This window comes from Bos grunniens, chromosome 16 (assembly GCF_055505025.1).
Source record: "Bos grunniens cultivar Pamir isolate PY7600 chromosome 16, Bosgru_T2T1.0, whole genome shotgun sequence".
Taxonomy (NCBI): Eukaryota; Metazoa; Chordata; class Mammalia; order Artiodactyla; family Bovidae; genus Bos; species Bos grunniens.
The window spans coordinates 3,591,873-3,663,961 of record NC_141180.1 but is presented as its reverse complement, the minus strand read 5'-3'; the positions used below and the strand labels follow the sequence as shown (position 1 = coordinate 3,663,961).

The window sequence follows — 72,089 nt, the reverse complement described above, 5'->3', positions numbered from 1 at the left end:
GGCCCGAGGCTTGGCCGAGGAGCGGCCCTGGGCTGCGCGGGTGGAGACCGGTGACCTCTGCCCCAGCAGCAGGAGCCCCGACCCTCCGAGCCGAGCTCGCGCGCCCAACACCCGCGCCGTCTTGACACACACAAACTGGCTCCACTGTTTTGACTGTCAAGTAGTCGAGACAATATTTCAGTCAGTCAGAAAGCAGTCGAGTTAGCCAAAAAAGCGCGTCTGACCCCCACCCCGCTTCTGACTGGACTTTGTGGATTTGACTGGTCTATGTTTGTAAAAAAACAGTCACATTTTCCTTGCCAAAAGAGGATGCTTTTTTCCCCCACTGAAACTTAATGAAATAACTGTTACATCATATAAATTCATTTCCTCAAGACTATGTGTCAGCATATCAAATCAGTTAAGGGAAATTCTCATCTTTTTTTCTCTTTGAAATTAAGAGGGAGTTTGGTTCCAAGTTAAGTGAGTTCCTAGCGCCATCTAGTGCTTCAAAACGGAATGTCGGCACAGCGGTGGAGAAATTTTATATCTGGTGTTTTCCTTGGCTGTAAACACAACATCCTCAAACCCGCTTGCCTGATTCAGACCAGCGTTCTCCAGTTTTAGGATAATTATTCACAACTGACTGGGGATTGACATTTTACTACAGTTTCTAGTGAATAATCAGTGGTTAAGGTTCAGCTTGAAAAAAATCTCCCATAAATAACCAAACACAACCAGTGATCCAAAATCACTGCAGATGGTGACTGCAGCCATGAAATTAAAAGACGCTTGCTCCTTGGAAGGACAGTTATGACCAATCTAGACAGCATATTAAAAAGCAGAGACATTACTTTGCCAAGAAATGTCCATCTAGTCAAAGCTGTGGTTTTTCCAGTGGTCATGTGAGAGTTGGACTACAAAGAAAGCTGAGCTCCAAAGAGTTGATGCTTTTGAACTGTGGTGTTGGAGAAGACTCTTGAGAGTCCCTTGGACTGCAAGGAGATCCAACCAGTCCATCCTAAAGGAAATCAGTCCTGAAGGACTGATGCTGAAGCTGACACTCCAATCCTTTGGCCACCTAATTCGAAGAACTGACTCATTTGAAAAGACCCTTATGTTGGGAGAGATTGAGGGCAGGAGGAGAAGGGGACGACAGAGGATGAGATGGTTGGATGGCCCCGCCAACTCAATGAACATGAGTTTGGGTAAGCTCTGGGAGTTGGTGATAGACAGGGAGGCCTGATAGACAGGGAGTCGGACATGACTGAGTGACTGAACTGAACTGATGCATAACCAGAGACCTAGGTCCCTTTTCTTTCCTGAATATTAGGGCATGAGATGGGCTTCCCAGAGGGCTCAGATGGTAAAGAATTCACCTGCAAAGCAGGAGACCTGGATTTGATTCTTGGGGTGGGAAAATCCTCTGGAGAAGGGAATGGCAACCCACTCCAGTATTCTTGCCCGGAGAATCCCATTGACAGAGGAGTCTGGTGAGCTACAGTCCATGGGGTCACAAAGAATCGGATATGACTGAGTGACTAATACACACACACATACACATAAGCACGAGATGAACCCACAAGTCAAACCCCGAGGTAACACACCAGACACATGATGAAAACTGCAACCTTAAATTAAGTCTCCTCTCCTGCCCCCCAACAGAGTGAATCAAAACAGACAGATCTGGGGACAGGTGTCATTTTATTCCATACACTTCTGACACTATGTATTCCCTGAATGCGATTGGCGCTAAAACACAGAAAGGAATAAATTCACTGGAGAGGAGAAGCAAATTACTTTTCTCAGCTTCAAGGAACCCGGTAAACCTCTACTCAGCAAATGATTTCTGCCTGCTCTCCCTTCCCTTCCTACAAAAACCGTGTGCGTTTTGAAGACACTTTGAATCATTTCTGATCAAGGCACAAACGTGACCTATTTGCACATAATTTTTCTTGTTTTTCTGCATGTGATGGTTCTAGAGGCACCTGGGCATGTTATTGCCTGTTGAGCAGCCCCGTGTTGGGTGACCCGCGGGGCTGGCAAGCAAAGCCTGGCGCCCCAACTCCTGCAGCTGCACGCGCCTTAGTCCCCTTTGCTTAGTGGGGTTTGAAATGGGATGAAACTAATAAAAGGAAGGAAGGATCAAGAGCGGTGGACCTGCTGTCGTTTAGTCGCTAAGACAGGTCTGACTGCAAAGCCACACGATGTACCCCGCCAGGCTTCTCTGCCCATGGAATTCCCAGGCAAGAACACTGGATGGGTTACCATTTCCTTCTCCAGGGAGACTGCAGGCAAGAGACGCAGGCTGGGCAAGGTCATGCAGTACTGTATACAAAGCTTTGTAACCCGTAAGTTATACTTTTTTTTTCCTGTAGTTCAGGGGAAAAGAGAGTATTTAATAGTCTTTTCAAATAACTGTGGGTATTCTTTGATGCAGTACCCTAACGCAACAAATAGTCCTTTCTTAAAGGTTTGTTGCAATGTGGGATTTGAAAATCAGTGAACTTTTTGTATAAGGTTACATTAAAATTATTGTATGCATTTTTGTTTTTTATTAATTTTTATTAGAGTGCAGCTGCCTTACAATGTTGTGTTAGCTCCTACTGTACAGCAAAATGGACCAGCTATATGCAGACACATATCCCCTCATTTTTGATTCCTTCCCACTTAGGTGACCACATAGCACTGAGTAGAGTTCCCTGAGCTACACAGTGGGGGGTTTCCTTCATAGCTCAGTGGGTAAAGAGTCTGCCTGCAATGCAGGAGACACAGGTTCGATTCCTGGATTGGGAAGATCCCCTGGAGAAGGAAACGGAAGCCCACTCCAGTATTCTTGCCTGGAGAATTCCATGGACAGAGAAGCCTGGCAGGCTACAGTCTATAGGGTTGTAAGAGTCGGACACAACTGAGCGACTAAGCACAACAACAAGTATATACATACACATATCAGTCCGGACCTCCCAGTTTAATCAAGTTGTGCCTTTTAAAGAATGGGAAAGTAATTATAAATACTGTAAGCACTTCCCACTGTGATGACATATTCCCACGTAGAAGTTTATTTCATGACCCAACACTTAATGAAAATTGCTGATGTAAAGAATGGATGAAAATTCACTCAGGAGTTCGCTCAGCACGGTGACTATCATCCTATCCACGCAGCTACTTACACACAACCAACGTGTTTCTTTGTTTGTTTGTTTTGCTTGTTCGTATCCATTCTGATTCATTTTGGATCATTCACTTTGGAGTGTTAATATTGCTAAAGCAGCAAGGTTGTCTTTTGCAAATAATTTGTAGTTAAAAATGCTTAAAACTGTTAATTTTAAAAACGTGATGATAAAGCTTTGTTTTCAGTCATGCTTCGTGGACCTGCTGTCTGTCATACAGCGTGAAGTACCTCAGAAGGAGGAAAACAAATGTCGTATGTTGACGCATCTATGTGGAATGCGGAGGAGCAGTACAGGTGGGCCCTGGTTTGCAGGGCAGGAATGGAGACACAGACGCGGAGACTGGACACGTGGCCGGCTTGGGGGAGGGAGGGTGGGGGGAACTGGGAGATCGGGACCCACATATACACCGTGTGTAAGAGAAACAGCCAGCGGGGCGCTGCTGCAGAGCACAGGAGCTCGGCTCATGTGTGCTCTGGGGGGACTAGAGGGTGGGTGCGGATGGAGGGGAGCCCATGAGGAAGGGGATGGGCGTGTGAATATAACTGACTCTCACGAATGTGCAGCAGAAACTAACGCACACTGTCAAGCAATTGGACTTCAATTAAAACAAGGAAGAAAAGCTTTTTAAAAAAGGAGTTTTCTTAGTCTCAGGAATGCTCCAATCATTGCCCTCCGCCCGGGCACCCCTACCTCCAAACTCCCCATCCAGGAGAAAACCCATGCCCCCCGCAGGACTGTCTCTGTGGATGGAGGAGAGGCTTCCCTACTGAAACATTGATGACTTCGACGCCTGCATTACCCGCTCATCCCCGCTCAGTGGGAGGACTCGCCCTGCCCCCAGGCTGGAAGTGGCAGGAACCAGGCTGACAGCCGCCTGGCCTCCACTAGCAACTTCAGTGCTCCTGCCCTCGGCCAAGAATGGCGCCAGGGAACGAGGAAACACACTGCTGCAAAGCGGTGAAACGTACCCAGGGTGCCAGTCTGCATGCTGTGCAGGCCCCGAGGTCCAGGGAGCAGTGGGCACGACTGCCAGCTCTGTCCGCATCCCTGGCTTTGAAGGAAAGCGTCTGCTTCCAGGCCATTCTCTCGGGGAGGCTGGGGGGTGCCCGTAGGCATTTGGAGGAAGACTGGGGAAAGAAAGATTTTTTGTTTTACCTTTTTTTTTTCTTTAAAAAAAAATAACCAACAACAAATCAACAACTGATTTAGCCCACACACAACGGACCAAAGGAAAAAGGCTTTGGGAATCAGCTCTGAAAGGAGCTGGCAGCTAGGTGGGAGAGACAGTCACTGGGGCCGCGGGGAGGACACGCTGGTGGGGCTGCATTGGCCTCTGCCATCCTCCTCGAAAACCATCCTTTGCCTGTGCTGTTGTGTTTGGTGGCACAAACTGAGGCTGTCCACCCGGCCCTCCTGCCTGGAGCGTGGCCTTGGCCATGACCTTGACCTTGGCCGTGGTGCAAACTCACCTTCGCCAGCCTGGGCCACAGTGCCTTGGCTGTACCGGCAGAAAAAGTGAGTCGATTCCAAGTAGTTCCAGCCACAAAAAAACTAGACAGAGCTTGCAGTTCAGAAAGAATGAACACAAGAATAATTTCTGTATGCCTCTGGTGGAGAGAAAAGCTGAGTCATTTTAAGTTGCATTTTCTTGCGTTCCTAAAAATATCAGCCTTCTGCCTTGTCTAAGCTTTCACCGGTGCTTTACTAAAAACCGGCACTGGCACTGAACACTTTAACATTTTTTTAATTAATTAAATTCAATTAATTTTTTAAATTGGAGTATAGTTACTGGAGTATAGATGGCTGGATGGCATCACTGACTCAGTGGACGTGAGTTTGAGCAAGCTCCCAGAGTCGGTGATGGACAGGGAAGCCTGGCGTGCTGCAGTCCATGGGGTCACAAAGAATCAGACAAGACTGAGCGACTAAACTGAGCTGAACTGATAGTTGCTTTACACTGTCGTGTCAGTTTCTGCTGTATGGCAAAGTGAACCGATCAAATATCTGTGTGTGTGTGTGTGTGTATATATATATATATATGCCCTCTTTTTTGGATTTCCTTCCCATTTAGGTCACCACAGAACCAACTGGAGTTCCCTGTGGCACTGAAAATTATAAACCGGATTATATTTTTGTCCTTCTGGCCTCTGTGTGTAGATTCTGGAAATGCTTCTTATCAGCTGGAGGGGAGCACAGATCCTCACATGCAGCGTCTACTGAACAGTTCTTTGTTGAATGAGTGAATTTACAAAATACCCTAGTGATATCATGAAAAGACTTCCTGAAGTTAAATGAAGGTGAGGACAGTGAAGGATCATGTTATATACTGATCAAATATATTTTTGAAGTATCAGGGACCACATAGGTAAATACATGATTTGTGGAAGTATTAACATGAATGCCCAACAAAGTTTTATTTCCTGTCAGGCTAGCTCTTCTTCCTTAATTATATTTTAGTTTTTCTGTAAACCATCCAAAATGGTCAACTCTCTATGCTTTAAAAATAGTTTTTTATTGTTTCCCTTCTATAGAATGAAAATCTATTTCTAAAACAGATAAAATACTTTTTTCAAAGGAAATTGAAAATTAGCATTCATTCTGACCTAACTATATTCAAGAAAATTTTGTGTGAGCTTGTGTTGCTTATATATAAATGGTTGCATATTGATTAAACAGCAAATTCAAGTGAATTAATACAGCCTGCTTTAATTATATATAGCTGCTGCAGGCATAAGAATTGTTGAACGATATAAAACAGGAAATTGTGTTTTACTCCTTCCTTAACCTCCCTCCTTCCTTTCTAATTTCTCTCTCTCTCTAGTTTTGTACTAAGAGATTTATGGGGAAAGCATTAACCCAGAAGTTGTTCTTTTCCTACTAAAATTCGTGGCTGTATATAAAATCCTGTTTAACTAATAGAATGTGAAAAAATAATTCTAAATGTCTGTTTGTAAGACTGGGCTATATTTTCAGGTTCTCACAAATGCACAGATCCGTGCAGCAGTACCCAGAAAAGCAAAAATGAAAACCTCAAGTTATGAAAATACCATAGCTGAAGAGCATCGCTAATTGCCGGCTGTAAGAGCGACAGCATTTTGTAATGGGTGTGTCTAAGCAGAGAAGGCAAAGTGTCCCACTGAGATGAAACAAGCTGTTTAGCACAAAACACAGAAGAACAGAACGCATGTGTCATTGCTCTCTCTCTCACACACAGAGGTGACAAAAAAGAGGAAGACCAAAACATTTTGCTTAAATGCATCTGGTTAAGAAGTGCTTCACTTTGCTGAGGGAGGGTTGGGGTGTCTAAGACGAACACCGCAACGTAATTGTATCCAAACAGTTCTTTAGAAAGCAGTTACTTTTTAGTCGGCATGCAAACATATACTTAAGCTACCATGTAGTAAACATTTCACTCTGTGAATTAAGTTGTTCTAGACAAAACCGTTATAAAGTTTTTTAATTTATCAGGCAATAAAAACTTAGAGGCTAGGTATAGTGTTCAGAAAGGGCTCTCATCCCAGTCGGACCCAACTGATAATTTAAGACAAAATTCTTATAATCCACAAGGGAAGCCGGTTAACCAGCGCCACCCAGTGGTTCCACAGGGGTACTTGCAGCGCGGTGTCTGCCTTGATGACCATCATCAGCACTTCTTTCTTTCTTCTTCTTTAAATTTTGACTTCACTGTGTCTTCATTGCAATAGGTGGGCTCTCTAGTTTCTGCTCTTGGGCTTACTGGTTCCATCGCACGTGGGATCTTAGTTCTTAGTTCACTAAGCAGGGGTTGAACCTATGGCCCCTGCGTTGGAAGGCAGATTCTTAACCACTGCGCCACCAGGGAAGTCCCCCATCGCCATTTCTTCCGTCTTTGCCTTCTTTCTGTTTCCTCCTTATCTGCATTTGCCCTCTCTCTCCATCATTATCATCTGTTTCCAACCCTCGCCCTGCCTTGACTGGTCTTTCTCATCATTCATGTATTACCAATATGAGGCAAATTACTCAAAGTTTGAGGAGCTGTGTTCCCCAGCATCCATGTTATACTTACTTTCCTTTCTCACATGCTTTCATAGCATCTCATATTTTTTTTTAAAAAAGGATTATTGAAGTATAGATGATTTACAATGCTGCATTAATTTCTGCTGCACAGCACAGGGACTCAGTCTTACATATATATGGAGTCTTCCTTCATACTCTTTCCACGATGATTTCTCACAAGATATTGACCATGCCTCCCCGTGCCGTACAGTAGGGCCTTGTTGCTTCTCCAGCCCATGTGGAGCAGCCTGCATCTGCTCACCCCGAACCCCCCTCCTCCCTTCCTCATGACCACCATGAGCCTGCTCTTCTGTCTGTGCGTCCGAGTCTGCTCCATCATGCACAGATGTGTTCATTCATGTCACTTTTTAGATTCCACGTATAAGTGATGACTTTGTGGAGTATCTCTTCTCTCCATCATGCCAGGGCCTCTCTTAGCCATCTTACATTTCTTCCACAGACATTCAGTCTTTCAGAGAAGGAGGAGGAACGCCAGCTTTGATGGTAGAAAGACATGATTTGGGAAGATAACTTATTCCCCACTAATTGTGAAGCCGTGATATGGTGTCTCGCTTTTCTCATCCATAAAATGAGGAATCCTGTAATCTGGTTTCAAAATTAAATCAGGAAATGTATGATGTAGTGGTCCGGAACTGGTGTCCGATAGAAAGTTCCAGGTCAATACTAGTTTCTTTCTTGCAAAATCACCCTACCGCACGATATTTTGTCGACTCTCTGAGCCAAGTTAGTTGTACGAATACCATTCATTGTTCATTGAAATTCAATAACTGGTAGGGAGAAAAAAACAAGCAAGAGTGTGGATTGTGAGCTTTGTGGGTGGACATTCTTTGTTACAAAAATAAAGAAGCACTTTAGATCAGCTCTGATAGGAGAGTTTAGAGGAATATGGTAGTTAGGGAAGGATTAGGGAATCCTTGTAAATGGTGAATTACCCCGGGTATAAGAAAAATTGCAACCAAGTATACAGATTCAGGCGGAGAAGGCAATGGCACCCCACTCCAGTACTCTTTCCTGGAAAATCCCATGGAAGGAGGAGCCTGGTAGGCTGCAGTCCATGGGGTCACTAGGAGTCAGACACGACTGAGGGACTTCACTTTCACTTTTCACTTTCCTGCATTGGAGAAGGAAATGGCAACCCACTCCAGTGTTCTTGCCTGGAGAATCCCAGGGATGGGGGAGCCTGGTGGGCTGCTGTCTATGGGGTCGCACAGAGTCGGACACGACTGAAGCGACTTAGCAGCAGCAGCAGCATACAGATTCAGGAGAGAATTAGTGAATATACATGTAGATGATCTTCATCATGGTTCCAGCACAGAGTTCCTAAGACTCTTAGAAAATTTCCTAAGGGATAAGGGTAATAAGGCCTTTTTTATTATGGTAATGAAGTAACTTGTGGAAGGGCCCTGGATCTTTAAGGATGGGGTCTGATCACTAGGAGAGCTAACCCTGTGATTAAGGGGCTGGAAACTTCAGTCCTCACCTCTCACCCCCACTTCTGGGGAGGGGGAAAGAGGCTGGAGATTGGATCAAATGACCAGTGATTGAATCAATCACTCCTATGTAATGACACCCCATTAAACCCCCCAAAGGACAGATTCTGAGAGCTTCCGGGGTGGTGCAGGGAGGGTGAAGCATAAGGACAGCATGGAAGCCCCACGCACTGTCCCCACTTCTCCCCCTGGGCATCTCTGCTTCCTAGCTCTTCCTGTCACTGTTCAGTTGCTAAGTTGTGTTCAACTCTTTGCAACCCCATGTACTGCAGCAGGCCAGGCTTCCCCGTCCTTCACGTTCTCCAGGAGTTTACTCAAACTCATGTCCATTGAGCCGGTGACGCCACCCAACCATCTCATCCTCTGTCGTCCGCTTCTCCTCCTGGCCTCAGTCTTTCCCAGCATCAGGGGCTTTTCCAGTGAGTCAGCTCTTTGCATCAGGTGGCCGAAGTGTTAGAGCTTCAGCTTCAGCATCAGTCCTTCCGATGAATACTCAGGGTTGATTTGCTTCAGAATGGACTGGTTGGATCTCCTTGCAGCCCAAGGACTCTCAAGAGTCTTTTTCAACACCACAGTTCAAAAGCTTCAATTCTTCAGTGCTCAGCTTTCTTTATAGTCCAACTCTCACATCCATACATGACTACTGGAAAAACCATAGCTTTGACTAGATGGACCTCTGTCAGCAAAGTAAAGTCTCTGCTTTTTAATATGCTGTCTAGGTTTATCATAGCTTTTCTTCCAAGAAGCAAGCATCTTTTAATTTTGTGGCTGCAGTCACCATCTGCACTGAGCTCTTCCTGAGTTATATCCTTTTATAATAAACTGAATCTAGTGAAGAAATTGCTTCTCTGAGTGCCATGACCTGCTCTAGCAAATTAATGGAACCCAAGGAGAGGGAGGCTGGACTCCCCAGCCTACAGTGAGCAGCTCAGAAGAACAAGTGACCTCCTGGACTGGGGACCAAGCCTGAAGTGGAGGCTGGGGGAGGGGGTTGGAAGAGGAGGAGGAGAAGGACCCTCATTGGTTTGCAGAGGTTGAGGTCACACTCATCTCTAACTGCTTTTGGTTAAACATAAAGTGTTCTCAGTAGGAATTTGAAGATGTTCCATGAAATGATGTCTCTCACATCTGTGTAACATTCAGTAGAACGTGATGATAATGTGATTAAAAAATACTCTCTTTAAATATTGAAATGTACGTTGCTACCTTCTGAAATATTCAAAGGACCTAGATATTTCCAGTGAATGAGCTGACCTATAGACAAAAACCTTCCCAGAAATAAAACCTAAACGTACAGTGTGATTTGAGTCCCTTGCAGGGATCCCTGTCTGTACAGATATTTCCTAAGGTGTGGATTGTCTCTACTACGAGTCTGAATTAACCCAGGGCCTTAATTGTATGTAAGAGTTTGAATCGGGAATCCCCAGGTGGTGCAGTGGCTAGGACTCCTCGCTCTCACTGCCGAGGGTGTGGGTTCAATCCCTAGCCAGGGAACTAAGATCCTGCAAGCATAGGGTGCAGGCAAAAAAAGAACACAAACAAACAAACCTTACCATCCAATTGGAGGATTGAACATACATGTGTGCACACTCCCTTGCAATTTAATGGCATTTAGTTTAATAAGCTGCCAACATGACTCCAGGACATGCGTGGATACAGCACTTGATTTACTCAGACATTAATTCGTATTGACATGAATTCATGTGATCAAAGCGTCATTCTGATGGAGCATCCCCTTCCTGGTCTCCCTGTTCTGTGGACTAGACTCTTGGCTAAAATCGTGGTGAGTGAGGCCCGTGTATTCTGGGTATGCCTGCGTGCTCAGCTGTGTCTGATGCATCGAGACCCTGTGGGCTGCAGCCTGCCAAGCTCCTCTATCCATGGCATTCTCCAGACAAGAAAACAGGAGTGGGTTGCCATGCCCTCCTCCTGGGGATCTTCCCGACTCAGGGATCAAACCCTCATCTCCTGCGTCTGCCGCATTGCAGGTGGATTCCTTACTGCTGAGTCACCGGGGAAGTCTCTATTTCAGGCATTGATCTTTAAATGGAGCACTTGACATAAAGACAATCCAAAATATTAGTTAGGAGTCCCATATTGTGAACTCAAATTTATAGAGCTTACCAAGCAGCTAATTTAGACAACAAATAAATGTATACAACAAACAAATGTACCCAACAAATAAAAGTACACATCTCGGGTTCAGGGACACTTTCTCTACCCTAATAATAGTCCAAGAACCTCCTTTAGATCTCTGATTGGGATTCTCATTCTAGACTATTTCACCTCCTACGCCCCATGGATCACAGTACAATGTCATGGTTTAGACCAGGGACACTGGAGCTGGGCAACTGGGCTTTGAACAGGCCTCTAAACTCACTTCTTAGCTGAGTATCTGTGGACAAGTTGCTAGGTCTGTGCAGGCTGCAGTTTCGTTCTGCAGAATGGAGAAGCTTGTATCATACTACTGCGGTGGGATGAGTGAGGGTCTCCTAAAAGATAAATCCACACCCTAGTCTCTGGAACCAATGAATGTTAACTTAAGCTGAAAGTGGATCCTTTTGGGTGCCATTTGCTTAAGGACTCCGAAATAAGATCCTTCTGGATGGGGCCCTAAATCCAACAACAAGTGCTTAAAAGAAACAGAAGGGAAAGGGATGTGAAGCAGGAGGCAGAGGAAGAAGGCGGCCACAAGCCGAGGAGGCTGCTGCACTCCAGAGGCTGCCCTGGCCAGGAGCATTGTCTCCCCTTCCCCCGCCCCGCTCCCCCCATCCCGCCCCCTCGCTGCCACCCTCAGCTCTGCTGAAACCCGGATCTCAGCCGTCTGGGCTCCAGAGCTGTGAGAGGATGCATTTCTGTTCGCATTGGTTTGTGGCTGTTTGTGTCAAGAATCCACCTGCGGTTTGTGGCCGCTTGGGAGAGCAGTGCGAGGGCCTGCATCTGAAACCTGGGAGGATGCAGATTCACTGGTCCAGATCTGAGCTGGAGCATCACCCTTCACGCCTCTGACTTCTTAACCTTGACCTTCCTTGGGGGAACTCCTGACTTTTTAATCTTGAATGCTTGATACCTGGGCACAAAATGATTGATACCAGTTCATCCAGTGTCCGAAAGGGGCCGTTTCATTTTCTCCTGACATCAGGCCTGAGACGCCCCTTCTCTTGGTCTTTTATTCCAGCTCGTGGACTATATACTGTCGCTGTTTTTCTTCTGAAGTTATACCTGTGTGCGGTATGCAGTAAGTCCCCTGTATACAAACGCGTTCTGCTCCAAGAGCGCGTTTGTAAGTCCACTGTGTCGGTCAGTCCAGCAACGTTCCCCAGGTACCCAACTAACACAATCAACTGTATGGGAGTGAACTGTGGAAGGTTTATGAGACTTTTCACACAATAGTACATGAAAATCAGACACAGGAAATAAAGAAAGCACTTGGCAGCGCACAGTACAGGACCTTGAAGAGTACAGTGGTACAGAGCGACAGCTGGCACACAGGGCTGGCATCGAGCGGGCAGACAAGAAGAGCCCCCGACTGGCGGCGGGAGAGGCGGAGGGAGACGGGAGAGCTGAAGGGTTGCTGGCGATCGGAGGCGGAGGGCAGGCTGCGATGTCACCCATGCCTGACGTCGACAGAATGCAGTTGGCATTTCAAGAGCTGGCCTCTTAAAGGTTTGTGTGTAGGGGACTTACTGTAGAGGTAATCTCTGGAAAGTACTTCAACAATTCCCAGCACGGGCTAAGAGCTAAAGAAAAACAAGATCCATTAGCGTGACTTCCGATCTCACGCTCCAATTTTGAGTCTTGTTTGGTCATTTCTTGTTGGATATTTTCACCTACTTATTTTGAGATATTTCACTCTCAGTATGCGTAAAATACAACTGTTTTATCTTCCTCAAAAGTTCTATTTTAAAATTCCCCTTTCACTGATCATTACATTATTTTCTTATGCAAGCTGCTTCTTAGTCATCTTTGACTCCTTTTTCTGTTTGTTTGTTTGCAGTGCTTTATTTAACTACGCTGCTTGGTTTGTGGGCTTCCCAGATGGCTCAATGGTAAAGACTCTGTCTGCCAAGCAGGAGACCCAGGTACCATCTCTGGGTTGGGAAGATCCCCTGGAGAAGGAACTGGTAACCCACTCCAGTATTCTTGCCTGGGAAATCCCATGGACAGAGGATTACACTCTGTAATCCCCGGGATACACTCCATGGGGTCGCAAAAGAGTCAGACGCAACTTAACGACTGAACAACACGAACAACAAAACTAAAATACTTTAATATTAAGCCTTCTTTGTATATTTCCTTGACTTTCTCAGCGTTAATACCTGTTGATGCCCACATGGTAATCTGCATATCTTTTTTTTTTTTTTTCATTGAGTTATGGCTTTTGTGTTTATTTGTTTTGTGGCTTGTGGGTTCTTAGTTCCCTGGCCAGGGATTGATTGAACCTGTGTTCTCTGCGGTGGAAGCTTGAAGAGTTAAACCACCAAATCATCAAGAATATCCTTAAATAGAGGTATAGTTGATTTACAATATTGTATTGGGTTCAGATGATCTTTAACTTATCTGTATCATGACTAATGGCCTATTAAAGCCATGTAATATTATTCAAAATTCCTCAATTTGCCCCCCAAACCCAGCCTAGTTCTGATTCACAATTTTGTATACTAAGAGTATTAAGACAAGTATTACCTGAATGTAAAATTTTTCTCCACTCTGTATTTAGAGTTCAGACATCTGAAGATAAATATTTCTTAAATGGTGTTTTTATTCATATTATCTTTCCACTAAAAATTATAACTGCACTTACCTAACAATAGAAAGTGACAAAATCCCACAAAGCACACATAAAATAATTTTCAAAATTATGGTACAAATTAGAAACAGTTTCAACTTTGTGCAATTCTAATATCTTTGAATTCCTGCTCCAGTGTTTTATTTTAGCTTTAATACTTGTTGCCAAATTCAAAGAAACTATTATTAAATGATAAACACTAGAAAGTTTTTCATGTTCAATTTTTGTTTTCTAATATGTTCAGTTCAGTTCAGTCGCTCAGTCATGTCCGACTCTTCATGACCCCATGAATCGCAGCATGCCAGGCCTCCCTGTCCATCACCAACTCCACGTCCATCGAGTCAGTGATGTCATCCAGCCATCTCATCCTCTGTTGTCCCCTTCTCCTCCTGCCCCCAATCCCTCCCAGCATCAGAGTCTTTTCCAATGAGTCAACTCTTCACATGAGGTGGCCAAAGTATTAGAGTTTCAGCTTTAGCATCATTCCTTCCAATGAACACCCAGGACTGATCTCAGACTGGTTGGATCTCTTTGCAGTCCAAGGGACTCTCAAGAGTCTTCTCCAACACCACAGTTCAAAAGCATCAATTCTTCGGTGCTCAGCCTTATTCACAGTCCAACTCTCACATCCATACATGACCGCAGGAAAAACCATAGCCTTGACTACATGGACCTTTGTTGGCAAAGTAACGTCTCTGCTTTTGAATATGCTGTCTAGGTTGGACATAACTTTCCTTCCAAGGAGTAAGCGTCTTTTAATTTCATGGCTGCAGTCACCATCTGCAGTGATTTTGGAGCCCCCCAAAATAAAGTCTGACACTGTTTCCACTGTTTCCCCATCTATTTCCCATGAAGTGATAGGACTGGATGCCATGATCTTAGTTTTCTGAATGTTGAGCTTTAAGCCAACTTTTCACTCTCCACTTTCACTTTCGTCAAGAGGCTTTTGAGTTCCTCTTCACTTTCTGCCATAAGGGTGGTGTCATCTGCATATCTGAGGTTATTGATATTTCTCCCGGCAATCTTGATTCCAGCTTGTGTTTCTTCCAGTCCAGTGTTTCTCATGATGTACTCTGCACATAAGTTAAATAAGCAGGGTGACAATATAAAGCCTTGACATACTATTTGAAACCAGTCTGTTGTTCCATGTCCAGTTCTAACTGGTGCTTCCTGACCTGCATACAGATTTCTCAAGAGGCAGATCAGGTGGTCTGGTATTCCCATCTCTTTCAGAATTTTCCACAGTTTATTGTGATCCACACGGTCAAAGGCTTTGACATAGTCAATAAAGCAGAAATATATGTTTTTCTGGAACTCTCTTGCTTTTTCCATGATCCAGCAGATGATGGCAATTTGATCTCTAGTTCCTCTGCCTTTTCTAAAATCAGCTTGAACATCAGGAAGTTCACAGTTCACATATTGCTGAAGCCTGGCTTGGAGAATTTTGAGCATTACTTTACTAACATGTGAGATGAGTGCAATTGTGCGGTAGTTTGAGCATTCTTTGGCATTGCCTTTCTTTGGGACTGGAATGAAAACTGCCCTTTTCCAGTCCTGTGGCCACTGCTGAGTTTTCCAAATTTGCTGTCATATTGAGTGCAGCACTTTCACAGCATCATCTTTCAGGATTTGAAATAGCTCAACTGGAATTCCATCACCTCCACTAGCTTTGTTTGTAGTGATGCTTCCTAAGGCCCACTTGACTTCACATTCCAGGATGTCTGGCTCTAGGTCAGTGATCACACCATTGTGATTATCTGGGTCGTGAAGATCTTTTTTGTACAGTTCTTCTGTGTATTCTTGCCACCTCTTCTTAATGTCTTCTGCTTCTGTTAGGTCCATACCATTTCTGTCCTTTATCGAGCCCATCTTTGCATGAAATGTTCCCTTGGTATCTCTAATTTTCTTGAAGAGATCTCTAGTCTTTCCCATTCTGTTGTTTTCCTCTATTTCTTTGCATTGATCGCTGAGGAAGGCTTTCTTATCTCTTCTTGCTATTCTTTGGAACTCTGCATTCAGATGTTTATATCGTCCCTTTTCTCCTTTGCTCTTTGCTTCTCTTCTTTTCACAGCTATTTGTAAGGCCTCCCCAGACAGCCATTTTGCTTTTTTGCATTTCTTTTCCATGGGGATGGTCTTGATCCCTGTCTCCTGTACAATGTCATGAACCTCATTCCATAGTTCATCAGGCACTCTATCTATCAGATCTAGGCCCTTAAATCTATTTCTCACTTCCACTGTATAATCATAAGGGATTTGATTTAGGTCATACCTGAATGGTCTAGTGGTTTTCCCTACTTTTTTCAATTTAAGTCTGAATTTGGTAATAAGGAGTTCATGATCTGAGGCACAGTCAGCTCCTGGTCTTGTTTCTGTTGACTGTATAGAGCTTCTCCATCTTTGGCTGCAAAGACTATAGTCAATCTGATTTCGGTGTTGACCATCTGGTGATGCCCATGTGTAGAGTCTTCTCTTGTGCTGTTGGAAGAGGGTATTTGCTATGACCAGTGCATTTTCTTGGCAAAACTCTATTAGTCTTTGCCCTGCTTCATTCCGTATTCCAAGGCCAAAATTGCCTGTTACTCCAGGTGTTTCTCAACTTCCTACTTTTGCATATTGCATTCTAATATGCAGCCTTTTAAAAAGATTAGCTTATCAAAAATTATTATGTTATCACTTATAATTGTCACAGAATAATATTGGTTTTGGGGGATCATGTTTATTTGCATCTTTGCAATTTGACACAGTATCGAGAAATATTTGGGATGAGGTAGAAAACTGAGGAATTTTTACTCTAAAATGACCTTATTAGAAAAGAAATTCTCTTGAAAATAGTAAATATCACTTTTTACTGGAAAAAGTTCAGTTTCCACCTTTTACCCTCTATACTGTTATCTTTTCTCCTTTTTTCTCTTTCTTTCATTAGGACAGTACCAGCAGACTCTTGAGAGTCCCTTGGACTGCAAGGAGATCCAACCAGTCCATTCTGAAGGAGATCAGCCCTGGGATTTCTTTGGAAGGAATGATGCTGAAGCTGAAATTCCAGTACTTTGGCCACCTCATGAGAAGAGTTGACTCATTGGAAAAGACTCTGATGCTGGGAGGGATTGGGGGCAGGAGGAGAAGGGGACGACAGAGGATGAGATGGCTGGATGGCATCACCTACTCCATGGACGTGAGTCTGAGTGAATTCTGGGAGTTGGTGACGGACAGGGAGGCCTGGCGTGCTGCGATTCATGGGGTCGCAAACAGTCGGACAGGACTGAGTGACTGAACTAACTAAGAGTTTCTGTATTGCTGAGTCATGAATCTTGGTTCAGATTCTCTTGGTTCTTCCTCCTTTCTGTGCCGGCCCAGTCCTGAGGGATACGGGGTAATTGACAGGAAGGAGGAAAGAGCCTGTGGATGGTGGAGAATTGTGGGCAGACAGAGCTCCACTGAGACCAAGGCCCCAGCAGGAAGGCAGGGTCTGTAAGCATGGAGGAGCATTTCAACAGCCTTTATTCTGGACTGCAGAGCCCCGGTGGCCAGCCAGTTTCTCTTTTAGAGTGCAAAATCCCAAGACTGATAAAATTCAGCGGTGGTGGTGCTGGTTTATTCTCTCAGTCGTGTCCGACTCTTTGCCATCCCTAGAACTGTAGCCCGCCAGGCTCCTCTGTCCGTGGGATTCTCCAGGCAAGGATACTGGAGTGGGTTGCCATTTCTTCCTCCAGGGGGTTGTCCTGACTTAGGGACTGAACCTGTGTCTCCTGTATTGCAGGTGGATTCTTTACCCTTGAGCCATGGGGGAAACCCTAAAACCCATTCACATACAGCTATTATCAGTTATGACGTAAAGATGTGGATGGACATTTGGCAGCTGGGGAGCAGGTCTGAGAATGTAGAAGATTTATCACTGTCTGGCACACGTGGGGACCCGGGAGTGAAAGTACTGAGCAGAAGGAAGTCTGGAAAAGAGGGGAAGGATCTGGAATAATTCCCTGAGGGGTCCAGTGGTTCTGGCTCTGTGCTTCCACTGCGGATGGCTGAGTTCAATCCTCGGTGGGGGAACTAAGATCCCAAAAGCCCCCGGGGAAAAAACAGAGAGGAGGAAGGAGCAAGGGCCCAGGGGAAGCATTGGTGCAGAGCCCAGTAGCTGATTGTAGGCAAGCTTCCAGGAGAAAAAGGAAGGACTCTGCTGGGACTAGGTGGGGGCAGGTTGTTGTCCGTGGGTTGCTACGCGGACCTGAATGTTTGGGGATGAAGCGCAGATCACAGGGTTTCCCTGGTAACTGGGTTTCATCCTGGAGTTGGGAAGACCCCCTGGAGGAGGGCGTGGCAACCCACTTCAGTACCCTTGCCTGGAAAAATCCTATGGACAGAGGAGCCTGGAGGGCTGCAGTCCAGGGGGTCGCGAAGAGTCAGACACGACTGACTGACACCACCGCCGGCCGGGCGCCACAGAGTCGGTGGTCAGAGCGACACCGTCACCTTGATGGCGAAGAAGGAGGCATTTCCCCACAGCGTGTTAGCACAAGGGGACTTCCGAAGCAGTTGTGCCCTCGGGGGCTCCGGGATGAAAGCGGCCGAGAGAAACACTGGAGCAAGTCCTACCCCGGCGGCGCGGGAGCGCCCGGGCCTGTCCTGGGGACGCAGCGCGGGAAGAAGGGCTTTGTGCGCTGAGCGAGGAAAGTGATGCCGATTTCTGGCCGGGGTGGGAAAACAGACAGAAGCAGACCCAGTGGCGCAGGGTAAATAAGAGGCTGAGGACGGCGGGGGCGAGCTGCCGGAGGGCCCTTCAGGAGAGCGGGCTTTTGTCCGAGGCCGGGCCGCGAGCGCCCGGGTGGCATCGGCCTTCCAGGGCTGAAGGCGGCCGGGCGCAGCCGGCGGGGACCACGGGCCTGTGCGGGGACCCGCCGGGGGGCAGGGGGCGCGGGGCGCCGCCCGCAGCCGGAGCGCGCGTCCTGCCTAAGAAGTGGGAAGGACACGCGTCTCCAAAGAATTGGACCTAACGTTTTACAGATATGGAGCTAGGGCAGCTGAAAGGAGAAATAGAATCGAAGATGCAGCCTCTGAAATTCCGAAAGCAGAAAACGGATCTTAATAGGGTATCAGGCAAAAGGCTGCTACAAGCAGTAAGATTTATGCTAAACTGAGGTCTTGATTAGGGATTTCTAAGCGACCGAAAGATATTAAGGAATGTTTAGGTTGAACCACTGCGCAACAATGAAACAATATTTCGGAGCATTTTGAATAAAACATTAAAGTGACATGTTCGGATTAAAGGAAGACTCCACAAGACAGATATCCGGAAGAGATACTCACCATCAGTTTTACAAAGCAAGGCTGCAACTGATTCTTTTTACCAAAGAGATAGGGGGTCATGGAACTGATGGTTCACAATAGTGGGAGAGTCTTTCTCTCCTAAAATTAACCTTTCAAAAGGCTGAAATCCTGGCAGACATCTGTGCAAGATGAGGAAACAGTTAAAAGGGGAAGAGATCAGGAATGAATGATCCTGAGACAAGACTTCTTCTTCCTAAGATAGCAGGGAGGAGTCACACACAATTCTATGCTGTAAAATAGGAACAGAGAGTGCGTTCTAGAAAAGATGGAAGTTAATGATTAAAGAGCCAAATAAACATGAGTAGCTACTGAAGGGACTATAGAAGGCACTGGTTTAAACTCATTCCATGCATATACCAACAGAGGTCCGTTTAGTCAAAGCTATGGTTTTGCCAGTAGTCATATATGGGTGTGAGAGTTGGACCATAAGGAAGGCCGAGTGCCAAAGAACTGATGTTTTCAACTTGTGGTGTTGGAGAAGACTTTTGAGAGTCCCTTGGACAGCAGGAAGATCAAACCAGTCAATCCTAAAGAAAATAAACCCTGAATATTCATTGAAAGGACTGATGCTGAAGCTGAAGCTGAAGCTCCAGTACTTTGGCCACCTGATGTGAAGGACTGACTCATTGGAAAAGACCTTGATGCTGGCAAAACTTGAGGGCAGGATGAGAAGGGGACAACAGAGGATGAGAAGGTTAGATAGCAACACTGACTCAATGAACATGAGTTGGCACAAACTCTGGGAGATAGTGAAGGACAGAGAAGCCTGGTGTGCTGCAGTCCATGGGGTCTCAGAGTCTGACAGGGATAGCGACTGAACAGGCAGCAACAGCATGGGTAAGTTGCATCAGAGACAGCAAAATGGGATACACACTTGTAGGATAAGGTTAAGGTCACGGACGGGGATAAAGAGTCTGCTAAGTTGCTTCAGTCGTGTCTGACTCTGTGCGACCCCATAGACAACAGCCCATCAGGCTCCACTGTCCCTGGGATTCTCTAGGCAAGAGCACTGGAGTGGGTTGCCATTTCCTTCTCCAATGCATGAAAGTGAAAAGTGAAAGTGAAGTCGCTCAATCGTGTCTGACTCCTAGTGACCCCATGGACTGCAGCCTACCAGGCTCCTCCATCCATGGGATTTGCCAAGCAAGAGTACTGGAGTGGGGTGCCATTAAGCAGGGATAATAAAGGCAAACCTCCAGGTGCCCGGGAGTATTTGGAGTGGCCAGTTTATAGGATTCAAGCTGACAGATTAAGAAAGACAAATTGTGGATAATGGGGACGTTCTCTAGAGCCATTCATCTGTCAGTGGGCATTTAGGTTGCTTCCTTGGCTATTGTGGATAGTGCTGGAATGAACATTGGGGTGCTTGTATATTTTCGATTATGGTTGTCTCTGGATATATGCCCAGGAGTGGAATTTCAGGGTCATGTGGTAACTCTGTTTTTATTTTTAAAGGAGCCTCCATACCGTTCTCCATTAGGCTGTACCAATTTATATTCCCACCAACAGTATAGAAGGGTTTGTTTTTTTCCACATCCTGTGAAGTAAGCCAGACAAAAAAAGATAATGGACCTATTTCCAAAACAGAAGGAGACTCACAGACATAGAAAACAAACTTAAGGTTACCAAAGGGGGATGGGGAAAGGGAGGGATAAATTAGGAGTTTGGGATTAAAATATACACACCACTATATATAAAATAACTAACAAGGACCTACTGTATAGCATAGGGAACTATACTTGATATTTTATAGTAACCTGCAAGGGAAAAGAAAGAAAAAAGAATATCTGAATCACTGTACTGTAATCTGAAGCTAACCTGATGTCCATGGGATTCTCCAGGCAAGAATACTGGAGTGGGTTGCCATGCCCTCCTCCAGGGCATCTTCCTGACCCAGGGATCAAACCTGCATCTCTTTGCGTCTCCTGCACTGGCAGATGGGCTCTTTACCACTGGCCCCACCTGGAAAACCCACATCAACTACACTTCAGTTTTTAAAAAGGAACATGTTGCTTGAAAGCAAAAAGAAAAGTACCCTGACCGTTGGTCTGAACTGGTAGATGGATGACCTCTAGGATAAGGTGAAGGACACGCCTCCTCGGGCCGTAGACCCCTTAGGAGGGCTCCTGGGGTCAGCTCCCGCTTTGCTGCGCCCAGGCTCAGCGCAGCTGGAGCTCCGGGTCTGAAGCGTTTGCACCAGGGGCGCTGGCTTATGAAACCAATAGACATGTGTTTAAGCTCCTGCTCTGCAGATTGAACAATTATGTGACCTTGTGCGGGATAGTTAAACTTTCTGAGCCTCCATTTTTTTCACCTGTAAAATAGAGAGAATAATAACTTTCTGAATAAAAGATAGCATTTCTTTCACAAAAACAGGAGATGAGGAACAAACATGTAAAGCTGTCAAAGGGAATAAAAATTTAATAAAAGTATAAAACTGACATGAATGATGAAAAATGAAAATGTAAAGTTATGCTTGGTTATTAAAGTTATCTATTACACTATTACAGCCATCAAAATGAGTAGAAATAGCAGTAGGATGCTGCTGGATATATCAATGGAGGCTTTTAGTGAGACTGTTCAAATTAGGAATAGGTGCAAAAGGAAATTAGAAAATTAAGGGAAGAATATATTACTTCTGTAACAAAGATTTAAGAAAAATATCAGATGAATACAGTAAAAGAAAAGGCAGAAATAAAAAGAAAAGATGAACCAAACAACAGAGAATTTCATTTATCCTTAGAAAACATAACAGGTGTGCTCTCTCTCTCTTTTTTTTTTTAAAGCAAATTTCCCCGCTCATTTCTTAGTAGCTGGCTTCTGCTATTGTTCCATATGGTGTAATTTTGGGGACATTTTCGTGGCCCAACAGGGCGCATACGTGGCAGGGATGCCGAGCGTGACTAATATACAATCGCTTTTCAGTATAATGGGATTCATCTCTAAGAAAACAGCAGATCCCAACAACCCAGGGTCAAATTTTGCATTCCATTTCCTACATAATCTGACCAGCAGAAATAGAATACCCTGCTCAGAAGAAAGGAAGTTTGTGAAAAGAAAAGGGCATTTGGCGACCCAGGAAAAGGACATGGCCAAGCAGACGGCAGAGCGGAGGATAAAAGTCAGCGCCCGGAAAAAGGAAGGCCTGGCTTGCTACGGAGGACCACCAAGCAACGTGATGCTGTAAAAATAAGATGCAGGTAGGACTCGAGGATGAGAACGCTCAGAAGAGCTCTGAAAGGTTTGCAGAAATAGAACTCAGAGAAGGTAGAAATGTCATGTGGGATGTCCGTCATCAGCTGCTGGTTAGAACCAGCAGAGCACCCAGGTAGGGCAGGGACTGCCGACCACCTACAAAAGAAGGGGAGACCAAAGGAAGTCATCTGTCCCTGGAGCTTTTTCTGTGAATCAGGTTCTGCAGGAGGCTGTTTATTCCCTTTTCATCTTAATGTTTACAGCAAATTTGTGAGTTAGGCATATGTGACTTTTTTTTGAGGCATTTTCCTCTCTCATCTTTCTTTTTTAAAAACAATTTATTTATTTGGCTGCGCTGGGTCTTGGTTGCAGTGTGCCAACTCTTTGTTGCAGTATGTGGGATTCAGTTCCCTGGCCAGGGATTGAACCTGGGCCCCCTGAGCTGGAAGCATGGCATCTTAGCCACTAGACCACCAGGGAAGTCTCATATTCTTTTCTTAAGATGAGCCAACTTGAGCCAGCTGGGTCTTGGAGAACTTGCAGTGGGCTAACCTGGTGGGACACAGCTGGGTTTCAATTAAGAGGTGTCTAACTTGAGTGTCTACTTTGCAGTCTGGGCCTCAGTCACGTTTGTTAGAGACCACAGCAAAGGAGTCTGGAGCCACTGAGAATGAAGAGGAAAACTGCGGACCAGTGTATCACAAGGAAAGGAGGCAAAGGATCTGTGAAGGAGAGACGTGAGGAAGACCGAGGGTGTTAGGAGTGAAGAAATGACAGGACCTTCCTGGTGGTCCAGTGGTTAAGACTCTGCCTGCCAACGCAGGGGCCCAGGTTCAAGCCCTGACCCAGGGAGATTCCACATGCCCGGGCGGCTCAGCCCCAGGCCGTGATGACAGAAGCCTGGGCGATGAGGGCCTGGTGCAGCCAAAAGCAATTAATCAAACATTTAAAAAGAGAAATGGCAAAAAAAAGAAAGAAATACACTCATACGCCTGCATACAAATGAATAATAGCCCAAAGAATAAAGACTTAGGGCTGTGTGCTAAGCCTCCTTGGGCAAGACTGTTAACATCCGGTCTTCCCTTTGTCCCCAAGCACTGTTTCTTCCCGGCGTCCACAGTCTTGTTATCTCTGGCATTTCTCCTTATTTATTTATTTATTTTTTTAGCATCCCATCATGTTTTCTTTCCAATTTCCATCCAGTTCGCAGGTCAGTTCTGCCTCTTTATCATCTCTCGCTCTCTCTCTTGTCTCTGTGCCTGCCATAGAAAAGGACCTACTTATCACCTACTTGGACTCCAGCAATAGCTTCCCGACAGATGCCGTGGTCCCCAGTTCGGTCCCACTTTCTGGCCCACTGGAGGCACACTGATCGATGCGTGTGCAAGTCTCATTACTCTCCTGCGTACAGCTTCTCAGGGGCGCCTGATCCATTTCAGGCAAAGAGCAAACGTCTTCCCATGGTTTAAGAGGCCCTTCACAAGCTACCCTTCTAGCCTCTCCAACAGCAATTTAAGCCTTCTTCTCACAGACGCAGTCTTCCGGCTTTCTACATCTCATCCTTTGGGCGTGCTCCTTTCTCAGCTGTGCCATCCCCCACTCTCCCACACTCACCAGGCTACCTCCTAATCAACCTTGTGCTTGGGCTTTCTTTCATCTTTCTGGCAGAACAATAGGAAAGTCTAAGAAAAGTTTGACATTCTAATTATGCGAAATTCCTGTGGCAGTGTTCATGGGAAGCTATTCAATAAACAGTGGAAAATTCTGAAAGAGATGGGAATACCAGACCACCTGATCTGCCTCTTGAGAAATTTGTATGCAGGTCAGGAAGCAACAGTTAGAACTAGACATGGAACAACATACTGGTTCCAAATAGGAAAGGGAGTATGTCAAGGCTGTATATTGTCACCCTGTTTATTTAACTTATATGCAGAGTACATCATGAGAAACGCTGGACTGGAAGAAACACAAGCTGGAATCAAGATTGCCGGGAGAAATATCAATAATCTCAGATATGCAGATGACACCACCCTTATGGCAGAAAGTGAAGAGGAACTAAAAAGCCTCTTGATGAAGGTGAAAGTGGAGAGTGAAAAAGTTGGCTTAAAGCTCAACATTCAGAAAACGAAGATCATGGCATCTGGTCCCACCACTTCATGGGAAATAGATGGGGAAACAGTGGAAACTGTGTCAGACTTTATTTTTCTGGGCTCCAAAATCACTGCAGATGGTGACTACAGCCATGAAATTAAAAGACACTTCTCCTTGGAAAGAAAGTTATGACCAGCCTAGATAGCATATTCAAAAGCAGAGACATTACTTTGCCAACAAAGGTTCGTCTAGTCAAGGTTATGGTTTTTCCTGTGGTCATGTATGGATGTGAGAGTTGGACTGTGAAGAAGGCTGAGCGCCGAAGAATTGATGCTTTTGAACTGTGATGTTGGAGAAGACTCTTGAGAGTCCCATGGACTGCAAGGAGATCCAACCAGTCCATTCTAAAGGAGATCAGCCCTGGGATTTCTTTGGAAGGAATGATGCTAAAGCTGAAACTCCAGTACTTTGGCTACCTCATGCGAAGAGTTGACTCATTGGAAAAGACTCTGATGCTGGGAGGGACTGGGGGCAGGAGGAGAAGGGGATGACAGAGGATGAGATGGCTGGATGGCATCACTGACTCGATGGACATGAGTCTGAGTGAACTCCGGGAGCTGGTGATGGACAGGGAGGCCTGGTGTGCTGTGATTCATGGGGTCGCAAAGAGTCGGACACGACTGAGCGACTGATCTGATCTGATTCTCTGGGTTTGGCCTTAGGAGATGAAGATTTGCAAGACACAGTTTTTGCCCTAGAGGAATCACAGTTGGGAGGGTGGTGGGGTGGGAGGGACCAATAGACTGTGCCCTATACAGCACTCAGCTTAGTTCAGTTCAGTTCAGTTCAGTTACTCAGTCGTGTCGGACTCTTTGCGGCCCTGTGGACAGGCCAGGCTTCCCTGTCCATCACCAACTCCCAGAGCTTGCTCAAACTCATGTCCATTGAGTCGATGATGCCATCCAGCCATCTCATCCTCTGTCGTTCCCTTCTCCTCCTGCCCCCAATCCCTCCCATCATCAGGGTCTTTTCAAATGAGTCAACTCTTCACATCTGGTGGCCAAAGTATTGGAGTTTCAGCTTCAGCATCAGTCCTTCCAATGAATATTCAGGACTGATTTTATCTCCTTGCAGTCTTCTCCAACTCTAGAGTCTTCTCCAACACCACAGTTCAAAAGCATCAATTCTTCGGTGCTCAGCTTTCTTTACAGTCTAACTCTCACATCTATACATGACTACTGGAAAAACCATAGCTTTGACTAGATGGAAACCTTTGTTGGGCAAAATAATGTTTCTGCTTTTTAATATGCTGTCTAGGTTGGTCATAGCTTTTCTTCCAAGGAGCAAGCGTCTTTTAATTTCATGGCTGTAGTCACCATCTGCAGTGATTTTGAAACCCGAAAAATAAAGTCTGTCACTGTTTGCACTGTTTCCCCGTCTATTTGCCATGAAGTGATGGGACCGGATGCCATGATCTTAGCTTTCTGAATGTTGAGTTTTAAGCCAACTTTTTCACCCTCCTCTTTCACTTTCATCAAGAGGCTCTTTAGGTCTTCGCTTTCTGCCATAAGGGTGGTGTCATCTGTGTATCTGAGCTTATTGGTGTTTCTCCCGGCAATCTTGATTCCAGCTTGTGCTTCATCCAGCCCAGCGTTTCTTATGATGTACTCTGCATATAAGTTAAATAAACAGGGTGACAATATACAGCCTTGACATACTCCTTTCCCAATTTGGAACCAGTATGTCGTTCCATGTCCAGTTCTAACTGTTGCTTCTTGACATGCATACAGGTTTCTCAAGAGGCAGGTCAGGTGGTCTGGCATTTCCATCTTCTGAGGAATTTTCCACAGTTTGTTGTGATCCACACAGTCAAAGGCTTTGGCATAGTCAATAAAGCAGAAGTAGATTTTTTTCTGGAATCCTCTTGCTTTTTCTGTGATTCAAAGGATGTTGGCAATTTGATCTCTGGTTCCTCTGTCTTTCCTAAATCCTGCTTGAATATCTGGAATTTCACAGTTCATGTACTGTTGAACATGGTAAGTGCTATAATCAAGCTTTAAAATCACTATGGGGTGATGGCCTCCTTTCGTAAGGGAGTTGGGTGCTGTGCTTTAGTCCCTCAGTCCTCTCTGACTCTTTGAGACCACATGGACTGTAGCCCAGCAGGCTGCTCTGTCCGTGGGGATTCTCTAGACAAGAATACTGGAGTGGGTTGCCTTGCCGTCCTCCAAGGGATCTTCCAAACCCAGGGATAGAACCTAGGTCTCCTGCATTGCAAGTAGATTCTTTGCCATCTGAGCCACCAGGGAAGCCCAGGAAAGACTTCACAAATGAGATAAACCTTTAACCCCAGTGAAACAGACCAGAACCCTGTGGGGCTCCTGGGCACAGAGACCCTTCTGTCTCCCTTTTTCTTGTTATAGGGAATGGCCCCCAGCCTTCAAGACCTTCACTGAGTCCAAACAGTTGCTAATCAAGAGAGGGGCAGCCAAGAGACCACCTCAGGCAAGATTTATAGTATCAGAGATGCTCACCAAAAAGGTTAACTGAGAGACTTCCCTGGTGATCCAGGGCCTAAGGCTCTGTGCTCCTTGCTGGGGACCTGGGTTCAATTCCTGCTCAGGGAACTAGGAGCTGCCCAGGTGTTGCTAGTGTAAAGAACCCACCTGCCAATGCAGAGGACATAAGAGATGCTGGTTTGATCCCTGAGTTGGGAAGAGCCACTGGAGCAGGGCATGACAACCCACTCCAGTAATTTTTGCCTGGAGAATCCCATGGACAGAGGAGCCTGCCCGAGTCAGACATGAGTGAAGTGACTTAGCATGCATACAGGCCCTGCACACACCCTAATCTTATCAGCAAGCCCAATCTTGAACTGTTGCTCTTTTCCGCTTCACCCAAAAGTCTGTCTCTGAGATTTGATTCTACACCAGTTTGGAGAGGCCCAGCTTTCAGCATTTCTACCTTGAAGAACCAGTAAAATTTGCCAGATACAGAAACTGTAGGTAAAGAGAATGACAAGTTATTGTAACTGACCTTAATATTTTTCACTTGCTAATACTACTTCTAAGACTGTTGTTGTGACTTTCTTGCCTTTAGCAAGTCCTTAACTTGGGAGAAAGAGAGTGGTATTAGTTATTTTATGTACCACGTGTGTGCACACTCGGTCCTGTCCAACCTTTTGTGACCCCGTGGGCTGTAGCCCACCAGGTTCCTCTGTCCATGGGATTTCCCAGGTGAGAATACTGGAGTGGATTGTCATTCCCTTCCCCAGAGGATCTTCCTGACCCAGAAATCGAACCTGTGTCTCTGGCGTCTGCTGTTTTGGCAGATGGATTCTTTACTGCTGAGCCACCTGGGAAGCCCATTGGTTGTTTTGACTAGAGTCAGTCACTCATTTCACAGCCGGGGTGGGGCCGGGTATTGTGTTGGTGGATATTTGTTGCCTGAGAGTTTCTCCTTCCGTTCAGTGTGGTCACGGCAGTTTTGAAAGTCCTTTCAAGACTGGTGGGCTGTCCAGCGTTCCGTCAGCAACATTACAGCTGTTTTAAACTTTGCTCACGCCAGTAGTCACCAGGGGGAACTTCTTGCCTCTTGTGCAGACATATGTACCTCACATTTGGGGCTGGTGGTTTTACTCAAGGTGTTTGGGCATACTTACATTTTTGCTTAGGAAAGAACCTGTCTGAACTGTGACTGTAAACTCTCAGGAAACAGGTCTTTAGCATATTGGCGAGGCTGTCACATTCGCTGTAAGCTCTATTTAAATATCTTTGGGGTTGGTCTGTGGAACACATATGTTCTTATTAATTGACTGCACATTAATAAGAATGATAAGTTAATACTGGTAGATGCTTTTTCGATGGAAGTGATAGCATGATAAAACAGGCTCTGTTAAACTTCTGTTAGATTTTACTTCTCCAAACATAAACAGTTTACTTTAAAAATGAAGTAATTTCATAATGGTCTGTTTAAACTGGCTGCAAACATAAATCACACTGGTTTTCTGCCATTCCCCACCTCACCATCCCCTACCACACTTGTTCCTCTCTTAAATCAGTGTATTTGGCTTAGTTCTTTTTCAGCTATAATAATGATAATATTTGTCATGATTATTAGAAGCTCATATATCACACATAACGTGCCTGGTAACATTCCGAGAGCTTTCTGGGAATCTAGTTATTTAATATTCATCATAACTCTTTGTAGTAACAGCATCACTCTTGTCCTAGGGATGACGGAGCTATAACACAGAGAGGTTATTAACATGTTCAAAGTCACCGTCAGTCACTGATGGTGCTGGCCACGAGTCCAGACAGTCTAATTGCAGGGCTGGTGTGACATGAACTCTTTAGCCAGGGTGATAGTCAGCGTGCTTCTCTTCCCAGAGTCATAACAGGAGTTTAATTGATTTCAGGACACAGAGAAACCCGTGCCTTCAAAACATCCCCTCTTACACTGGAGGCAGGAGGAGCAGGGACATGGGCGTGGCAGTTGCCGTCCTGGCTGAGTCTGTACTTCCCATCTCAAATGTGTGATTCAACAGGATTCAGCAACCTTGGCTGAATAAATGAATGGGTGGATGAATGACGACTACTACACAGGATTTGTAAGATCTGCAGTTATGTCACTGATGAGTGACTCCTTCAGGCTGCTCTGGAAGGTGAGTGAAGCAACTCTCTGTGCCAGTGACTTCTCCTAAGGCCAGCATCACACCGACCTGGGGGATGGAGAACAGGAAGCAGGACCACCAGTTAGAAACAGCAGCTATGATGTCCCCTCTCATTCTCTCACTGATAAAATAGAGCCATAATATTTTCAACAACCTCTGGATTCCTGTCTTTAGAGAATTTCCTGGTGGTCCAGTCGGGGCTTCCCTGAAAACTCAGTTGGTAAAGAATCCGCCTGCAATGCAGGAGACCCCGGTTCGATTCTTGGGTTGGGAAGATCCGCTGGAGAAGGGAAAGGTTACCCACTCCAGTATTCTTGGGCTTCCCTTGTGGCTCAGCTGGTAAAGGGTCTGCCTGCAATGCGGGAGACCTGGGTTTGATCCCTCGGTTGGGAAGATCCCCTGGAGAAAGGAAAGCCTACCTACTCCAGCATTCTGGCTTGGAGAATTCCATGGACTGTATAGTCCACAGGGTCACAGAGAGTTGGGCACCACTGAACGACTCTCACTCTCACTTTCACTTTTAGGGCCATGATAGCCATTTTGAGGAGAATTATCTCAGGGCAACTTTTGAGCTGAAGGAAGCAGAACAGGAGAGCAGATCTCAGGTCTTGGATGATGAGTCTTGAGGTGCCCAGCCCCCACCCACTCCTGAATCCCACCATCACCAGAGGAAAGCACACCACTGGCATCGTCTCATTCTAAAAGGATGATGGTGCATCTCATTTTGACACTCAACACTGCTTGGTAATCCTGTTACACGTCCCTAGCATGGCCATCTTCTTACTTCCTAAAACGACCATTTCTCCCCTTGTTTTGTCTTGATAAGGCTCCTAAAATTTCTCACTCAGCTAATCATTTTCCTCCTATTCATTAAGACACAAACAACAACAGCAGTAAATGAGACCTGAAATTTGTCATCTGAGCATTAAGTCTACCTACCCACTTGCATATGATTCCACTGTCATCTTCCAATTCATACAAGAGGCCCTGCTTTTATCGAAGGTCAACTCCGGTTTTAATGAGAATCCTATGCTGCTTTCCCCACAGGGATATGGCTTCTGTAGTAGTTTTCTCCTACTCTGCGTTGCAATCTTTGCTTCTTTAGTGGAATCCCAGTTGTTGTTGAAGATTGACTGCCTTGATCTCCCTGTGGTCCAAGGGACTCTCAAGAGTCTTCTCCAACACCACAGTTCAAAAGCATCAATTCTTTCAGCCTTCAACCTCCCTTATGGTCCACCTCTCACATCCATACATGACTACTGGAAAAACCATTGTGTAGCTTTGATTGTGCGCCTTTGACTATCAGATCTTTGTTGGCAGAGTAATATCTCTGCTTTTTAATACACTGTCTAGGTCTGCCATAGCTTTTCTTCCAAGGAGCAAGTGTCTTTTAATTTCGTAGCTGCAGCCATGATTCTGGAGCCCAAGAAAATACAATTTGTCACCGCTTCCACTATTTCCCTGTCTGTTTGTCATGAAGTGATGGGACTGGATGCCATGATCTTGGTTTTTTAATGTTGAGTTTTAAGGTAGCTTTTTTACTCTCCTCTTCCACCCTCATCAAGAGGCTCTCTAGTTCCTCTTCACTTTCTGCCATTAGAATGGTACCATCTGCATATCTGAGGCTGTTGATATTTCTCCCTGCAATCTTGATTTTAGCTTGTGATTCATCCAGCCCAACATTTTGCATGATGTGCTCTGCATATAAGTTAAATTAAACAAGGTGGCAATAAATAACCTTGCCATATGCTTTTCCCAATTTTGAACCAGCCCATTGTTCCACGTAAGATCCTAACTGTTGCCTCTTGACCTGCATACAGGTTTCTCAGGAGACAGGGTGGTCTGGTATTCCCATCTCTTCAAGAATTTTCCACAGTTTCTTATGACCCACACAGTCAAATGGTTTAGTGTAGTTCATGAAGCAGAAGTAGATGTTTTTCTGGAAGTCTGTTTATTTCTCTATGATCCAAGGAATGTTGGCAATTTGGTCTCTGCTTCCTCTGCCTTTTCTAAACCCAGACTGTATATCTGAAAGTTCTTGGTTGACATCCTGCTGAAGCCTAGATTGAAGGGTTTTGAGCATAACCTTACTAGCATCCAAGATGAATGGAATTGTGCGGTAGTTTGAGCACTCCTTAGCATTGCCTCTCTTTGGGATTGGAATGAAAACTGACTTTTTCCAGTCCTGTGGCCACTGCTGGTTTTCCAAATTTGCTGACATATTGAGTGCAGCACTTAACAGCATCATCCTTCAGGATTTGAAATAGCTCAGTGTGAATTCCATCACCTCCACTAGCTTTGTAGTGATGCTTCCTCAGGCCCACTTGACTTCACCCTCTAGGATGTCTGGCTCTTGGTGAGTGATCACACCATCGTGGTTATCCCAGTCATTAAGACGTTTTTTGTACAGTTCTGCAGTGTATTCTTGACATCTCTTCTTAATATCTTCTGCTTCTGTTAGGTCCTTACCATTTCTGACCTTTATTGTGCCCATCTTTGTATGAAATGTTCCCTTGATATCTCCAATTTTCTTGAAGAGATCCCTAGTCTTTCCCATTCTGTTTTCCTCTACTTCTTTGCATTGTTCATTTAAGAAGATTTTCTTATCTCTCCTTGCTATTCTCTGGAACTCTGCATTCAGTTGGATAACTTTCCCTTTCTCCCTTGTTTTTCTCTTCTCTACTTTTGTCAGCTATTTTTAAAGCCTCTTTAGACAACCATTTTACTTGCTTGCATTTCTTTTTCTTGGGAATGGTTTTGATCACTGCCTCCTGTCCAGTGTTACAAACCTCTGTCCATAGTTCTTCAGGCATTCTGTTTACCAGATCTAATCCCTTGAATCTATTTGTCCCCTCCATTGTATAATCATAAGGGATTTGATTTAGGTCATACTTGGATGGTCTAGTGGTTTTTGCTACTTTCTTTAATTTAAGCCTGAAGTTTACAATAAAGAGCTGATGGATGATCTGGACCATAGTCAGCTCCAGGTCTTGTTTTTGCTGACTATATAGAGCTTCTCCATCTTCAGCTGCAAAGACTATAATCAATCTGATTTCACTATTGACCTTTTGGTGATGTCCACGTGTAAAGTCATTTTTTATGTTGTTGGAAAAGGGTGTTTGCTACGACCAGTGTGTTCTCATGACAAAATTTTGTCAGCCTTTGCCCTGCTTCACTCTGTACTCCAAGGCCAAACTTGCCTGTTGCTCCAAGTATCTCTTGACTTCCTACTTTTGCATTCCAATCCCCTGTTATATAAAAGACATCTTTTATTGGTGTTAATTCTAGAAGATCTTGTAGGTCTTCATAGAACTGGTCAACTTCGTCTTCTTTGGCATCAGTGTTTGGTGCACAGATTTGGATTACTCTGATGCTGAATGGTTTGCAGTGGAAACGAACTGAGATCATTCTGTCATTTTTGAGATTGCACCCAAGCACTGCATTTTGTACTCTTTTGTTGACTATCAGTCAAGGCTACTCCATTTCTTCCAAGGGATTCTTGTCCACAGGGGTAGGTACAATGGTCATCTGAATCAAATTCACCGATTCCTGTCCATTTTATCCACTGATTCCTAAGATGTCCATGTTCACTCTTGCCATCTCCTGTTTGACCACATTTAAATTCCCTTGATTCATGGACCTAACATTCCAGGTTCCTATGCAATACTGTTCTTTTCAGCATCAGACTACTTTCACCACCAGACACATCTACAACTGAGCATCATTTCCACTTTGGCCCAGTTGCTTCATCCTTTATGGAGCTCTTGGTAATTGCCCTCTGCTCTTCCCTAGTAGCGTATCAGACACCTTCTGACCTGGAGGCTCATCTCCTGGTGTCCTATCTTTTTGCCTTTTCATACTGTTCATGGGCTTCTCGGGACAAGGATATTGAAGTGCTTTGCCATCCCTGCCTCCAGTGGACCATGTCCATCTTTGGTGGCTCTGAATGCCATGGCTCACAGCTTCACTGAGTTACGCAAGCCCCTTCACCAGGACACGGCTGTGATCCATGAAGGGATGGGTGGTTTACAAGGTCTCTTCTTTTCTCATTCAGTGTGATGATCAACTGCAAGTAATGTGGTTCTGCTCATCTAGGCTGGGTTCTTACATGCTGTGATAACCTTGGTTCTAGAATAGCTTTCAGTTCAGTTCAGTTGCTCAGTTGTGTCCGACTCTTTGCGACCCCATGAATTGCAGCACAGCAGGCCTCCCTGTCTATCACCAACTCCCAGAGTTCACTCAAACTCATGTCCATTGAGTTGGTGATGCCATCCAGCCATCTCATCCTCTGTCGTCCCCTTCTCCTCCTGCCCCCAATCCCTCCCAGCATCAGAGTCTTTTCCAATGAGTCAACTCTTCACATGAGGTGGCCAAAGGACTGGAGTTTCAGCTTTAGCATCAGTCCTTCCAAAGAACACCCAGGACTGATCTCCTTTAGAATGGACTGGTTGGATCTCCTTGCAGTCCATGGGACTCTCAAGAGTCTTCTCCAACACCACAGTTCAAAAGCATCAAATCTTCGGCGCTCAGCTTTCTTCACAGTCCAACTCTCACATCCATACATGACCACTGGAAAAACCATAGCCTTGACTAGACGGACCTTTGTTGGCAAAGTAATGTCTCTGCTTTTTAATATGTTGGCAAAGTAATGTCTCTGCTTTGTAATATGTTATCTAGGTTGGTCATAATTTTCCTTCCAAGGAGTAAGCGTCTTTTAATTTCATGGCTGCAATCACCATCTGCAGTGATTTTGGAGCCCCAAAAAATAAAGTCTGACACTGTTTCTACTGTTTCCCCATCTATTTCCCATGAAGTGATGGGACCAGATGCCATGATCTTAAGTTTTCTGAATGTTGAGTTTTAAGCCAACTTTTTCACTCTCCTCTTTCACTTTCATCAAGAGGCTTTTGAGTTCCTCTTCACTTTCTGCCATAAGGGTGGTGTCATCTGCATATCTGAGGATATTTCTCCTGGCAGTCTTGATTGCAGCTTGTGCTTCTTCCAGTCCAGCGTTTCTCATGATGTACTCTGCATATAAGGTAAATAAGCAGGGTGACAGTATACAGCCTTGACATACTCCTTTTCCTATTTGGAGCCAGTATGTTGTTCCATGTTTAGCTGCAGCTCTACTCCAAGTCAGTCTATTTGGAAGGTTAATAGGGTTGATTTTCTGGTGACAGTTGTTGATTGTGTGTGTGTGTGTGGGTGTGGGTGGGTGTGTGTGTGTGCATACTAGCATAGAGGCAAAAAAGTCTGAAATCTTTTTATCCCTCTCCATTTCTGCAAGTGGCACGGTTTTGTTTTCAGATAGATTGGAAATGATTAAGAACTTAATAGAGTCATTGTTCATGTTAGAAAGAATGAAAACAAAAATAGAGGAGGATTCTAAGCACCCTTCTGTGTGAAGACCTGTGGGGACAGATAAAGCCTGCAGGATGAGGACATGTGCAGAAAGGTCAACATTTTTGTGACTGGGGAAGCTGGCAGAAATAAGTGAGTTATCTCTGAAATATGTAAAACCTTCTCGTATGTAAATAGAGTAAACTCTGGTGACTCTGCCATCTGTGAGAGTGTAAGAGTTCTTGGAAAATGACTCATTCAGTTAAGCAAAGACATGAAACCAAATTTGAATAGTAAAACTATGTGAGTTACAGAGAATCCAGAATGCTGGGTGTCAGCACAAAGTCCTGCTAACACAGTGTTTAGGGTAGTTGTGGGGTCATGGGAAAATTAACAGATGCTACACAAGTGGATGAGAAAAGGGCTCATGGTGGGCACCACTCTTTGAAATTGACTTGATTTAGTTGGCGGGACTAAATGTGGAAGGCCTGCTGCTGTTGTTATTCAGTAGCTCAGTTGTATCTGACTCTCTGTGACCCCATGGACTGCAACACACCATGCTTCCCTGTCCTTCACTGTCTCCAGGAGTGTGCTCAATTCATGCCCATTGGTTCAGTGACGCTATCTAACCATTATATCCTCTGCCACCCCTTTCTCCTTTTGCCTTCAGTCTTTCCCAGCATCAGAATCTTTTCCAGTGAGCCGGCTCTTTGCATCAGGTGGCTAAAGTATTGGAGCCTTATCAGCTTCAGACTTGACTTTCACCACCAGACACATCTACAACTGAGCATCATTTCCACTTTGGTCCAGCAGCTTCATCCTTTCTGGAGCTGTTAGTAGCCGCCCTCTGCTCTTCCCCACTAGCATACTGGACACCTTCCGAGCTGGGAGTCTCACCTTCTGGTGTCACATCTTTTTGCCTCTTCATACTGTTCACGGGGCATCACAGCAGGAATGCCGGAGTGGTCTGCCACTCCCTCCTCCAGTGGGCCATGTTTGGTCAGGTCTCTCCACTATGACCCCTCTGTCTTGGGTGGCCCTGAAGGGCAAGGCTCATAGGTTCATTGAGTCATGCAAGCCTCTTTGCGGCATCAAGGCTGTGATCCATGAAGGAGTGAAGACCTGTCAGGATCACTTAGTTCAACAGCATTTTGTCAATTAAGCCATTAAAGAAAGAATCCAACTTGAGAATGCACTTCCGATTGCCAGGCGGAAGGATGGGGGGAAGGGATAGTTAGGCGGTTTGGGATGGACATGTACACACTGTTCAGTTTAAAATGGATAACCAACAAGGACCTACTGGATAGCACAGGAATCTCTGCTCAGTGTTATAAGGCAGCTTGGATGGGAGGGGAGTTCGGGGTGGTGAATGGATACATGTATATGTATGGCTGAGTCCTCTTTCTGTCCTCCTGAAATGACCACAACATTGTTAATTGGCTGTGCTTCAGTGCAAAATAAAAAGTTAAAAATAAAAAAAGAATCTGAGGCCCAGAGAGACTGAATTACCAGCAGGACACAGAGAACTTGAGGCAATGCTGGGACCAGATGCAATCTTCACGGCTGCCTTCTGGACGTGGGAGCCGATTCTTGCCGAGGAAGACCCTGTGCTGACGTTAGTGTGTTTCCACACTGCTTAAGGCTTAAAATAATCATCCTATCTCCTCTGCACGCTCAGGAACTTATCAGGTTGGGTGTTCCGGACACTCTATCTGAGGTTTTTACATCCAGAAAATTGACAGCTTGATGGTTTTCATGGGATAAGTTACTTAAGATATTTTTCATGAAATTAGATACTCAAGGCAAATCACAAGGCTGTGTTTTTCCAAGTGATCTTCTCACATGACGACTTTTCACATGTGCTGTTTTATGCATTGTTTGACATGCCTTGAGCTGTAGGAGAGAGTAATGAATTCTCCAAATCTGTGTTGAGATGGAAATCCTGCCCTCGTTTTATGGAGACGCCTTTGTTTGATGTCTTCAGCTTCTCCTACAAACCTCCCCTCCCTCTGAAAAAATGAGGGACAGTGTCTTAGGAAAGTTGATACCTTTCTGATCATTAACTGGGGAATCAGTTGTCTTTCCGGTAAATGGAGAAATCTACAACATAAAACCAGTAAACAAATTTGTTTTCATTGCTTCCAAAGTTGGGAAAATAGAGAAACAAATGGAATTCAAAGTGTCTTATGTTTACCTAATGTGAATGTAAAATTGTATTTCTGAGATCTAAAACCGTGATAAAATTTTAACTTTTGTCTGCTAAAAGGAGACAGCGGTGCTGGTAATCTAATTGAAAGTTGCTCAGTCATGTCTGACTCTTTGTGACCCCGTGGACTACACTTTCCATGGAATTCTCCAGGCCTGAATACTAGAGTGGGTAGCTCTTCCTTTTTCCAAGGGATCTCCTCAATGTAAGGATTGAACCCAGGTTTCCCACATTGCAGGTAGATTCTTTACCAGCTAAGCCACCAGGGAAGCCCAAGAATACTGGAGTGGGAGTGGGTAGCATGTCCTTTCTTCAGGGGATCTTCCTGACCCAGGAATCAAATCAAGGTCTCCTGCATTGCAGGCAGATTCTATACCAGCATTCTACGAGGGAGTCTAAAAACAATGATCAATTAGAATCATTTAAGTTTGTGTTTGGAATTGAGTATATGCATAGTTTGGTAAAAATGAAAATTCCCTAATTAAATTTTGTTTGGATTGGAATTAAAATTTGTCCTTATATAAATGGCACCACCAATCCAATGGACATGAACTTAGGCAAACTCCAGGAGATGGTGAGGAGCAGGGAGGTGTGGCATGCCATAGTCCATGGGGTTGCAAAGATTTGGACATGACTTTGCAACTAAACAACAATAACAACACAAATTATTGGAGAATCAGAGTGCCTCAGACCTTATTGGTGTAAATATAGAAACTTTTCAGGGAGCCAGCAGAGTAAGTACGGAAGCATGAAGACATTGGAGTCATATTTCTAGATTGAAGCCTTGAATTGTCTGTAGTTCTCAAGCAACTCTAGGCAAATATCTTGATCTTATTTCCAATCATGTTCAATAGGGATGCTAATAATACACACCACAACAGAATCAAGATAATTTATACATGGCACTTAAAGTACCTGGTACTTAAGACTCTTGAGAATCGCGTAGACTTAGGGAGTCCCTTAACTAGGCGATCAAACCAGTCAATTCTAAAGGAGATCAGCCTTGAATATTCATTGGCAGGACTGATGCTGAAGCTCCAATATTTTGGCCACCTGATGCGAAGAGAAAGCTCATTAGAAAGATGCTGATGCTGGGAAAGATTGAGGGCAGGAGAAGGGGGTGACAGAGGATGAGAGGGTTGGATGGCATCAGTGACTCGATGACATGAATTTGAGCAAACTCCGGGAGACAGTGGAGGACAGGGGAGCCTGACATGCAATCCACAGGGTTGCAAAGAGTCGGACATGCCTTACTGACTGAACAACATCAACAACTTAAGAAGTTAGCTATGACTCCCTGGGCAACCGGGCTGCATGGCACACTTAGTCCCTTGAGGTGGGAGTGGGGGCTCCTATTACAAAGTGCCGTAGACCAGGTGGCTTATGGGTAACAGAAACTTACTTTCCACGGTCCTGGAGACTGGAAGTCTCAGATGAAGGGCGCAGCATGCCCAGGTTCAGCGAGGGTCGTCTTCCAGGCTGCAGACAGACGGCTTCTTGTGGCCTTGCGTGCAGAAAGTGGGCGGCAGCCTCCAGGCCGCTTTCATTGCACTGGTTGTGGCTGTGCTGCATCTGTGTTGCTGTGTTGTGGGGCAAGTGCTTCTCACTGTGGTGGCTTCTCTGGTTGAGAAGCACAGGCTTTTGGGTTCACAGGGTCAGGAGTTGCAGCAAGCAGGCTTAGATGCTCTGCTGCATGTGGAATCTTCCCAGACCAGGGATCAAACCTTGTTCCCTGCGCTGGCTGGAGGATTCTCATCCACTGAACCACCAAGGAAGTCCTGGTCTCTTTTAATAATGCCACTAATCCCTTTCACAAGAGTGCCACCCTCATGACTTGATTATCTCCCAAGGTTCTACCTCCAAACGCCGTGACAATGGGAATTAGACTTCTGCATATGGATTTGGGGGTAGGGAATACAGACATTCAGGTCATCACACCCCCGAACCTACTGTTTCTCCTTTAAGGTCTTCTTGTTGCTGTTGCTCTGTTGTTTGATTTGTTTTGTTTTGTTTTTAGCCTAAGCATGTGTGCTAGCAACTCATCTGTCATTTTTTTTTTTCTTCTTGAAAGAGAAGAATATTTTCCTAGTTGAGATTAGGCAGAGAGGATAGTTATAGAGCCCATTCCTCTTTATGTATGTGTACGTGTGTGTGTGTCTGTCTTATCATCTCTCTTTCTATCTATGAAGGTCTCATTCTTTGAGCTAATGATAACATCTTACTGGTTTCCTCATTGATTAATGAGTTAAATAAAATCCTTAACATATAATAATTTTATACCAATATTAGAGTCATGATTCTATCTCCCTTAAAAATGACCTTTCAACAACCACAACTAAGAACACATTTTCTAAGCTGATAAAGAGGGGACGAAATCAGAAAAACAAAAAACCCACACCCGCTAAAAATGGCCAAATCCATGCTTTTGCTCATGTGTCAAAAACATGTTAACTCTGCATTCTTGGCTTAGTCCAAATTAGAAGAGAAGGTCACACCTATTACCAGGAACGCTATGGCAACTTTTTGTTGGTTTGCTTTTAAAGTCAGTATTCATGTGTGAATTACGTCACATGAGAATCTGTAGATGTGTAGTAAATGTAAGATGTACATTTCAAATCTCTTAATACAAACAGGAAGCCATAAACAACCAGGTGGCATGGAAACACTATTTACTGAGCGATCAGATGCACATTTAGGCGGTGATTCTGTAGTTCACATGGATTTCCGGTTTCACGTCACAGACGATGCTTAAAAGCTCATTGATCACACCTTCCATGGACATGCTGTAGCTTGCATTCAGTTCTTTTATCTTCCCTAGGGTTTGAACTTCTATTTCTTCTAAGACATTACTCTGAGAGCCCATTATCTACCAAAATAAAACAGAATTCACTACACTGTACATCATATTAAAATTTACTTGTTTTGTAAGTTAAATTCAGTTTGGATTATCATTTGCATTATGCATTATTTTTACAGAATTTTTTCAGAGAATGGATAAGGTCACCAATGCTGTGAGTGGGATCGATAGACTTTTCTAAAAAATATATAATCTGCAAAAAAGGTCAAAGCTGAATCACTATCCTGTACAACTGAAGCTGTATTGTAAATCAACTATTAAAAAAAAAAAGGAAGCTGGCCACAGCAGGTGACTTCTAAGTTGACCTTCACACAGTACAAATTGAGGGCAAGTTCACAATCATTATATTAATACCATGCTCAGAAGTTTTTTTTCATGTATTTATGATAGTTTCCACAGAGTTCCTGTGTCTTACTTTCTGAATTATAAGTCTGGCAAATAAAGTTGAAAGACATCATTAAACCCATTATTGCTGGTCTTAAAAGAGCAAATAATTGGTTTGTGAATTTTTAAAATAAATTATCTAGACTCTTTAAAATCTGTTTTTTTAGGAATATACAGCCACAATATGCCCCATAAGATGCCTTCACAAGCCCAGATATATCATTTATTGTGTGTGTTCAGACACTCAGTCGTGTCCAACTCTCTGCAACGCTATGGACCATAGCCTATGAGATTCTTCAATTCATGGGATTCTCCTGACAAGGATACTGGAGTTGGTTGCCATTTCCTCCTCCAGAAGATCTTCCCGACGCAGAGACTGAACCCATGTCTCCTGCACTGACGTCGGATTTTTTTTTAACAGTGAGCCACCTGGGAAGCCCATGGGTAGAGTGGGCATATTCAATGCATTTTTGACTTCAGTAGTTTCAACCTGGCGTGGGTTGACCAGAAATGAACCCCAGTGTAAGGTGAAGACCTGGACTTGTTGGCTGAGTCCCTTGCGGTTTTAGACTCAGTGCCACTTATCTTGCTGATTGTCTTTTCACTAACAGTGATCACCAGTATTTCCTATCGTCTCCTCTCTCTCTCAGCTTCTCTGTCAAGTAATGATATGATTGAAATACAATTTCCATGAATAGTATGAAAAAGCAAAAAGATAATTTTACCAGCGGAGTTAGATTTGTAGGATTTGTACGATTATCCTTTGCTAAAGCCAACAGTCAGCTCCTAGTTGGTCTCCTCTGTAAACTCAGCCTTTCTTGAGCAGGGAGTTGTGAAGGCAATACAGCTGGTTTTTGTGTGTTTGTTTTCCTCTTCCCTGAGTGTTTGGGGAAAGCATGCATTTAATTTAGCAGGAGACTCCACTAATGATTGCCTTCTACCTCAAGGTTGTTAGACTGTTCTAAATTCTAGGATCCGAATGATCTTTCTGGGTCCCAAACTTGAAATCAAATGTCACTGAGGCATCAGGTTCAAGTTCTTTTCTGTTTACAGTTCAGGCAACTGGGTCTTTCTAGTTCAAACAAAATCATTTTGAAGTGATATAGCTTCTAAGACATCAAATAGCTTTTATAAAATAACCTTTTGATAAGTGAGTACACAAGAAGCACAGACATGTGGATGAAATTTTCCTTTTGCTACAAAGATGTTGAAAAATAATAGAAAACTACTTACCAAAGTAGTTCCACCAAAATTAAAAATTTCCTCTACATCCAATATTGGATTTTATACCAAACTCAAAAAAAAATTACTGTTACTAAATTCAATGTCTTAAGTAGTGAAAAATTTAAAAGACACACTGTTATGAAACTACAATATTACCTACTTTTCTTTGGAGAAGTATTAAAATAGTTATTATTAGGCTGGATTACTGCAGCTGTCCCATTAGACTTTGGAAATTTTCATCTCAGCCTTAGAATCTTTATTTTTTAAATGAGGGTAACATCACCCATTTGATGGGTTTGTTGTAAAAAGTCAACCAGATTATGAGTGCAAAGTGTAATAGCCTCAAAGTGAGCCATAAATGTCATTTTAAATTTTCTAGAATTGTATTTAAAAAATTGGAAAAATTAGCTTGAACAATATATGTACTTAGCCCAATATAGCTATGCTATTATTTTAATATAAAATGTAAAATTATTGCATTATTGTTTGTCATGACACACCCAGGCAATGTATTAAAAAGCAAAGCCATCACTTTGCTGAAAAAGGTCCATCTAGTCAAAGCTATGGTTTTTCCAGTAGTCATGCATGGATGTGAGAGTTGGACCATCAAGAAGGCTGAGTGCCAAAGAATTTGTGCTTTCGAACTGTGGGGCTGGAGAAGACTCTTGAGAGTTTGTTGGACAGCAAGGAGATCCAACCAGTTAATCCTAGAGGAAATCAGTCCTGAATATTCATTAGAAAGACTGATGCTGAAGCTGCAGCTCCAATCATTTGGTCACCTGATGTGAAGAGCTGACTCATTGGAAAAGACCCTGATGCTGGGAAAGATTAAAGGCAGGAGGAGAAGGGGACAACAGAGGATGAGAGAGATGGTATCACTGATTCAATGGACACAAATTTCAGCAAACTTTGGGAGATAGGGAAGGACAGGGAAGACTGAGGTGCTGCAGTCCATGAGGTCGCAGAGTCAGACACGACTGAATGATTGAAGAACAAGTTCCTGTAACCTGGCGTGTATTTTGTTTATAGAATATCTTCATTTGGACTAGTTGCACTTCAAGTGCTTGGTAGCTACCTGAGAACGACCATCTTTTTTGACAGTGTAGGTATAGGATGACAGATGACAGCTACCAGCCTTAGGTGTATTCTTAATGTGCTTTGTTAAGACAATATGATAATTTTTTGAAGATGTTTGTTATGAAGGTGTATTTAGCACAGAAGCTTAGCACTGAGCAAGTAATCAGTCAGTTCAGTCGTTCAGTCGTGTCCGGCTCTTTGCGACCCCATGAACCACAGCATGCCAGGCCTCCCTGTCCATCACCAACTCCTGGAGTCCACCCAAACCCATGTCTATTGAGTCAGTGATGCCACCCAACCATCTCATCCTCTGTCGTCCCCTTCTCCTCCTGCCTTCAATCTTTCCCAGCATCAGGGTCTTTTCAAATGAGTCAGCTCTTCGCATCAGGTGGCCAAAGAACTGGAGTTTCAGCTTCAACATCAGTCCTTCCAATGAACACCCAGGACTGATTTCCTGTACGATGGACAGTAAACATTAGTAATAATTATGATTTATCACGGTGTTGCTTGCACTTTAAAATTAGTATAATCCATTTTAAGCTTTCAGAAATGTTGGAATACCCTTTTAATAACCCAAAGTCCTGTATTTTATCCTGGCTGAAATACTTATTAGTAAAGTATTATTTACTTTACTACTAATAATAGTAAAGCGACTGTGTGGATCACAATAAACTGTGGAAAATTCTGAGAGAGATGGGAATACCAGACCACCTGACCTGCCTCTTGAGAAATCTGTATGCAGGTCAGGAAGCAACAGTTAGAACTGGACATGGAACAACAGACTGGTTCCAAATAGGAAAAGGAGTACATCAAGGCTGTATATTGTCACCCTGCTTATTTAACTTATGTGCAGAGTACATCATGAGAAACGCTGGGCTAGAAGAAGCACAAGCTAGAATCAAGATTGCTGGGAGAAATATCAATAACCTCAGATATGCAGATGACACCACCCTTATGGCAGAAAGTGAAGAGGAACTCAAAAGCCTCTTGATGAAAGTGAAAGTGGAGAGTGAAAAAGTTGGCTTAAAGCTCAACATTCAGAAAACTAAGATCATGGTATCTGGTCCCATCACTTCATGGGAAATAGATGGGGAAACAGTGGAAACTGTGTCAGACTTTATTTTGGGGGGCTCCAAAATCACTGCAGATGGTGACTGCAGCCATGAAATTAAAAGACGCTTACTCCTTGGAAGGAAAGTTATGACCAACCTAGATAGCATATTCAAAAGCAGAGACATTACTTTGCCAACAAAGGTCCGTCTAGTCAAGGCTATGGTCTTTCCTGTGGTCATGTATGGATATGAGAGTTGGATTGTGAAGAAGGCTGAGTGCCAAAGAATTGATGCTTTTGAGCTGTGGTGTTGGAGAAGACTCTTGAGAGTCCCATGGACTGCAAGGAGATCCAACCAGTCCATTCCGAAGGAGATCAGCCCTGGGATTTCTTTGGAAGGAATGATGCTAAAGCTGAAACTCCAGTACTTTGGCTACCTCATGCGAAGAGTTGACTCATTGGAAAAGACTCTGATGCTGGGAGGGATTGGGGGCAGGAGGAGAAGGGGACGACAGAGGATGAGATGGCTGGATGGCATCACTGACTTGATGGACGTGAGTCTGAGTGAACTCCGGGAGTTGGTGATGCACAGGGAGGCCTGGCGTGCTGTGATTCATGGGGTCGCAAAGAGTCGGACACAACTGAGCAACTGAACTGAACTGAACTGAATATTATTTCTAAGTTTATTTGATCCACAATAATTTGAGTTTCTGCAGTATTTCCTGGACAATATGATACCTTGATTCACTACGGACCACTTTATTTTATTTTTTTGAAGATTTTTTATAGTTTTTAAAATTTTATTTTTAATTGGAGGATAATTGCTTTAGAGTATTGTGATGGTTTCTGCCATACATCAACATGAATTTAATGTGGACAATTTTAAAAGTCTTTATTGACTTATTACAGTATTGCTTCTGTTTTATGTTGTTGTTTTTTATTTTTTTCCACGTGAGGCATGTGGGATCTTAGATCCCCAACCAGAGATTGTACCCGATCCCCCTGCATTGGAAGGTGAAGTCTCAACCACTGGGCCACCAGGGAAGTTCCCATATACCATTTTAAATGGTCTTCCTTGGGAAGAATTCCATTTGTATCTGAAGACAGTGCTGATTTAAGCCACACAGGAGTTACATGAAAGAATTCGAGCTCTGCAAGGACCAGGGTAAGGGTTAGCTCAGCCACCGATGAGGTGAAGTGCCTCAAACGCTGTCAGGCACATAATAGATGCTCAATATGTAGGTTGAACAGCAGACAGTGAGTGGATCGCCAGGTGTTACAGAAGACTTATTACCTGTGCTCGATCGCTCTTGCTGGTCGAAGCCTGCTGTTTGAATGACTGGGACACTATATAAAATAGAAGTGGGTAACCATGTGATACGTAGCCGTGCATTGGGTCCAAGGCTGCCATTGAAGGACTTCTCCATGTGAATTTGCAAACCTTCAGTGTTGACACTGATGTGGTAGCTTTACAGCTTAGGACCCACAGTGCTGGTGAAACCCTTCAACATTAAACACAGTTCTTTGTAAGCTGTGCTTCAGTTTAAGGGCAACAGAGGCTCAGTTCCTGCACACAGCTTTGCATTCTCAATTTGTAGCTGCTTCAAGGAAACAAAAACACTTTCAGGACATGAATTTAGGAATATTGAAGATACACAAGTCTTCAGTATGACCAGGCACTCGTTTTTGGGTCTTCTGTTTAGATGCATGGTCAGTCCACCGTTCATTGGCATTAACAGTGCTTCGTATTTCCATGGTAGCAATCCACTGTTTTCCTCATTAGAAGATGCTATTTCGTAGAACTTTTCCAAAGTCCTGCAGGATGGCTGAAGTAACTGTATCACTAGAGATTTGTCTTTTGAGTATATCATATAAATGGAATAGAATATATATTTTGTGTTCATATAAAATCATACAGTATAAATGATGGCTCACTCCCTTGTGGCTCAGAGGGCTTCCCCGGGGGCTCAAATGGTAAAGAATCCACCTGCAAGGTAGAAGACCTGGGTTCAGTCCCTGGATTGGGATGATCCCCTGGAGACAGGGGATCCAACATCCTGGCCTGGAGAGGAGAAGGAGCCTGGCAGGCTACAGTCCCTGGGATCACGAAGAGACAGACACGACTGATTGACTTGCGTCTTCACTTCTTTCTCTCAGTGTAGCATCTTTCTAGAATCATCCAAGCTGTTGTATGTTTCACAAGTTTGGTCCTTTTCCTTGCTGAGTGGTATGAAATTTTAGCAAGCGATAAAGTCAAACAAGGAATAAGAAAATAGCAAGGAGTCAGTAAATCTTTGTTGTAAAGACATTCGTTGATATACAGCCCACACGGGGGTACTTGTTTCTCTTGATGAGTCAGGGGAATTGGAAAATACATTAACAAGAGCTAAAAAGCAACCCCCAAAAGGAGCAACAAGGTGCAACCCCAGCGGCAGGCGGAGAGCTGGTTTCTTGGGTCTTCTCCCAGACCTCCTACATGCCCTGGGTTAATGATGGTGAGCTTTAGCGGACTAGCTCTCTTTCTGACATACGGGGGTCATGCCAGGAGAGAAGATCCGTGCTTCTGGTTTGCAATATACTTGAGGTAACAGAGGTCTAAACATGCTGACCTTTCTGTGTGAGCTTTTGATCAACTAGCTGTAAAATTGGCTTAGAGCTCTAATTATGAGAGCCATGAGGAGTTTTAATGACTCTCTGATGCAGAGAATAAATATCCCGAGCCAGATTTATACTGTAGGAGATTCTTCTGGAGAAATAATATTTCAAGGGAGTAAACCCAGCTACTTTCTAAAATGATGGTCAGTTTTGTAATTACTTAAAAAAATAGTAATTCATATGTTAGAAATGTCCCACACAGGATCAGAAAAGCTGATTGGCCTCAAGAATGGTTATTTTTTTTGGCGGGGGGAGGGGGGGGGTCCTAATATGTCATGGGCTTCCCAGGTGGCACAGAAGTAAAGAATCTGCCAGCCAACGCAGGAGGTGCAGATTCAGTCTCTGGGTCAGGAAGATCCCTTGGAGAGGGAAGTGGCAACCCACTGCAGTATTCTTGCTGAGAACGTTCCATTGACAGAGGAGCCTGGTGGGCTACAGTTCATGAAGCCACAGAGAGTCAGATGTGACTGAGCGTATACAGACGCATGACAGAACTCAAAAAGAAAAAGATGCCCATGGAAGAGATGCTTAGTTATTCATTCGTGCAGTGAATACTTGTTGGATGCTTCTGGAGGAGCAGACGCTATTCCAATATCAAAGGAAACAGAGAAGAAAACAAAGACCCATCACTTTGGCTCACAGTCCAGAAGGAAAGATAAACAATAAGCAAAAAAAAAATTTTTTTTAGTATATAATATATCCAGTAGTGATAAATGCTCTGACTATAATGGATATATATATATATATTTTTTTTTTTTTACCAGAGACATTATTTTAGACAAGGTGATCAGTAAGAAGAGCTAACACCTACACAGAGATCAAGGAGAGGTGACTGTGTATTAAAGAACCACAGAATGGACATAGCGTATGCAAAGGCCCGGTGGCAGCTGCCGACTTAGTTCTCCTGGGGAAAAATGAGGAGACATATGGCTAGAACAGGGCAAGTAGAGACAAAAAAAGTTACAAGTGGCCAAAGTAGATATTGTTGTCTATTGCTAACAAGCCTTCTGGTATTTCCTTATGATTTCCTTTTCAACTAGCTGGCTTCACTCTATAAATCCTTCATGAAAATATAAAGCAATGCTGTTTCCTACCCTAGCATTTGACGAATATTTGCAGTTCAGAGTAAAAAGTAAGTGCATACCATTTTCAGAGCTGATGTTGGGAAGATGCCCAGGGGCCAGTCATGGAGGGGTATATGCATGTGTGTCCTTGGAATCTTATGAGTTCTTTTTCTGAATTTGATAAGAAGGAGTTGCTTTTGCTAAGTTGCCCACTCTATTCTAGAAAGGACATTTTATTTTAAGAAATAGCCCCTTGGAAAAGTTTTTCCTACTGTGGGATCTAATGTACCTAATCCTACATGAGTTCTGTACCAACTGCCACTAAAATCAAAGCTGTAAACAGAGAGATTTACAAACTGCTTGTAGTTCATCTTGCAATGTCCAGCTTCTACACAGAGCTTTATTTATAATTTTGCTGAGGCAAAAAGAAAACATACAAACTGTAGTTATGGCACATGGAACTTAATCGTTTCTTTTAGTCTGTGCTGCAGTAGGCGCAGAAAAATTCATGTGCTTATATTTTTTACTGTAAACTGCAGATATTTTAAAAATACTAGTGTAGGAAAAAGCACTTCTTAATGTTTTAGTAAAAGATTTGTTGAATGAAGTCAGCCAATTGAAAAGGAAATCATAAGGAAAAACCAGAAGACTTTTCAGCCATTTACAACAACGTCTACATGGATCATTTGTAAATCTTGAGTTCACCAGAGGAAATTTGGCCTAACAAGCTCATTGTAAACACTGTGCAACACTTTTTATTGATTCTACCAGTAAACGTTAATAGACAGCAACAAGAAAAAAAAAATGTTCTCTGATTTTTTTTCTTACTTAAATGTATTAGTCGATAATCTATAGCAGGAATGATGCTTTAACCAATTCCATTCACTTGTATATTTGAGAACATGATTTTTAACCTATACTGTGTTAGATAATAACTACTGATTGACACTTTCTCTGACAAATCCAAAGGCCTCAGAAGTGAAAATGTAAAATCAGTAATTTTGTAACATTTGTTTGAGGGACTTTGCTGGAGATCAAGTGATTAGGATTCTGTCTTCCAAGGCAGGGGGTATGGGTTTGATCCCTGGTTTGGGAGCTAAGACCCTACATGCCTCAGGGCCAAAAGCCCAAAACATCAAACAGAAGCAATATTGTAACAAATTCAATAAAGACTTTAAAAATGGTCCATCCATATCAAAAAGTCTTTTTTAAAAAAAGTGATTTTATTTGATATTCAGCCTTGAAGTGAAGTGAAACTTGGTCAGTTGTATCCAACTCTTTGGGACTCATTCCATGTCCATGGGATTCTCCAGGCCAGAATACTGGAGTGGGTGGCCTTTCCCTTTTCCAGGGGATCTTTCTAACTCAGGTCTCCCGCATTGCAGGCAGATTCTTTACCAGCTGAGCTACCAGGGAAGCCCCATATTTAGCCTTGGTTGAACTCTATTTGCTGTGTCCCGTGTATTTTTCTCTCCTGATATCATGCATGACGGACTTCCCTCGTGGCTCAGCAGTGACAAATCCACTGGCCAATACAGGAGACGCAGGTTCGATCCCTGGGTGGGGAAGATCCCCTGGAGGAGGAAATGGCAACCCACTCCAGTATTCTTGCCTGGGAAATCCCATGGACAGAGGAGCCTGGAGGGCTACAGTCCATGGGGTGGCAAAAGAGTCAGACATGGCTTCCAACTAAACAACAACAATGTTGTGCGTGACTTAGGAGGATCAATATCTTATTAGTAATGAATACATTCATGCCTTAGAGTCTACGCTGCACAAACCCTGTTGCTGACTCTCATACCCACCTTCGCCTGTTTCTGTCGAAACTCCTCATCTCGCTGCATTCTGTACTGATCAGTTTCCGCCATCGCTTCCTCCTTGGCCTGGCGCAGTCGCCTGACTTTTCCTGAAAATTAACAGGGGTACTGAAGGAGTGATATTTCTTTCCAACACATCTGGAATTTTCAACTTGACTTTTAAAAATGTGGATGTGGTCTTACATTTTCTTTAAGCTTTTTTATTTTTTTTTCTTTCTAGGATGACACCCTTTATTAAAAAAATGATAGATATTGAAAAATCCCTGATTTTTTTCAATTGGATTCTTTAGAACAGGGACACGACAACGTTCTTTCACAAGTCCATGTTTCAATAAAATACCCGCCCATTTACTCACAGCGGTACTAGCCAGGGAACAGACTTTAGTTGTCACTGACTCGAGCAGACATCATTTGGTCAGATTTTCTGTCCTGATTTGCTGCCAGGAATCCTTCAGTCCATACCAACTGGATTCTATTTAATACTGGCAGATCTCCAAGTGCACAAACATGCTACTCAGACTCTATCAAACCGACTCACAATTTTTTTTCAAAGTATTTTATTGGATTTTTCTCTTCCAGTTTGTTGACTCTAGAAAGTCTGATTAAGCCCCACAACACATCAAAGTAGATATTTTTTGTAGCAGCTTTCTCTGAGGGGGACTTGAAAGTGATTGTAAAAGCAATTGTTTTTAATGGTGAGGAGATTTAGTTAAGTAGCTCTCTTTTCTTTTATTAAGAGCAAAGGTGTAAGCCTTAAGCCAGCAGACAGCAACGAAGATCAAAGTTTCAGACTAGCACGGAGCTGTGGAGATCATTAGGTAAGCCCGTGACTTTGTTTGACAGCCAGAGGAAGTTTGGGGGTTACAGAGAAACAGTTGTCTCTGCTAGTCGCTCACCACCCACCGCCTTCAGATACTCATGCTTCGTGAGCTTTAAAACTTTGAAGAAATCCTGAACTGTGTTAAAATTAACTTTTCCCCAAATCTGTTGCCTATTTCAGTTACATACCTTTATCCTTTTGCTCATCCAACAGCATATTTCCTTTTCTCTGGTAATGTCTCTTAAGCTTTTGTTGATGGTTTTTGTCAAGGGTTTGTTTACCGTGTGGTGGGTGCCTGCGAAGTTGCTTCCGTCGTATCTGACTCTTTGTGACCGTGTGGACTGTAAGCCCACCAGGATCCTCTGTCCATGGATTTTTCCGGGCAAGGATACTGGGATGGGATCCTCCTCCAGGGGATCTTCTGTACGCAGGGATGGAACCCATGCCTCTTACACCTCCTGCATTGGCCCGTTCTTTACCACCTGTGCCACCTGGGAAGCCCTCTATGGTGTAGACTTTGAACTAAATAAGTGTATTCTCAGACATAGAAAACAAACTTACGTTTACCAAAGGGGCCAGTGGGGGAGAGGGATAAGTTAGGAGTTTGGGACTAACACATATGCACTACTAAATATAAATATGGGCTTCCCAGGCGGTTCAGTGGTAAAGAATCCACCTGCAATGCAGGAGACATGGGTTTGATCTCTGGGTGGGGAAGATCCCCTGGAGAAGGAAATGGCAACCCACTTCAGTATCCTTGCCTGGAAATCCTATGGACAGCAGGATAATCCTGATGGGCTACAGTCCACAGGGTCGCAGAGTCAGACACAAGTTAGGAACTAAACAACAGCAACATATACAAATATACAAATATATAAATATATTAATATAAACAACAAGAGCTGTATAGCATAAGAAACTATATTCAATATTTTCTAATAACATATCAGGGAAAATCATCTGCAAAAGAATATATATATGTATTTAGATCTGTACACAGATATATATGTGTGTGTATATATATTTTGATTGTCAAAGTCACTCAATCATGTCAGATTCTTTTTGACCTCATGGACTATATAGTCCAAGGAATTCTCTAGGCCAGAATACTGGAGTGGGTAGCCTTTCCCTTCTCCAGGGGATCTTCCCAACCCAGGGATGGAACCCAGGCCTCCCGCACTGCAGGTGGATTCTTAACCACCTGAGCCACCAGGGAAGCCCATGTGTACACATGTATACATATATGTGTGTGTGTCTATGTATGTGTATACATATATGTATACACATATGTATATACTGAAACTAACACAGCACTGTAAGTCAATGATACTTCAAAAGAAGTAAGTTAATAAGCATGTTCTCATTAAGCAGCATAAAAGAATTTTTATGTTATTTTATTTTTCAAACATTTTATTAAAAGAAAATCTTAACATAAACTTTTATCTCTCATCTAGGTACGTGCTTTACTTGGCTTTATGTACCTTTGATGTATTTGAGTGTAAATGGTTTGTAAATTTCTCTTCCCATGATATACAAGCTGCTTTGGTAGTCACTGTATACAGATGGAATAAAGAGAGTCTCTGAGTTATAAATTGAAATGTGTCTGACTGTTTCACCTGAGTGGGACTGAGCAGACCTCCTTCAGAACAGATACTTTCTTCTAAATTCTCTGTAAAAGCCAAGGCCTCCTGAACATGACTGCTCTTCTAAGGCTTGAGACTTACTGGAACATTCACCGCAATGCTTAATTAACACTCCTCCCCATTTTGCATCTACAGACTTTTTCCATTCTCTATAGTTCTAGCCATTTGGTGGCAATTGGACATGGATCATCCATAGAACAAATAGATGATATGTGGGCAAGGTAGGCTCTTCTGGGATCCCCAGCCCACTTTCTTATCACTGCTCATGACTGACATTAGGAGAAAAATGTATTTAAGGTGTGGCAACATTTTCTTAGGGTAGATTGCAGGATACATAGTGATGGGTTGCAGGATCCGGTTTTATCCAATCGAGCACATGAAACGTCATGACTCTCTATGTTAATTGCATCTTAGGTGAAAATACTGGTCTCAGAGTCATGACTCTAGCACATAGAAATGATGCTAGTAAGAAGCTCTCCAAGTGCCCTGCCCCCAGAAGCATCCAGGACTCCACTTAAGAGGCCACACACTAGCTCCATCCCACAGCGACAAGCGAGAGTGCGTCTGATTCCCCCGCGTGGCACCGGTCACCCGCTGGTTCTCATTCAATTAAAGAGGAGAGCCGCGGGGAGATGGCTGCTTGCACGGCAGTTTTCTGGAAGGACTGGGCAGCTGCTGCCGGGAGAGCCGGCATATGTTCCGCCTGATTGCATCCAGGGCAAGAAGTGGGGAGCCTCAGGCCGGCTGTCTCATCGGAGGCGAAGCAAAATGAGCGCCTCAGATCTGCTCCTGTTAACCTCTTGCTGGGGTCTCTGTGCAGGAGGTTTCCCGATTTTAAAATTACACCACCTTCAGAAAGACAAGTAGCCAAAGATATCGCTTAAATGCAGAATCTAAAAAATTGATACTAGTGACTTATTTACAAAACAGGAACATTCACAGACTTAGAGAACTAATTTAGGGTTACCAGGAGCAAAGGGTGGGAGGAAGAGGTTGGGAGAGTGGGATGGACATGTCCACACTGCTATATTTGAAATGATACCCAGTAAGGACCTGCTGTACAGCACAGGGAACTCTGCTCAATGTTATGTGGCAGCCTTCATGGGAGGGGAGTTCGGGGGGGAATGGATACATGTACATGGATGGCTGAGTCTCTTCACTGTTCACTTGGAAACTATTGCATTGTTAATTTGCTATACCCCAATTAAAAAGTAAAAAGTTAAAAAAAAGTATTCTGTAATAATCTAAATGGGAAAATAATTTGAAAAAGAATGGACGCTTGTATAGATATAATTGAATCGCTTTGCTTTATACCTGAAGCTAGCACAGCATTGTTAATCAACTATACTCCAATATAAAAACAAACAAACAAAACCAAAACCAACAAGGTGGCCAACACACGTTCCCTGGAGTGGAAATAAGAGACGTTTAGCCCACCAGTACTACTGTCTGTCCACTATGTCGCCCACTCTTCTGGGTCTTGTTGATACAGCAGCGAAAGCCACAAGCAGATCTGTGTAATGTGATGGGGGGATGCAGAAACAGAAAAGAGACAGTGAGGATATAGTACGGCAAAGATGACGAGTACCATGCAGGAGAGCACAGGCACCTAAGGGTCAGCGAGAGGGGTGGGTGCTAACACAGACAAGGCAAGCCTCTCAGAGGATGAGATACATGAGCAGGGACCTCGAGAAATATTATTGGCCATGCAAATACCTGGACGGGAAGAGCATTCCAGGCAGAGGGAATAGTAGACACGAAGACCCTGAGCGGGAACGCTACTTGACCTGTTGAAGGAACAGTAAAGGCCTCCTCATGGCGGGCCTCAGGTCAGAGAGAGCAGAACGGGTGAGCGTTAGATGACGTCAGAGAGGCAGCAGAAGCCAGGGCACAGAGAGCTCACGAGGAGGGTAAAGACTTGGGTCCTTGAGATGCTAAAGCCGCAAAGGGTTTTTAGCCAAGATGTGGCGTTCTACTACTTCTGGTTTACATGAATTTCTTTAGCTGGTGTGACTAAAACAGATTGTAGGGGCAAGGGAGAAGCAGGAAGATGGGTCTGAAACTTACCCCAATGGTTCAGACAAATGTCTACAGTGAGCGGCAATAGCAAAGCAGCCGTGGAATTAATTAGCAAGGAGTTACATATCCTTTGAAGAGAGTTGAGGAATAAACGGGATGGACACGTGAGCCGATGCTGGCTTCAACATTTTATTCTGGGGCAAAGTCAAGCGGGCAGTTTAATTGTGACACCCAGTAAACATCTAGCGGAGATCGGGAGAAGGCTGATGTTTATATAAATCTTGAGATCAGGGAAACAGGCCAGGCTGGAGACGTAAAATTTGAGAATTATCAGCACGGAGCCAAGATTTAAAGTCACAGAATTAGATGTAATCTCTTAGGAAGCGTCTGTGGATACGGAAGAGGACACGTCCCAGGTGGGGCCCCCACTCTAGAGACTGGCAAAATGACAGAAATTCAAGCCTGAGAGCAGGGTTGCGGAGGCCAGTAAAGGGAAGGTTTCAGAGATGAAAGAAGAATTCAGCTGTGACTGAGATTGTTCATTAGTTGGGTTTAGCAACTTTGCTGGTTTTGACAAGAGGGAACTCTGACGGAGCTGGAGGGACAAAGTTCTGATTAGAGTTTCCAGAGCAAAGGGAATTTTTAAAATGTAGATTCAAGGCATACAGAAGTTTGAGGCATACAAAAACAGACAAAGAAGATAAGGACACAGGACTGTCAAGTGAAGCTGACAACCAGCAGATGTTGGATTGTGTTTACACATCTCGAAAGTCTGTTTACATTTGGTACCTGCGAATGTGACCTCTCTTGGAAAGAAGGGTTTTGTGGATGTAATCACGTTGAGATGAGGTCATGCTGGATTAAGATGCGCCCTCTATCTAGGACTGGCATCCTTACAAGGAGAGGAGAGGCTTCCCTGTGGCCCAGTGGTCAGCACTGTGCCTTCCAAGGCAGGGCTGCAGGTTTCATCTCTAGTTGGGGCGCTCAGATCTCACAGGCCTCATGCCGCACCCCCCCCAGAAAAAACAACAGAAATCATATTGTAACAAACTCAGTAAAGACTTAAAAAGGGCTCACATCAAAAACAAAACCTAGAAAACAAGAAAGGAGAGGGAGTTTGGACACAGAGGCCTAGGGACACAGAGCAGACACACAGCGACGGCCGCCTGGTTGCAGAGGCATGTTAGAAGGACGCGGCTCCCGGCCACGGGAAGGCAAGGGCTGCTGGCCATCAGCAGAAGCTGGGAGACAAGCGGGGCAAAGGTCCTCCCCGAGACCCTTGAGAAAGGACTGCCCCCACCCCCAGCAGCTTGTGTCTGGACTCTGGCCGCCAGACCTGGAGGTTAACACATTTCTGTTGCTGTCAGCCACCCTGTGTGGGGTGACTGGATACAGGAGTCCTGGGAAGCTAAGGCTCGGAGAAACAACAGTTGCTGAGCAGTGGAAGCAAAGTCAGGTAGTTGAGTGTGGTAGAAAGAGTAAGTATCCAAATGGAAAAAAAATAGGCATGAACAGAGCAGGGGTCACCTTGATTTGGTATAAACAGGAAGGGCACTTTGGGAGTGTTTGGAGATTTCTATCTGTTACTAATAACATTTTTATTGTTTTACCGTGTGTGTGTGTGTGTGTGTGTGTGTGTGTGTGTGTGACCCCAGGGACTGAAGCCCACCAGGTTCCTCTGTCCATGGGCTTTCCCAGGCAAGAATACTGGGGTGGGTTTCCGTTTCCTTCTCTAAGGGATCAAACCTGCTTTGGCAGGCAGATTCTTTACCACCGTGCCACCTGGGAAGCTCTACCACATAAAAGGAGAGAAAAAAAATCTCTCCTGGCTTTGACAGGGTTGTTAATATTATGATATAACCATGCTGGTTCAAAGAACGCCGATTCTGCTCACCTACCGCAAACAGTAGTAAGCAACCCAGAAAGCAAAGCAGCGTTTCTCTACCGGGGCCTGTGACTGCTGGAGCGCTGCTTCTCTGCTGGTCGTCACGTCTCCTTTCATTCCTCTGCCTGCTTGTAATTCCTTTACTTTTCCTTTAACTTGTTCTTTCCTTGTTAAAATATATATATATATATATATATATTATATGTAGTTTTATGTAGATCCTAGATGGAATATAACCAAATGTTTTTAATAGATGAAAATGTTGTATGGTTATTATTTTAACACGACCCACTCGAAGATATCAAAGTCCAATATACTTACAAATACCCCATTAGTCTGTGGACTATAAAGTAAAAGGAAGCATTTACAAGCTTACAAAACATGCAAAACAGGGCCATGAATTTCTACTGCAACATTTTTTGTTTTATTAGTTAAGTAGAATTCATGTCTCCCTAAATCAGAACACTCACTTGCATCATGAAAAAATTGATTAAGTCAAGATGCTTGTTGAAATAAATTTGGAATATCTGTATACTGAGAAAACAAATAAGCAATTACAGAAAAACTCATGGCAAGCCATCCGAACAAGTCTGTATTATTGTACTCGCTGATGTGTTATCTAAGGAAGAAGTAGAAATATTTAAATTATTTATTTTGCAAAAGTATCATTCCCCTGGAGGAGGGCATCACAACCCACTCCAGTATTCTTGTCTGGAGAATCCCATGGACAGAGGAGCCTGGTGGGCTACAGTCTGTGGGATCTTTAAGAGTCAGACACGACTGAGCAGTCACATACTCGTAAAGTGTAATTCAGTGGGACTTCATGGAACATGGACCTGCCCAACACCACCCCGCCTGCCCAAGGCTCAGCCCACACTGTCTGGTTACCATCCTTACAGATGTCTCCATCTCTGAGTCTGCAATGCGTGTAAGTGAGATAAATGCTGCTAAGTCACTTCAGTCGTGTCCGACTCTGTGTGACCCCATAGACGGCAGCCCACCAGGCTCCCTCGTCCCTGGGATTCTCCAGGCAAGAACACTGGAGTGGGTTGCCATTTCCTTCTCCAATGCATGAAAGTGAAAAGTGAAAGTGAAGTCGCTCAGTCGTGTCCGACTCTTAGCGACCCCATGGACTGCAGCCCACCAGGCTCCTCCATCCATGGGATTTTCCAGGCAAGAGTACTGGAGTGGGATGCCACTGCCTTCTCCAGTGAGATAAATAGTGCTCTTATAAAACGTCAAGCTTAAAGTAAAAAAATCATATTTCCAAAGACACAAGTCCTTATTCCTCCTGTTGATAATAGTACCTTGAATTTTTTATTCTAATTCTGATCAAAGATGCAATTGAACTGAATAAATAAATGAATGAAATAAAAGAACAGTGAAATACAAGACAAGCTATCCAGGGTACCTTGGCCTATTTGTGAAGGGAATACAATGCTCAGTTATAGCTGAGCAAGAAAACCGGCCTTACCCAGTGAAAACCGTCCTCAGGGCCCATGCTCTTTGAGGAAGAAGACAGATACCCTTTATAAAGTGGGGGGCGGGGACTCCCCTGGTGGCCCAGGGGCTAAGACTCTGTGCTGTCAATGCAGGGGCCCAGCTTTGATCCCTGGGCAGGACGCTAGAGCCGACTTGCTGCCACGAACATGGGAGGTCCCACATGCCACGGCCAACCCCTGCTGCAGCCAGACAGACAAACAAATATTCGCTTAAAAAGCTGAGTGCACAAACAGGGCCTCTGTATCAGCCCAGAGGGGTGGGGTGGGGAGGGAGATGGGAGGGAGGTTCAAAAGGGAGGGGATATTATGTACACCTGTGGCTGATTCATGTTGCGGTTTGACAGAAAACAAAATTCTGTAAAGCGTTTATCCTTCAATCAAAAAATAAGTAAATTAAAAAAAAAATTGTGTGTGTGCAGAGAGCAGAGGTTATTGGTTGAAAAAACATTCACAAACATTTTCCAAAATGGTTTTTAAGGTCAGAGTATTTACTATTACTGACTGATATTTGCTTGACTACTTCTGAACAAAGAGTAAGAAAAAAAAAGTACACAAATACTTTAAGTGACTGGTAAACAAAATTAACATTTTGCATAAGAAGAATACGGTATGGATTTTCCAGTACTGACTTCTGAGGGATGATTGCCCAAAGGCAGCATGTTTACTAGAGGAAAGGAAAAGAGGTTTGGCTTTTATCTTTATTATGAAATCTGAGGTTAGATCCTTTAGAGTGGTTCTCACCTCCAAACAACTTGCATGATCATTAGGCTTCTCTAATGACATTGAAAAATGAGAAATAATTGGTAAAAAACATTTGGATCCTATGATGATATTCTTTATTTTATTTTTTGATTTGTCTTTTTTTTTAATTGAAGGATAGGTGATTTACAATGTTGTATTGATTTCTGCTGAACAGGAAAGTGATTCAGTTATACACACATATACATTCTTTTTAAAAATATTCTTTTCCATTATGTTTATTATAGGGTACTGAATATAGCTTTCTGTGCTACACAGTAGGGCCTTATTGTTTATTGATAATATTGTTTGTGTATTTGATTATTGTTTTGTTTCTTCTACAAGGGAAAGCAAAGGTAACATAATTATTAAGTCTTAAATAAGCTGGTCTTCTGTTCTGGAAAGTTTAAATGTGGTAAAGAAACTTGAATAAAAGATAAGCAGATTTTCTACACTGTTTCAGCCAGCAAGTCCTGGGCAACTTTGTTTTCCAAACAGTTGCTCCGCATTTATACCATTTTGCTATCCTTGGTCATGTTTTTAAAAATTTTATTTTTAGTTAAACTTTTTTTTTTAAAAGAATTTTATTTTTGGTTCCCTGACCAAGGCTGGAACCCACGCCCCCTGCACTGGAAGTGTGGCACCCTAACCACACACCAGCAGGCCAGTCCCGGCTGGGTCTCCTGCAGAAACAGGAGTGGAGAGGTGGGTCAGGCTGACCTCACTCGCTCTCAGCCTCCTTTCCTCTTCCAGCTCCTCCATGGGGCTTTTTCTCTTTTTGTTGTTGGTGCCCACATGGCTGAGTGCTCAGGAAATCAATTTACCTTAAGAAAGGAAAATTATTTTACCTGTGGTCGAAAACCCCCAGGGACTGAGGGGTGCCTGACCTTGCCTCCCTCTCTCCCTCTCCCTCCCACTCCCTCCCTCTCCCTCTCTCTGTCTCTCTCTCTCCCTTTCTCTCTGTCTCCCTCCTTCCCTCTCCCTCTCTCTGTCTCTCTCTCTCATTGCAGTGTCCTGCGCCTGCCTTTCATTGAGCATATTGAAGCCAGACCCACCCTCTTCCTATCACTTCATGTATAAGCAATGGTTTTAAGACTCTATCGTAATCTGCAAGACTTAGACTCTAATTGCCGCAAGGACAGGGCGTGTAATTAGGAGGAAGGTAGTGACCCTCTCTGTGACAGATTAAGTGGCGATGTGATTGGAAATGGAGGAGTGCGAAAAAGAGATCAGGGAACCCGAGTGGGTCAGAGATCTTCAATGTTAGTTCATTCATTATAAAAATCAAGTACATTTTGTACCGTGAAGACTGTGCCTGGGCACTCAGACCCCATCCAGGTCTGTCTCTACAATTTATCCTCTGTGACCTTGAGCAACCAGCATGATTTCTCTCGGGGTCATGTTCTCCTTTTTGCAAAATAAGTTGGTGTGAGGAGTAAACAAGATATGCTTCAATCATGGTACCTGGATGAATTTTTCTATTTTTCAAAAAATATTATGGCAAATTATGGACTCTCAGTTTCCACATACATGAAATGGAAATAATAGTAATACCTAATTCATATGGTTGTTGTGAATAGCAAAGAGAAGAGGAAGGAGATACAGGTTTAATGAGGATATCCTACATGTAATTAAACAGATGCATGACTAAATAGCAAGAACGTTAGCAAATGAGAATTAAGTGGAAATATTTTTAAAGATGTCTCAGTGGTAAAGACTCCCCCTGACAATGCAGGAGAAGCAAAAGACTCAGAGACCCAGTGCGGGTTTGACCCCTGGGTCAGGAACATCCCCCTGGAGAAAGGAATGGCAACCCACTGCAGTGTTCATGCCTGGAGAATCCCATGGACAGAGGAGTCTGGTGGGTTACGGTCCATGGGGTCACAAAGAGTCAGATATGACTGAAGTGACTAACCAACAAACAAAAATTTTTGAACATTGGAAATGAAAAGCCATCCAGAGAGGGAGGAGAATGAGCCATGAGCTGTTATGATCACAATTTTACAGGAACAGAAACCGAAGCTTACAGAGGATAAGTCACTTGCGGAAATTCACCCCCTATTAAGTAGATTCAGTCTGGAAGTCGTCCTTTTTTTTTTTTCTTCTTGATCATGCCCCAGAACTCGTGAGATCTTAGTTCCCCAACCAAGGGCTGCGCCCCGGGACGGCCAGGGAGTTCCGGTTGTCGGTCTCGGAACCATGGCACAGTATTGAGACTCTGAGCTGTAGCGCCGTGGAGGAAGCTCAGAGGCAAAGCTTAAGCCTCCGTGACTTCAGTGCCCTTAACCATCCCCCTTAGGTCGTGACCGGTCCTAAAGATCTGAGCCGAGAAGCCCATCCCCACTACAGTGGTGGGACACAGACACGTGGGTAGTTTCTGAGAAGCGGCCAGCCTCTCCCAGGGAGCGTGGTGGGACCAGGATTTCATCGGCATCTCCCCCGCCCCCGAGATCTGTGCGCGCCCACCCTGCTGCACTCCCCTCATCCCATTTTGTGACAGAGAAGGCGCGTGCTCAGTCGCGTCTCTCTGCGACCCCATGGACTGGAGCCCACCAGGCTCCTCTGTCCATGGGATTCTCCAGCCGAGAATACTGGAGTGGGTTGCTGTATCTTACTCCCAGGGATCTTCCCGACCCAGGGATGGACCCTGTGTCTCTTGCCCCGGACATATCAGACGGAATGGAAGAGACTTACTCTTCTTGGCTTCCTCGAGCTTGTCCTTGGCTCTCTTCTCTGCCTGAAGGAGCTGGTGGATCCCCTGTGACTGGCTGGTCATGGCAGCGGCTGCAGGTCAGGCAGCTTCTGCGACTCTGGGAAGGGCTGGCTCTGTTTGTCCTTAGAGAAATCAGCTCAGAGCTCACACTGTTGTGTCAACAAGCACAGCTGTTGCTTCCAAAGTGACCTGAGGTGTGGGCTACTGGACTCCAAGGAGAGGCCAAGGGTGGAATCCAGAAAAGCAAGTTAAGGAGGCTGAGAACGTAGTTGCATCAACTTTAGCTCTTTTCTGTGAATTAAGAACACTTTCAAGGGGGTGCTGTGTTTGCTTACAAAGAATGAATAAAATATCTGTAGGGAGATCAGCATCCCTCACCTTCCAAGGAATATTGACTTATTTATGACATTTTTCTTCCAACTTAACTTAAAACAAGATTTTTCTTTGTTCTTTGTCCCTGTGGTTCCAGTTTTAGGTCTCTTCCTTTACTTGTTTCTAATGATTCGATTATCTGCTTGGGACAAATTCATCCTCCTTTCCCCCAATCCCCAGCAACCACAAATCTGTTCTCTATCCCTGTTTCTATTTCATAGATAAGTTCATTGTGTCATATTTTAGATTCCATGTGTAAGTGATGACATATGGTATTTGTCTTTCTCTTTCGGACCTACTTAGTGTGATAATCTCTAGGTCTATTCATGTTGCTACAAATGGCATTATTTCATTCTTTGTTATGCTGAGTAATATTCCATTGTATATATGTACCGCATCTTTTTCATTCATTCCTCTGTTGGTGGATTTAGGTTACTTCTAGGTCTTGGACATCGTACATACTGCTTCTCTAAACATAGGGATGAATGTACCTTTTGAATTATAGTTTTGTCTGGATATATGTCCAGGAGTGGGATTGCTGGGTCATATGGCAACTGCATTTTGTAGTAATGACAACTTCTTTTTCTTTAAGATTTTTTTTCTTTTGATCTGGACCATTCCTAAAGTCTTCATTGAATTTGTTATTAGGTTGGTACAGATGTAATCATGGTTAGACCATTAATTTTAAATCATTATAACTAGGTTCAAATGTATCTTCATTAATCAAAATAAGAACCATCACAATCAACACATTTCTGCCAATGAGAAATAAGACTGTTCATTCCTGTAGCATAAAAGTCCACGCTTTGGGATTCGACAGCCTCTTGGAAAGCACTTTTTGCCTCCTGATAGTTGTGGAAGCCATTTTCCCTGCAAAAAGTTTTTGAGATGTTTGAAGGACTGGTTGTCCGTTGGCGAGCGGTGCGGTGAATATGGTGAATGAGGCGAAACATGTTGGTCCAATTTGTTCAACTTCTGAAGCATTGGTTGTGTGACGTGCAGCTGGGCGTTGCTGTGGAGAAGAGTTGGGCCCTTTCTGCTGACCGATGCCGGCTGCAGGCGCTGCAGTTTTCGGAGCATTTCATGTGTTTGGTGAGCATCCTTCTCAGCTGGAATGGTTTTCCCAGGATTCAGAAAGTGGTGGTGGGTCAGACTGGCAGCAGACCACCAAAGAGTGACCATGATCTCATATAAAATCCCACTTTTTGTCTCACATCCCAATCCGATCAAGAAATGGTTTATTGTTGTGTAGAATAAGAGAAGATGACACTTCAAAATGACAATTTTTCTGATTTGTGGTCAGCTCTTGAGACACCCACTTAACGAGCTTTTGCACCTTTCCTATTTGTTCCAAATGCTGAATGACCATAGAATGGTTGACGCTGAGTTCTTGGGCAACTTCTCATATGGTTGTAAGAGGATCAGCTTCGATGATCCTCTTCATTAGTCATTATCAACTTCCAATGGCCGGTTGCTACGCTCCTCATCTTCAAGGCTCTCATCTCTTTTGCAAAACTCCTTGAGCCACCACTGCATTGCCCGTTCCTTAGCAGTTCCTGGGCCATATGTGTTGCTGATGATGTGAGTTGTCTCTGCTGCATTTTGACCCATTTTGAACTTGAGTAAGAAAATTGCTTGAGTTTGCTTTTTGTCTAATGTCATTTTTATAGTCTAAAATAAATATAAAATGAGCAACAGGTAATAGGTCATTGGCCAAAAAAAAAAAAAAAAGACAAAGTGAGATGTGTGCATTGAAATGGAGTAAAACCACACTCATTTAAGAAAGTATCACAGTATCAAGTGGCAAAGTTCAACAAGGCAAAACCATGATGACTTTCGCACCGATCTCATGCAATACAGCTTCTGTTTAATGTTTTGAGCCATTGGCCATGGGGCATGTGGGTTCTTAGCTCTCTGACTGGCGTTCAAACCCACAGCCCCTGCACTGGAAGGCTAAATCTTAATCCCTGGACCACCAAGGAAGTCCATACAGCAATGACAATTTTTGGTACCTAGATGTTCAATCAGAACAGAGGAAAATCCATTCTTAGTTGCTGCTAGCACAATAATATTGTCAGGCAATTTCAAAATATCCATAGTTTGCAGTGAATATGTCAATTACAGAAAACTGTAATCAATTTTCTTTAATATCTCACACATAATTTCAAATTTTATTACAGAAGTTTGTCTTCTCTTTATTTAATTAATAGAAGAGTCTTTTCCAGGGCCAAAAATACCCATGGGAGGTTACATGACCCTTCTTGACAAAAGAGGCAAAGTAGAATACTGGGAGAGGTGTCCGCTCACAAAGAAAAGGGCTTTGAGCGTAACTCAAGGTAGGAAGTTAGACTGATTCGATGCGGTCTTGTCTTCACCTGACTCTTGAAGGGTCACCTTCCTAGTAATGAGGAGGGATAGAAAAACCCACACAAAAGCAGAGAAAAATCTTCTCTCAACCAGGGCTCTGGGAGGAAAGAAAATAACTATAGACCTACCCATGGGAGAGTTGGCAAGTGTATTCACAGGATCTTCTGTAGAGACAAAACCACATTGGGCTGGAGCTGACAATCTAAATCACAAAACAAATGGGAAGGTCAAGTCCAGGGGAGGTGGGCAGTGAGGAAGTGGGTGGGGCCAGGAGCCTGGGGGGAATCTGAACTGTATTACAAGAGGAGGGGGTTGTTTCGACCACACTAAAGGATCACTTGGACTTCCCTGGTGGCTCAGACGATCAAGAACCTGCCCACAATATGGAAGACCTGAATTCCATCCCTGGGTTGAGAAGATCCCCTGGAGAAGGGAATGGCTACTCACTCCAGTACTATTGCCTGGAGAATTCCATGGACAGAGGAGCCTGGCAGACTACATTCCATAGAGTCACAAAGAGTCGGACATGACTGAGCAACTAAAGGCTTCGCTTTTTTCGAAAGGTTACTTACTGTAACTGAGTTAAGGCCCTTTTAAAATCAAAGCTACTATTTTGAGAATAATCACACACTGAAAATTTTAGGTAGGGAGTTTGGGATGTATATGCACACACTGTGATATTTAAAATGGATAAGCAACAAGGTCCTACTCTATAGCACAGGGAATTGGCTTAATGTAATGTGGCAGCCTGGATGGGAGACGAGTTTGGGGGAGAATGGATACATGTATATATAGGGTTGAGTCCCTTTGCTGTCCACCTGAAACTATCACAACATTGTCAATTGGCTATATTCCATTTTAAAATCAGTTCAGTTCAGTCGCTCAGTCATGCCCAACTCTTTGTGACCCCATGGACTGCAGCACGCCAGGCTTCCCTGTCCATCACCAACTCCCAGAACTTGCTTGAACTCATGCCCATTGAGTCAGTGACACTCTCCAATCATCTTATCCTCTGTCATCACCTTCTCCTCCTGCCTTCAATCTTGACCAGCATCAGAGTCTTTTCCAGTGAGTCAGTTCTTTGCATCAGGTGGCCAAAGGATTGAAACTTCAGCTTCAGCATCAGTCTTTCCAATGAATATTCAGGACTGATTTCCTTTAGTGTTGACTGGTTTGATCTCCTGGCAGTCCAAGGGACTCTCAAGAGTCTTCTCTAACACCACAGTTCAAAAGCATCAATTCTTCGGCGCTCAGCTTTCTTTATAGTCCAACTCTCACATCCATACATGACTACTGGAAAAACCATAGCTTTGACTAGACGGACCTTTGTTGGCAAAGTAATGTCTCTGCTTTTGAATATGCTGTCTAGGTTGGTCATAGGTTTTATTCCAAGGAGCAAGCATCTTTAATTTCATGGCTGCAGTCATCATCTGCAGTGATGTTGGAGCCCCCCAAAATAAAGTCTGACACTGTTTCCATTGTTTCCCCATCTATTTGCCATGAAGTGATGGCAATGTCATGATTTTCGTTTTTTGAATGTTGTGTTTTAAGCCAACTTTTTCACTCTCCTCTTTCACTTTCATCAAGAGGCTGTTTAGTTCTTCTTTGCTTTCTGATATCAGAGTGCTGTCATCTGCGTATTTGAGGTTATTGATATTTCTCCCAGCAATCTTGATTCCAGCTTGTGCTTCAGCCAGCCCAGCCTTTCTCATGATAAACTCTGCATAGAAATTAAATAATCAGGGTGACAGTATATAGCCTTGAATTACTCCTTTCATGATTTGGAACCAGTCTGTAGTTCCATGACCGGTTTTAATTGTTGCTTCTTGACCTATATACAGATTTCTCTGGAGACAGGGCAGGTGGTCTGCTATTCCCATCTCTCAGAATTTTCCACAGTTTGTTGTGATCCACACAGTCAGAGGCTTTGGCATAGTCAATAAAGCAGAAGGAGATATTTTTCTGGAACTTTCTTGCTTTTCCAGTCCTGTGGCCACTGCTGAGTTTTCCAAATTTGCTGGCATATTGAGTGCAGCACTTTCACAGCATCCTCTTTCAGGATTTGAAATAACTCAACTGGAATTCCATCACCTCCACTAGCTTTGTTTGTAGTGATGCTTCCTAAGGCCCACTTGACTTCACATTCCAGGATGTCTGGCTCTAGGTCAGTGATCACATCATCTGCATCATGAAGATCTTTTTTTGTACAGTTCTTCTGTGTATTCCTGCCACCTCTTCTTAATATCTTCTGCTTCTGCTAGGTCCATGCTGTTTCTGTCCTTTATTGTTCCCATCTTTGCATGAAATGCTCCCTTGGTATCTCTACTTTTCTTGAAGAGATCTCTAGTCTTTCCCATTCTATTGTTTTCCTCTATTTCTTTGCATTGATCACTGAGGAAGGCTTTCTTATCTCTCCTTGCTATTCTTAGGAACTCTGCATTCACATGGGTATATCTTTCCTTTTCTCCTTTGCCTTTAGTGTTTCTTCTTTTCTCAACGATTGTAAGGCCTCCTCAGACAATGATTTTGGTTTTCGCATTTCTTTTTCCTGGGGATGGTCTTGATCACTGTCTTCTGTAAAATGTCATGAACCTCTGTCCATAGTTCTTCAGGCACTCTGTACATCAGATCTAATCCCTTGAATCTATTTCTCACTTCCACTGAAAAATTATAAGGAATTCAATTTAGGTCATACCTGAATGGTCTAGTGGTTTCCCTACTTTCTTCAATTTAAGTCTGAATTTGGCAATAAGGAGTTCATGATCTGAGCCACAGTCAGCTCCCAGTCTTGTTTTTGCTGACTGTGTAGAGATTCTCCATCTTTGGCTGCAAAGAATAGAATCAATCTGATTTTGGTATTGACTATCCGGTGATGTCTCTTGTGTTGTTGGAAGCGGGTGTTTACTATGACCAGTGCATTCTCTTGGCAAAACTCTATTAGCCTTTGCCCTGTTTCATTTTGTGCTCTAAGGCCAGACTTGCCTGTTACTCCAGGTATCTCTTGACTTCCTAGTTTTGCATTCCAGTCCCCTATGATGAAAAGGACATCTATTTTTGGTGTTAGTTCTAGAAGGTCTTGTAGGTCTTCACAGAACCCTTCAACTTCAGCTTCTTCAGCATTAGTGGTTGGGACACAGGGTTGGATTATTGTGATATTGAATGGTTTGTCTTGAACAAACAGAGATCATTCTGTCATTTTTGAGATTGCACCCAAGTTCTGCATTTTGGACTTTTGTTGACTATGATGGCTACTCCATTTCTTCTAAGGGATTCTTGCTCACAAAAGTAGATATAATGGTCATCTGAATGAAATTCACCCACTCCAGTCCATTTTAGTTCACTGATTGCTAAAATGTCGATGTTCACTCTTGCCATCTCCTGTTTGACCACTTCCAATTTGCCTTGATTCATGGACCTAGCATTCCGGATTCCTATGCAGTATTGCTCTTTACAGCATTGGACTTTACTGCCATCACCAGTCACATCCACAACAGGGTGTTGTTTTCACTTCGGCTCAGTCTCTTCATTCTTTCTGGAGTTTTTTCTCCACTGATCTCCAGCAGCATATTGGGCACCTACTGACCTGGGGAGTTCATCTTTCAGTGTCCTATCTTTTTGCCTTTTCATACTGTTTATGGGGTTCTCAAGGCAAGAATGCTGAAGTGGTTTGCCATTCCCTTCTCCAGTGGACCACATTTTGTCAGAACTCTCCACCACGATCCGTTCATCTTCGGTGACCTTAAAACTATCACAGCATTGTTAATTGGCTATTTTCTATTATAAAATAAAAAGTTTAAAAAAGTATGTATGTTAATAACACAGGTTTTGAGTTTGTTTTTCAAATATTTTGTATTGTGCGGGTGTTAATTGACAAGAATTTCTTTATTTGCTAACCAAATGCCAACAAAACTGGGTCTGGTACTTCGCAACTACAATGCACATTTCCATACATTCACCCATTTGACTCTCACAGTAGCCCTGGGAATGGGTATTGTTGTCACATGACATATCAATTTCATCAATAAAGACGTTAGAGTGTGTATAAAATAAGAAGACTAGTCTCAGGAAACTGTGTCTCAGAAAACCTGAGGGGCAGCCCCGAGGTCAGGGGCTCCTGAGTGGAAGAACTGAGCTGATCTCAAGATCAACCAAGTCCTTCCCTCTCCCCAACCCAAATCATCTCTCTTCCCAGAAATATCTCTTTTTCCTTCCATATTTATCTTTTCCTCATGAAAAAGATGAACAGGGAAAAAAGCAATATCAATTGGCCTTTCCCTCTGCATAAAACACAGTTAAGATATGGATCAAATAAAATGCTAGGTGATCAATTAAAAAAAACCAAAGCAAAGTGAGATTTGGCTTAACTTAGGTCTCCTCGATTACTGAAAATTCCTCGTCAGAAATGCTTGTTTTAGGCAGATACAAATCTTTAAGGATTTTTTTTTTTATGTGAACCGTTTTTAGTTTTTATTGAATTTGCTACAATATTGCCCCTGTTGTTTGTGTTTGGATTTTTGGCTGGGAGGCCTATGGGATCATAGCTCCCTGAACAGGGATCAGACCTGCATCCTCTGCTTTGGAAGGAGAAATCTTAACCGTGGACCTCCAGGGAAATCCCTAGAATTCTTCCTGTTCTACTTATTTGGAATCACTTGTTTTCATCTTCCTGTTTATTCTATTCCTATTTTATCCTTTTCTTTTGTATTTAGAAATTAAACCAAATAACACAATTTTCTTTAATTTGAGTGGCATAAACCATGCTTGGTTTCTGTGTTAATGTTGATGATTTTTACATGGAACCATGTAAGCCACACAATTTACTGATACTATTGATTGCTAGTATGTATATTATTTATTTATCATTATTTTCAACAATAAATTGAATATTTTAGTTATGTATTTTTATACAAATTCCAAAGAGTAGGCGAGATCTGAATTCTCAGATGAGGTAGAAAAAGAACGCGTGTCACTCATTGTAACTTTGTAAAAAGGAAGTGTAAGAATTGCATAGTATAGATTTAGGTGTTTGTTCTTTGATTCTCTTTTCTAAATACTTTCATATTTCTTTTTCATAGTGAAAAATAAAAAACAATTACCAAAAAATAGCAAAATCTTACAGAGAAAATCTGTGCTTTTTGGAAGTATCTCACTGTTGAAGGATTACCGTCAATGCCTCTTGGCTCTCCTGGTACTTAACTTGAGAGCAGTGTAACACTGAAAGTTTTGAATAGCTATAATTATACGTTTAGCAAGCGTTTAGTCTGTAATTTGTAGTTTCTCTTGCTTGAAGTTTCATTTTTGCTCAGACTTCCTCTTCTTGTCTGTCCCATCCCCTCCCCTGCATATTTCTGCTAATTGTGTGACCCTTCCTCCTTCTGCCCAAGTAGGTTCAGTCCTTGAGTCTGAACAATAGTGAAAAGTAGATGGATTCCTGGTTTCCTGAAGGCCTGGAGCTTCCAGGTGTTTCAAAACTGTGAACTGCAATTTTCAGGCCAAAGGCTAGGGCTTGGTCTGCAGCACAGAATGATCATTCCCATCACTTCTTCATGACAGCTGACAATGGCACATGAGACACGCGTGGGTCCGAGCAGACCGTCCTCTTTGTGTGCCCACTGCTAGGCGGGGAAGCTGCCCTCCCGACTCCTGTCCCCTCCTTGGACCTCTTCTTCCTCCTCCTCTTTCACCCCACTGCTCATCAACCCTTCCACCCCAGAAACATCGCTCCATGTCTTTATTCAGCCTTTCCCTTCTGGTGAATTGACAGAGCAGCATTGATATCTACACTCCTATGTGCAAAATCGGGCTTCCCTGCTGGATCAGCTGGTAAAGAATCCGCCTGCCATGTGGGAGACCTGGGTTCAGTCCCTGGGTTGGGAAGATCCCCTGGAGGCGGGCATGGCAACAGACTCCAGTATTCTTTCCTGGAGAATCCCATGGACAGAGGAGCCTGGTGGGCTACAGTCCACGGGGTGGTAAAGAGTCAGGCATGACTGAGTGACTAAGCACTGCACGGGTGTGTGTAAACTAGATAGCTAATGGGAAGCTGCTGCATAACAAAAGGAGCTCAGCTCAGTGCTCTGTGATGACCTAGAGAGTGAGGGAGGGCGAGGGGAGGGAGGCTCAAGAGGGAGGGGATATACGTACACTTACGGCTGATTTCATGTTGTCCTACAGCAGAAACCGACGTGATGGACATGAGTTTGAGCAAGCTCCGGGAGTTGGTGATGGACAGGGAGGCCTGGCGTGCTGCAGTCCATGGGGTCGCAAAGAGTCGGACACGACTGAGCAACAGAACTGACAGCAGAAACCAACACAATGTTGTGAAGCAGTTATCCTCCAATTAAAAGAAAAAAAGATGCTTCCTTTTGCCTGGGGGAGCTTTTTTGTATTTGCCTGGAAAACAAGGCCTGTGAAGCCCATTTCCAATGTCAGCTTGAAGGAACCAAACTTGTTGGATCCTCCAAGACCCCAGTGATCCCTTCTCCACCTTATAAGACTTTGCACTGACTTGTCAGAGGACATTTGTCAAGCTTCACTTGCCCTTTTTAACTCTCTCTCTATATATGTATATATTTTTTACATTGACACTATTCAGCTGAAGTTCAACAAATAACCCTATTTCCTGTGAGAAGCTTGCAGAGCTGTCACCTCGGGTCTTTATGTGTCTTTCACAGTATTTAATGGCTTCCCCATCCCCCATGAAGCTGATGTCTCAGGGGCACATTCTGTAGACAATCTGAGGGTTCTAGTCTAAGGAACTTGACCTGAGATTGTCATACAGTCCTCTACCGTCCCCTCGGCTCCCTGTTCTGAAGGCCCCCTGTTGTCCCTGAAGTGTCTGTGTGTTTATTGTAAAGGATGGAGGAGCCAGCCCCCAACCGCAGGTTGCTTTGAAGGTAGGTGTGGGCATCTCTGACCATTCCTCCCAGCTGAATCCCTTGAAAGCCACCCTCCACTTGAAGCACACCCCAAATCCTTCCACTTCTCTGGCTGCTCCCTTTCTGTCTGTTTCTCTGGTTCCTCCCATTTTCTTATAAGTTTTGGAGTTACCCAGGATTCAGTTTTTGGACCATTTCCTTTTTTAATCTATATTCCCTCCCAGGGTGATTTCATTCTGGCTCACATGCTTAAATGCCATCTACATGCTGATGACTCACAGACAAAATCCGTACTTTGCACCAGCAGCGTTACATTCACTTGGCTGTCTAAAAGGCATCTTGCCTTTCGCAAGTCCTAATCTGAGTTCCTGACCCTGGTGAACCTGCTCCTCCTATATTTCCCCTCGTTGAAGAAAATGGTTGTTCCGCTCACATATTTCATCAAGACAGAGTCATTCTTTCTCTCTTTACCCAGATCAAGTTCTTCAGCAAATCTGCTGACTTTTTTTTTTTTTTTCAAAATAAATTCAGAATCTGATTTCTCACCAGCTCCTTAACATCACCCTGGTTAAAACCACCATCATCACTTGAGTAGTGGATTGGCCTTATTCTACAAACTGCTCTTCTTTATTTTAAACAGTACTTTATTTATTTATTTATTTATTTGGCTGTATCAGGCCTTAGCTGTGGCACGTGGATGGCTGCAGCGCACAGTCTCTCTAGTTGTGGTGTGTGGACTCAGTACTTATGGCACATGAGCTTAGTTGTTCCCTGGCATGTGGGATCTTAGTTCCCTAACCAGAGATTGAACCTGCATCCTCTAAGTTGCAAGGAGGATTCTTAATCCCTGGACCAACCGGGAAGTCCCTACTGACCACTCTTCTCTTCGTTTTGGCTCCACTTAAATCTGTTTTCAGTACAGCAGTGAGAGTTATCCTATTAAAACAGCCAGAACAATGTCATTCCTCTGTTGAGGGCCTCATGGTGACTGCCCAGCCCGATTAGAGTGAAAATCAGGTCCTTTGCCAAGGCATCTGAAGGTGCCCGCCGTGGATGCCCTTCAAGTTATTCTGGCCTCCTTATCTGGGAGGCCACCTGCTGCCTCTGAATTCTTGCCTTTCCCTTTCGCTCTGACTGCAGTGCTTTGCCCTAGAATCCACTGGCAACTCAGCCCATGAACTGCACCTCCTGAACCCTTGCTCCAGACCTGTGGTCCCCACAAGAGAAGCCACCGCAATGAGAAGCCTGCTCGTCCAAAGTAGGAGTAGCCCCCACTCGCCGTAACTAGAGAAAGCCTGTGTGCGGCAACGAAGAACCAGCACAGCCGAAAAGAAGGAATTTTTATCTTCCAGTGCTTGGGGAGTTTGGGGCTTTTTAGGGCGCGAGCCACCCATCTCCTTGCATGGCCCCACAGTAAGCCTTTCTGTGTTCCAGACTCTGACACTTCAGTTTGTTTAGCTTCACTGTGGCTTGGGTGCACAAACTTGCATTAGCAGGATTTATTCCTTGAGAGGATATTCAACTAGGTTTAATCTAGACTCAGTACGGTATGCACAGTTCCCTGGTGGTCTAGTGGCTAGGATTCAGTGCTTTCACGACCATGACCTAGGTTTGATTCCCAGTCAAGGAAGATGTTTTTTTTGAGGCTTCCCAGAGGACACTAGTGGTAAAGAACCTGCGTGCCCATGCAGGAGACTTAAGAGAAGTGAGTTCAGTCCCTGGGTTGGGAAGACCCCCTGGAGGAGGAAGCGCCCACTCCAGTATCCTTGCCTGGAAAATCCCATAGACAGAGGAGCCTGGTGGGCTACAGTTCATAGGGTCACAAAGTGTTGGACACGACTGAAGGTACAATGTTTTCCAAAAGTGTTGGCTGAGGCATTAGGTGGGTATGTCTTAGTTTCCATGTCCTTGCTGTCTAGTTAGAAGTACGCATGGCCACAGGAATACAACACAAAGCCGGGTAAGAGCAGAGAGCTTAGTCTGGGTCCCAGCTCAGCCCTTCCTTTCACTGAACCCTGGAGAAGGAGAGCTAAAACCAGTACCTATCTAACAGGGGTGTTGTGAGATTAAACTAGCTAATATTTATAAAGCACTTAGAAAAGTGTCTAGCACAAGTTAATGGCACATTTAAAAAATATAATTAAATAAAAAGTGTTTGAAACCTTATATATTCCTGTTATCTCGTCAGCCTCACAGCTCATGTCCTTATGATTTTCTGTCTGCCCAAGAGAACTCACTTCTCTACCCTGACAGGTCCTACTTTATTCATTTTTTCATCAAATTCATTATTTCAAGTAGAAATTTTGTTTTCAAGATGAATTCCTACGGCTAAAAGGAATTGCCTGTGGCATAGTGATTTAGAAAAAGTGCTTCATTTTGTGACTTATTCTAACATAATAAAAACTCCTTTCTTTCCATCTAATTTTCTGTTAGAGTCTCTATCGATTTCTAATTATGAGAAATTAGGGTTTGGGAACTTCCCTGCAGTCCGGGGATTAAGACTCCACCTTCCCAGAGGGATGGTATAGGGAAGGAGGTGGGAGGGGGGTTCAGGATGGGGAACACGCGTACACCTGTGGCGGATGCATGGATGTATTGCAAAACCAATACAATATTGTAAAGTAAAATATATAAATAAATAAAAAAGACTCCACCTTCCAGTGCAGGGACTGTAGGTTTCCTCCCTGGTCAAGGAACTAAGATCCCA

At 43.8% G+C, this 72,089-nt stretch overlaps 1 protein-coding gene across 3 annotated transcripts; it reads right to left on the bottom strand.

The window, feature by feature from the left end:
• Positions 1–38,968: 38,968 nt before the first annotated feature.
• Positions 38,969–59,910, bottom strand: ATP6V1G3 (ATPase H+ transporting V1 subunit G3). Of its 3 annotated transcripts, none has more exons than XM_086342190.1 (3): positions 59,747–59,903; positions 48,434–48,534; positions 38,969–39,182 (listed from the first exon to the last, which is right to left on the bottom strand). In XM_086342190.1, exons 1-3 carry the CDS (start codon positions 59,826–59,828, stop codon positions 39,009–39,011), a joined length of 357 nt encoding a protein of 118 aa, XP_086198316.1. In that variant the 5' UTR covers positions 59,829–59,903; the 3' UTR covers positions 38,969–39,008. The 3 variants fall into 3 exon arrangements, with proteins under 3 accessions (XP_086198316.1, XP_086198315.1, XP_086198317.1); XM_086342189.1 differs by lacking the exon at positions 59,747–59,903 and adding an exon at positions 49,454–50,109; XM_086342191.1 differs by lacking the exon at positions 38,969–39,182 and adding an exon at positions 43,776–46,147 and having other exon boundaries at positions 59,747–59,910.
• Between the last annotated feature and the right edge of the window lie 12,179 nt (positions 59,911–72,089).

Bases quoted from the DNA above. Each gene is read 5' to 3' on its own strand.
- ATP6V1G3 (XM_086342189.1), bottom strand. From the start codon at position 49,709: ATGGGTTCCATCCCTGCGTACAGAAGATCCCCTGGAGGAGGATCCCAT. The intron at 48,535-49,453 runs GTATGTAACTGA...GTTAATTTTCAG, and splicing joins GGATGAGCAAAAGGATAAAG to GAAAAGTCAGGCGACTGCGC. The intron at 39,183-48,433 runs GTGGGTATGAGA...TTATTTTGGTAG, and splicing joins TTCGACAGAAACAGGCGAAG to ATAATGGGCTCTCAGAGTAA.